Source organism: Heptranchias perlo, chromosome 20 (genome assembly GCF_035084215.1).
Source record: "Heptranchias perlo isolate sHepPer1 chromosome 20, sHepPer1.hap1, whole genome shotgun sequence".
NCBI lineage: Eukaryota > Metazoa > Chordata > Chondrichthyes > Hexanchiformes > Hexanchidae > Heptranchias > Heptranchias perlo.
This window is the reverse complement of record NC_090344.1, coordinates 10,732,886-10,804,974: the sequence shown is the minus strand read 5'-3', so window position 1 is coordinate 10,804,974 and position 72,089 is coordinate 10,732,886. Positions and strand designations below refer to the sequence as shown.

Sequence of the window (72,089 nt, the reverse complement as noted above, 5' to 3'; positions counted from 1 at the left end):
AAATTTCCGCACTCTGTCCTCTGGAGCTCAAACATTCTCTGGATACAATTCAATTCTACCAACAGCAACACTGAAAAGATATCGGAAGCACATTGGTGACTTTTCACTAAAAGCACAGAAACAGGAGGGGTCATGCGGGATTTGAAGCTGAAATCGCGCGCATATCACATAACACAACCCTCGAAGCGAAAATCATACCCCTAGACCAACAAACCACTGATGCTGAAGTCGTGGAGTCAGTTGAAAGGTGCGCTGCCTCCCACAGCCGATCGGCCATCCTTTCAGACCTCTTCTGTCCATCCAATCTCGTTTTCTGTTCCGGTGCACAGCAATATCAAGTTGTGCATGAACTACTTCCAGTCACCAATATTAGTCTCCCTTTAACAAATTGGTTTCGACTGTACGACTTGAATTATGAAGTAAGACGTTTCAGAATTAGTTGCTCTGAAACTACATTGCTTGGGAGGAGACTGAGAGATGTAGATAAACAGCAAAACCTTGGAGTGTATGTCCACAGATCCCAGAATGTAGCAGAACAGCTAGATAAGGTGGTTAAGAAGCCATAAAGAATATTCTCCTTTATTCGCCGAGGCATAGAATATAAGAGCATGGGAGGTTCTGGTAGAAATTTATAAAACAATAGTTAGGCCACAGCAAGAATACTGCGTACAGTTGTGGTCACCACATTACAGGAAAGATGTGATTGCACGAGAGATGGTACAGAGGAGATTTAAGACAATGTTGCCAGAACTGGAGAATTTTAGCTATGAGATTAGATTGGATAAGCTGGGGTTGTTTGCTTTGGAACTGAGGAGGCTGTTGGGAGATTTAATTGAGGTGTATAACATTATGACGGGCCTCGATCGAGTGTATAGTAAGGACCTATTTCCCTTCGTAGGGAGGTCAATAATCAGGATACATCAATCTTAGGTAATCGGTAGAATGATTAGAGGGGAGTGAATTTTTTTTTCCATCCAGAGGGTGGTGGGTGTGGGGGTCGGAAAATCACTGCCAGAAAGGGTGGGAGAGGCGGAAACCCTCATCGCATTGAAAAATAAAAACTTCAATATGCACGTGAAGATCCGTAACCGACAAGATTAGGGACCAAACGCTGGAAAGTGAGATGAGGCTCGGTACCGATTTTTCGGCCGGCACAGGCACGATGTGCAGAATGGCTTCCTTCTTTGGCCTAACTTTCTCGGATTCTATGATATAATTGCCGTCTGTCTCGGCGTCGCGATAATATACACTCGACCAGAAGTATACTTTAATCAAATTGATGCTTTGTTTCACTGTGAGAGTGAAGAGACATAAGTGTGTAGACATTAGCTGCAGCAGCTGGGTTGCACCTTTACTTTTCCAACCGTCTCAGTGCCTTTTTTTTACCTTTCTCTGCTGGTGTTGCAGGTGAGATCAGCCTTCGCCGTTCAAGGAAGCCTGAGAAGCCCGTCGGGCACAACAGAGAGAGAAGAGACAGAGACAGGGAAAGATAGAGAGATGCATGCAAAGAAAATAAAGAGTATAAATGTCAGGTTTTGCAAACGACCAGAATTTAAGTTACAGATTGGGAGAGATTCCTTCTCGGGTCTTGAAATCTTGCAAGAGAAGATTGGACGCTCAATTAAAAGTATCTCTGATGCTGGGAGAGAGGTAAATGCGGTCAATTAACTCCAATTAATCTATTTGAGCATTGAAGAGATCTTGAAACAGTTGGGGGTTGCGAGCAGAATTCAAACCTCGGCAGGAAAACCCAAATGGGGTTTTGAGACGAACGCTTGAACCACTCGGCCATCGCAGCTGCAAACGGCATGTTCGTTTAGACAGCATTCCATATAGGAGCATGTAACTTCTCCAAAAGCAAGCATTGGTGGTTCAGGGGTAGAATTCTCGCCTGCCACGCGGGAGACCCGGGTTCGATTCCCGGCCAATGCAAGATCGTTTTGCATTCTGCACCAATGAGGAACTTCGGAACAGGATTGTGGTATTTGGTCCGTCGAGCCTGTTCCGCAACTCAATACGATCATGGCTGAGTTGTGACCGAAATCCCTGTATCCGCCTTCGTCCCATATCTCGAAATATCTTTGGTTAACAAAAATCGATAAATCACGGGTTTGAAATAAACAATTGAGCTCGCATCAACTGCCGTTTGTGGAAGAGAGTTCCAAACTTCTCCAACACTTTGCTTGTAGAAGTGTTTCCTAACTTCACTCCTGAAAGTCTGATTCTAATGTTTAGCCTATGTCCCCAAGTCCTCGACACCCCAACGAGCGGAAATAGTTTCTATCCATCTACCCCATCAGTTCCTCTTAATATCTTGAACATTTCGATCACATCAACCCTTAATCTACTAAATTGAAGGGAATACAACTGTAGTTTGTGTAATCTCTCCTCGTAATTTATCGCTTAGAGTCCAGTTATCTTTCTAGTAAATCACACTGCACTCCCTCCAAGGCCAATATATCCTTCCTAACGTGCCGTGCCCAAAACTGAACACAGTACTCCAGGTGTGGTCCAACCAGAACTTTGTGTAGCTGTAGCATAATGTCTATTCTCATCCTCTAAACATATAGGCCACCATTCCATTAGCCTTTTTGATTATATTCTTTTCCTGTCCATGACATGTTATTGATCTATGTACATGGACACCGAAGTTCCTTTGGAACTCCACAGTTTCGAATTTTTCACCTTTTATAAAGTATTCTGATCTATCCTTTTGAGGTCCAAAGTGGATGACCTCACACTTGCCTAAATTGAAATCCATTTGCCAAAGTTTTGCCCATTCATTCATTATATTAATGTCTCTCTGGAATTTACCAGAATGATACCCGGACTTCAAGGGTTAAGTTACGAAGAGAGATTACACAAATTGGGGTTGCATTCTCTCGAGTTTCGAAGGTTAAGGGGTGATCTGATCGAAGTTTATAAGATATTAAGGGGAACAGATAGGGTGGATAGAGAGAAACTATTTCCGCTGGTTGGGGGTTTTGGAAGTGGGGGGCACTGTCTAAAAATTAGAGCCAGACCTTTCAGGAGCGAGATTAGAAAACATTTCTACACACAAAGGGTTGTAGAAGTTTGGAACTCTCTTCCGCAAATGGCAATTGATACTAGCTCAATTTATAAATTTAAATCTGAGATAGATAGCTTTTTGGCAACCAAAGGTATTAAGGGATATGGGCCAAAGGCAGGTATATGGAGTTAGATCACAAATCAGCCATGATCTTATCAAATGGCGGAGCAGGCACGAGGGGCAGAATGGCCTACTCCTGTTCCTCTTCCTATATAATCTGCACTGCTTATAAAGCTGCCCATTTTGGCGTCATCGGCAAACTTCCATATGTCGTTCCCTGTCCCGTCATCCAATATCAATGAGACCACCTGAATAGGGGGAGATTCACATTCAGCATCAATATCTGCATCATCTTGAGACATTTTATTTACTTCACGTGTGTTGCACTTTGGAAACTTCAGCACTCTGTCCTCTGGAGCTCAAACATGCACTTTAATCCTACCAACAGGAAAACTGAAAAGATGTCAGAAGCCAATTGGTGAATTTTACACTCAACGTAGCGGAACAGCAAGAGCTTATCGGGGATTTGAGCCCGGGACTCTCAGATATTAATCAACCAAAGCCCCCGAAACAAGAATCATACATCTAGACCAACCAGACGCTGTTACTTACATCATGCAGCCAATGTAAAGTTTCGCTGTCTCCCATAGCCGATCGTCTACCCTTTCAGACCTCTTCTGTCCATCCAATCTCGTTTTCTATTCCGGTATACAGCAATATCAAGTTGTACACTAACTATTTCCAGCCACCAATATTAGTTTCGTCTCTACGACTTATATTATCAAGCAAGACATTTCAGAATTAGTTGCTCGGAAACTACATTGCTTTGGAGGATACTGAGAGGTGTCGATAAAAAGAGGGACCTTGGAGTGCATGTCCACAGATCCCGAAAGGTAAGAGGACAGGTAGTTAAGGTGGTTAAAAAGGTATAAAGGATACTTTGCTTTATTAGCCGAGGCATAGAATGTAAGAGCAGGGAGGTTATTCTGGAACTGAATAAAACACTAGTTCGGCTACAGCTGGAGTATTGCGTACAGTTTTGGTCACCACATTACAGGAAAGATGGGACTACACTCGAAATGGTACAGAGATTTACGACGGTGTTGCGAAGAGTGGAGAATTTTGGCTATGAGGATAGGTTGGATAGGCTGAGGTTGTTTTCTCTGGAACCGACGAGGCTGAGGCGAGATTTAATTGAGGTGTATAAAATTATCACGGGCCTCGATAGAGTGGATATGAAGGACCTGATTCACGTAGCAGAAAGTTCAATAAAAAGGGTCATAGATTTAAGGTAATTGGGAGAAGGATTAGAGTGGAGCAGAGGGGAATTTTGTTCCACCCAGCGGGTGGTGGGGGTCTGGAACTCACTGCCTGAGAGGGTGAGAGAAGCAGAAACCCTCATCTGGTTTAAAAAGGACTTCAATATGCACTTGAAGAGCCGTAACCGACAAGACTACGGACTAAACGCTGGTAAGTCGGGTGATGCTGGATATCTCTTTTCCGGCCGGTACAAACATGATGGGCCGAATGGCCTCCACTAACGTAAATTTTAATGATTCTATGATATGTTTTGCCGTCTGTCTCGGCATGGTGATAACATACACTCTCCAATAAGTATACTTTAATCAAATTGGTGCTTTGTTTTACTGTGAGAGCGAAGAGATCTTAATGTTTAGACATTGACTGCAGCAGCTGGGTTGCACATTTACTTTTCCTACCGTCTCAACCTTTCTTTAACCTTCTCTGCTGGTGTTGCAGGATCGATCAGCCGTCGCCGTTCACGGAAGCCTGAGAAGTCCATTAGAGGACAACACAAGAGACAGAGACAGGGAGAGATAGAGAAATGCATGCAAAGAAAATAAAGAGTATAAACAGAATCATAGAATCATAAAATGGTTACAGCAGAGAGGGAGGCCATTCGGCCCATCGAGCTCGTGCCGGCTCGTTGTTAAAGCAGTCAAGATAGTCCCATTCCCCCGCTCCTTCCCGTTAGCTCCGAATTTATTTCCCTTCAAGTATTTATCGAATTGCTTTTTGAAAGCCACCTTTCAATCAGCGCATTCCAGATTATAACTACTCGCTGGGTAAAGAACTGTTTCCTCATATCGCCTTTGGTTCTTTTGCCAATCACCTTAAATCTGTGTCCTCTGGTTCTCGACCCTTCCGCCAATGGGAACAGTTTCTCTTTATTTATTTATCTCAACCCTTCATGATTTTGAACACTTCGATCAAATCTCCTCTTAACGTTCTCTGCTCGAAGGAGAACAACCCCAGCACCGGCTAAATGCGGTCAATTAGCTTCAATTCATTTATTGGAGCATTAAACAGCTCTTTAAACATTACTGTGACATTATGGTAGCGCGGCCTCGCTGTCGAAGGTGTTAAATTTAATTTCTATAGAGGCGTGGGTTTGAATCCCACTGCTCTTAGAATTTCTGCCAGTGTTTATTTTGACCTGTTCACAGAAAACCCGATTGTAGTGCGATGGAGCAGAGGATGTGAAAGAAGCTGAAAGTGAACGTGCAGATATTATTTTCATCACGGGGACAGGACACGTTCCCACAGGTGAGGGCCGCTCACCTTAATATTCCTTCCAACAGAGTGGGACAGGTGATCAAAGTGACCGGGCTCTAGCAGCGCAATCAGTCAGTGCGCGGTCCTTATATGAACGTACAAGGTCGGGAAATGGCTAGGTTGTTAGTCGAGTCTCACCTAGATCAACAAATCCTTTTCCTTGTGAACATTTCGAACGGAGCTGAACGTATAATTGAGTGTTCCAAAATGCATCAATTATTTGTATCGCCACGTGGTTCCTCTTGTTGCAATATCAGATGAGATATTTAGTGTTATTAGTTTACAGGAGGGAGGCTGCGGTATTGGAGCCACAAACTATGATTTTGATCCATCTACAAATTATGGAATTTAGCCTGAGCTTTAACCCTGCGCGTTCGACCGCTCAGTCACGATACTTTCCATCTTGCGATCTTCAGGAGCTACTTTCACAGGAATAGAATGACTGCAAGCAAGAATTCTACCCCTCAAGCACCAATGCTCGCAGGCAGCAGGATGCATGTGTCCAGTTGGAAACCTGACTGAAGGAACATGCAGTCTGACAGAGCCGGAGGTCCAGCAGATTGACTTTTGCGGTGAGCAGATGATGTGCCTCCATCTTGAGAGTGTTTCGCCAATCCAGCTCAGAGAGGATTAAGCATTATAAATTCGGGTGGGACTGGAGCCACTTGTATAAGATGAAGTGCAGGAGGTTGTACCCCTTCCTTTACCAACATGAATGATCCTGTTGCTGTTTTGCTGCAAAATTTCACTTCCCAGCGCCGAAATCACCGAACCCTGAACTAAAATTCAACGATGGTGAGATTCGGACACACAACCTTTGCAGTGATTTGAAGAAGTCCCACGTGCTATCCATGGCACCACAAATCGGCTATCGATTAGGTTATTTCACATTACCCATATGCTGCTTTGGAACTTTTGCTGCGGTGCAGCAACTGATTGAAAAGCTCAGTGGGGATTCACAGTGCTCCTGAGAAAGCGACACAGGGACGGTTTGTGCAATGCATAGTCCTCTCTCTCGCTCCCATTTGCTCACTCTCGCTTTCTCTCTTGAGCTCTGACTCTCCCCGTTTATCTCAAGAGGGCTGGAAAACAAGGGGTGGATGTTATGTTACAGCTGCACAGAGCTCTGGTGAGACCCCATCTGGAGGATTGCATTCAGTTCCGGGCACCCACCTCAGGAAGGATGCTCGAGGGGCTGAATGGCCTACTCATGTTCCCAAGTTCCAATGAATGGAACAATAATTCAAGTATAGAGACCCTAATGTCTCAGGATGAGTGAGTGAAGAATGTTTTCTGTTTGAAGTACTGATTTCATTCATTGAATACTCCCAGTGTCCTACCTCATTGCAGCCCAGGCCGGACAAACTGCTCGCACAAAGTGGCATTTTCTGATTCGATCACGCTGCGTTTTGACGTTGAGTCAGATGTCTGTCTGTCTATCTGTCTGTCTGTTTATCCGTCTGATTGGGTCTCGGCCTTATTCTCAGGCCAGGCTTTTTGTTTGCTGGCTGCAGGCCTCGCTCCCCGACTGACTGAACAACTGCCGGGCCGTGTGTCAGAATCAATGACTGTGACTGACTGTCTGCCCATTTATGGCCACATTTCTGAGTTCCTGCCTTCGCTCTGTGTCGCAGGCCTGTCTCTGTCCCTTAGGATCACAACACACCCACAAGCTTCACGACTGAACGCAGGTTTGGTCAGTCTGTCCTCGCAGGTCCTTCGGAAGCTAATGATTTTGAACTGAATTATTTTTCCTGAGTGACTTGTGAAGTTTTGTTCAGTGATATGTTTGCGAAAGAGAACGGAGGTAACAGTTAGTGTGCAACTCGACATTTCTCTACATCGGAATAGAAGACGTGATTGGATGGATAGAAGAGGTCTGAAAGGATGGCCGATCGGCTGTGGGTGGCACCGAATTCTGCAGTGGCTGCAGTGGTTTATTACCGGTAATGAAAATGAGGTAATATACTACCACAAGCTGCCGGTGAAAATCATTCAATTTCCCAAACTTGACCCACCGAATCAAATTAAGCTGCTGGGAAAGCTACAAGACAACGCCGGTCTATCGGGCATCGTTTGAAGCAACTGGCAGTTTAAAGTAGCATCTGCAGCCATGTTAGGACTGCCAGGTGCCGCTGCGATCGCCGAGTGGTTGAAGCGTTAAATTCAAGATCAAATGGAGTTTTCCTTCGCAGGTTTGATTTCTGCTCGCTGAATTATTGTTTAAAGATCCGTTCAATGCTCAAATGAATGAACTGGATCTAACTCACTTCATTTATCTCTCTCAGAGCATGAGAGATACTCGAGCGTGACCGGCGCTTTTAATTGGGTGCCCAATGTACTCTTGCAAAATTCAAATACACAAGAAAGAATCTTGCCCAATCTGCAACTAAAATTCTGCTACTTTGCAGAACCACCCATTTATAAGCGACTTTATTTACATGAATCTCTCTATCTCTCCTTGTCTCTTGTCTCTATGTTGTCCCCTGATGGACTTCTCAGGCTTCCTGGAACGGTAAAGGCTGATCTAACCTGCAACACCAGCAGGGAAAGGTAAAGGAAAAAAAGACTGAGACGGTCGGAAAAGTAAAGGTGCAACCCAGCTGATAAATTCGCAGCTAATGTCTCCACATTTTTGTCTCTTCGCCCTCACAGTGAAAGAAAACAGCAATGTGAGTAAAATATACTTATGATAGCTTGTATACTCTGACGATGCCGAGACAGATGCCAATGTTGCTTCAGATTAACTAATTCTGAAAAGTATTATTTGAAAAAAACAAGTCGTACAGTGTAAACGAATTTAGTAAAGAGAGGCTAATATTGGTGACTGGAAATAGGTCGTGTACAACTTGATATTGCTGTATTTTGGATTAGAAAACGAGATTGGGTGGACAGAAGCGGTTGGAAAGGACAGCCGATCGGCTGAAGACTATGGTGAAATTTTAGACCGGCTGCAGGGCTTTTTAGCAAGCGACTCGTTGGTCTAGGGGTATTATTCTCGCTTTGGGCGTTTTTCTAATGGAATATGCGAGAGGTCCCGGGTTCAAATCCCGGATGAGCCCTGTTATCTCACTGCTTTTTAGTGAAAAGTCACCAATTGGATTCTGACATCTTTGCAGTTGTTCGAATTGAATTATATTTCAGCTCCAGAGGACAAAGTGCAGAAGTTTCCAAGGCGCAACACACACGGAGTAAATAAAATGTCTCAAGATGATGTGGAGATTGAAGCTGAATGTGAATTTACCCCAATTGAGGCGGTCTCATTGATATTAGATGACGGGATCGAGAACCACATATCCAAGTTTGCCGATGACACAAAGATAGACAGAATTATAAGCAGTGTGGATGGAAGAATGAGATTACAGAGAGATATTACTAGATTAAGTGAATGGGCAAAACTGCGGCAAATGGATTTCAACGTAAGCAGGTTTGAGGCCGTCCACTTTGGACCTCAAAAAAATAGATCAGAAAACATATTAATGGATGTTACTCCAAAAAATTGACCTCATGACATTTTGTGTGGATTCGCTTGTTTCTCAAGTCTGCCAAACTTTTAAAAGTTACCAAAATATTGCAATAGGAACCTTATGGCCCGTACGGGGATCGAACCCGCGACATTGGCGTTATTAGCACCACGCTCTAACCAACTGAGCTAACCGGCCATGTGGACATTTTAGCTTTATGGGCTAACCCGCGTGTTGGGTAGTTTGTGTTTATTTTTGCACCAGCTGACTTCTTCTCAGGCTTTTTGTTTGCAAGCTGCAGGCCTCGCTCCCCGACTGACTGAACAACTACCGGGCTGTGTGTCGGAATCAATGACTGTGACTGACTGTCTGCCCATTTATGGCCCTGAATGGCCACATTTCTGAGTTCCTGCCTTCGCCCTTTGTCACAGGCCTGTCTCTCTCCCTTCGGGTGACAAAACACCCACAAGCTTCACGACTGAACGCAGGTTTGGCCAGTCTGTCCTCGCAGGTCCTTCGGAAGCTGATGCTGTTGAACTGAATTATTTTTCCTGAGTGACTTGTGAAGTTTAGTTCAGCGATATGTTTGCGAAAGAGAACGGAGGAAATTGTTAGTGTGCAACTCGACATTTCTCTTCATCGGAATAGAAAACGTGATTGGATGGATCGAAGAGATCTTAAACGATAACCGATCGGCTGCGGCTGGTACTTAATTGTGCAGTGGCTGCAGTGGTTTATTACCGGTGGTTTGTTCTCGGTGTCTTGTTTGGCTTGCGGTATGATTCTCGCTTTGGAATATTTGACGGTTGATTCTGAGCGAGGTCTAGTTTTTCAATGTTGTTTGAAGCTCAAATAAATATGAACCAGATTTAACCAACCACATTTCTCTCCTTCAAACAGATATTTCAGCAGACGAGTGTCCAATAGTCTCTTACAAGACATTTGAAGGAATCTCTCCCGAGCTCCATGTTAAATTCTTGCTCGTTCGCAGAACTTGACATTTGTTTCTATACTTTAATCTGTCTCTTGACTCTCTGTGTTTTCACCTCATGGACTTCTCAGGCTTTATTAAACGGCCAAGGATGATCGAAGCTGCAGATAAGTGTAAAGATAGGAAGGCGGAGACGGTAGGAGAAGCAAAGGTGCAACCCAGCTGATGAATTCATAACTAATGTCCACTAATGTCTCTTCGCCCTCACAGTGAAAAAAATCAGCAATTTGAGTGCAATATACTTTTGGTAGAGCGTATAATCGGCAGATGTTGAGACAGACACCAATCGAACTGTTGTCGTGGCGATGAAAGCGCCCAATGCTAAACAATAGATCACAAGGTAACGCTGAACATTCTTTGCTGCGAACAAGCAGACAAACGCGGCCTTTCCCACTTGTCATTTTCGGGCCAGGCAAGCTGCTCGCACAAAACAGCATTTTCTAATCGAACTACGATCGGGACAAAAGGTGATGTTCAGGCAATGACAGCACCAAGTGCAAGTAGTCATATACACGAAATAGAAAGTGAGGTAATATACTACCACAAGCTGCCGGTGAAAATCATTCAATTTCCCTAAATTGACGCACCGAATCAAATGTAGCTCCTGGGAAAGCTGCAAGACAACGCAGGTCTATCGGGCATCGTTTGAAGCAGCTAGCAGTTTAAAGTGGCATCTCCTGCTGCTTCTGTGGGGAGTGAGAGAGAGAGAGAGACTGTCGGTATCTGCGTACAGTTTGATTTTGTACAGAACTGCAGAGAGAAACAGCAATTATACCGGGGCTGTGAGAGATGGTATCTTATTCATATTTAACTACAAGAATATCCGGAATTAAATGCTGAAAGGAATGGAAATATCAGAGGCCTGAGAATTAACACAGAGCTGAATGAATCACGAAAGAGTGAAAGAGAAATAAATGTCGTCAGTTCCACAGTGTCTGGTGCGGAATGTTGAGAACTCCCCGGTGGGCTGGTGGTTCGAATTCGGTCCTTTCACCACCACGTGGTTCGATTCCCAGTCAGGGAATGAACGTTATACAAGAATTAAGAACCTATTGAATTAACTGCATGAAGCAAATTAATCGCAGTTCGTCGTTGCATCATTGTTTGAATCAGCATTAATCAACAGGTCATTTTTTATTTCAGACTGAAGGAGATACTGACATGGTCATCAAGAGACAGTCAAAACTTTAATAAGATTTTTGCTCTTTGCATGAATTTTTATCATTTTACACATTGTAAGTCATAAAGTAATACAAAAAATTCAGAAGCCTTTAACCCGAGTAAGAGTCGAACCTATAATATTTTAAATCTATTAGAAGATACGTTATTTACTGCACCACTGGCTCAGATTGCAGAGAGTAAGCAGCAGCTCACACTCTCACAGCGCTGCGAGATGAACAGGTCCCGAGTCAGCCTCGGTCATGAGCACGGGACACCACGAGTCTGAGAGCATCAAAAGGCGCTCACTAAACAATTACCAAAGAGAAGTACGTTTTTCGTCGGCCTCCGACAGCTTTGCTGGTCGAACAGAACACTTCATAGGAGTAGATCTTTACGATCGTTGGTTCAATTCCGTCTCACAGGAGCGATCAAGCAGCAATTAGCTCAAGGCCGCTCTCGGAAGTTTACAGCTCAAAATTTTGGCTCTGTGGATCAGGACGCCTCTTTTCCTTTCTCAAATGCTCCAACACGGCTGTTTTGCTGGAGCATTTGCCTCTCCTCATCAGAAGGGAGCGCCTTCGAGCTGCAACACTTCAAACCGCACTCACTTTCATGCAAAAAATCTTCTCCCAGTCAGACAGACAGACAGACTTTCCCTGTCTCCTGAAGCTCGGGGCGGCTGTTTCTTTCCCGTAACCTGGTCTGTCTTCCACAGGTTCGGGCTCTTCTCAGCATCATTCATGATTACTGTGGTTTCCCGTTCTGCTGTTGTTCACTTGCTGATACTTGATACCGTCGATTGTAGCAAAGTAATTAATGTATTCAGGGAGCGGGCCAACCCAAGGCAAGATTTCTCTGCTGGTCGTGGAGCGACTTGGAGGCGAGTGCGAAGCAGCGACTGTGAAGGACAATCCGTTCTTATATTTCTTGCTGGTTTACTTAAAAATAAACCTGCCGTGGACGGATATCGGGTTGATTTTCTGGACGGATCAAATCAACAGCTCAGAAAAATCAACCAAAGCCAAAGGAACAAAAAATATCTCCGTAATCTGAGTCTCAACTGTAGAAATACAGGGGCCTGTCAGTGCGGACAGCACGGTGTGAGGACAACAGTGTGCTGAGAGTTCGGTAAGTGTGGGAGTTTGGTAAAGTGGGGGAAGGAGGTGCTGCTTTGCCTTGCTTTTCCTGCAGAGCGGTAGTGGACCTGAGAGCGGTGAACGGTGGTAAAGAGCGAGACCAGAGCGGGGATAAAAACAGCGCAGAGAGAGCGAGAGTTCAGTCGGTGAGCGGCGGTAAAGAGCGAGGCCAGAGCGGGGATAAAAACAGCGCAGAGAGAGCGAGAGTCCAGTCGGTGAGCGGCGGTAAAGAGCGAGGCCAGAGCGGGGATAAAAACAGCGCAGAGAGAGCGAGAGTCCAGTCGGTGAGCGGCGGTATAGAGCGAGACCAGAGCGGGGATAAAAACAGCGCGGAGAGAGCGAGAGTTCAGTCGGTGAGCGGCGGTAAAGAGCGAGACCAGAGCGGGGATAAAAACAGCGCAGAGAGAGCGAGAGTCCAGTCGGTGAGCGGCGGGAGAGAGCGAGACCAGAGCGGGGATAAAAACAGCGCGGAGAGAGCGAGAGTTCAGTCGGTGAGCGGCGGGAGAGAGCGAGACCAGAGCGGAGATATAAACAGCGCGGAGAGAGCGAGAGTCCAGTCGGTGAGCGGCGGGAGAGAGCGAGACCAGAGCGGAGATATAAACAGCGCGGAGAGAGCGAGAGTCCAGTCGGTGAGCGGCGGGAGAGAGCGAGACCAGAGCGGGGATATAAACAGCGCGGAGAGAGCGAGAGTTCAGTCGGTGAGCGGCGGGAGAGAGCGAGACCAGAGCGGAGATATAAACAGCGCGGAGAGAGCGAGAGTTCAGTCGGTGAGCGGCGGGAGAGAGCGAGACCAGAGCGGAGATATAAACAGCGCGGAGAGAGCGAGAGTCCAGTCGGTGAGCGGCGGGAGAGAGCGAGACCAGAGCGGAGATATAAACAGCGCGGAGAGAGCGAGAGTCCAGTCGGTGAGCGGCGGGAGAGAGCGAGACCAGAGCGGAGATATAAACAGCGCGGAGAGAGCGAGAGTTCAGTCGGTGAGCGGCGGGAGAGAGCGAGACCAGAGCGGGGATATAAACAGCGCGGAGAGAGCGAGACCAGAGCGGGCATATAAACAGCGCGGAGAGAGTGAGACCAGAGCGGGGATATAAACAGCGCGGAGAGAGTGAGACCAGAGCGGGGATATAAACAGCGCGGAGAGAGCGAGACCAGAGCGGGGATATAAACAGCGCGGAGAGAGCGAGACCAGAGCGGGGATATAAACAACGCGGAGAGAGTGAGACCAGAGCGGGGATATACACAGTGCGGAGAGAGCGAGACCAGAGCGGAGATATAAACAGCGCGGAGAGAGTGAGACCAGAGCGGAGATATAAACAGCGCAGAGAGAGCGAGAGTTCAGTCGGTGAGCGGCGGGAGAGAGTGAGACCAGAGCGGGGATATAAACAGTGCGGAGAGAGTGAGACCAGAGCTTACTCTGAGAGCGAGACTCTGAGACCAGCGGCAGTTCGGGGTGACGTCACCAGTCAGAAAGTGACGCGGCACAGGGGAGGCAGCTGATTGGTGAGTAGGTTCAGGTGAGTATTTCTACCATTTTACTGTAAGTAAAGTAATAAGAAAGGGAAGATCTGCAGGTTTTATAGCAGATAGTGTTATTTTTTTAGTGAACCTAGGTCCCTAGTATAGTTAACATTTTCTAATTTCAACGTAATTTAAAAGGGGTAACTAAGCTAAGCAAGTCATGGCAGCAGACCTCGCACCCGTGATATGCTCCTCCTGCAAGATGTGGGAAGTCATGGACACTACCAGTGTCCCTGCCGACCATGTGTGCGGGAAGTGTGTCCACCTGCAGCTACTGACCGATCGTATCTCGGAGCTGGAGCTGCGGGTGGACTCACTGTGGAGCATCCGCGATGCAGAGAAACTCGTGGATAGCACGTTTAGCGAGTTGGTCACACCGCAGGTAAAGGGTATACAGGCAGGAAGTGAAGGAGTGACCACCAGGAAGAGTAAGAGATGCAGGCAGGTAGTGCAGGGGTCCCCTGTGGCCATCCCCCTCTCAAACAGATATGCCACTTTGGATGCTGTTGGGGGGGATGACTTATCAGGGGAAGGCAGCAGCAGCCAACTTCCTGGCACCACGGGTAGCTCTGCTGCACAGGCTGGGAGGAAAAAGAGTGGCAGAGCTATAGTGATAGGGGACTCAATTGTAAGGGGAATAGACAGGCGTTTCTGCGGCCGCAACCGAGACTCCAGGATGGTGTGTTGCCTACCTGGTGCAAGGATCAAGGATGTCTCGGAGCGGCTACAGAACATTTTGGAGGGGGAGGGCGAACAGCCAGCTGTCGTGGTGCACATAGGCACCAACGATATAGGTAAAAAAGGGGATGAGGTCCTAAAAGCAGAATATAGGGAGTTAGGAGGTAAATTAAAAAATAGGACCTCAAAGGTAGTAATCTCAGGATTGCTGCCAGTGCCACGTGCTAGTCAGAGTAGAAATAGGAGGATATTTCAAATGAATACGTGGCTAGAGGAATGGTGCAAGGGTGAGGGATTCAAATTCCTGGGACACTGGAAACGGTTCTGGGGGAGGTGGGACCAGTACAAACCGGACGGTCTGCACCTGGGCAGGGCCGGGACCGCTGTCCTAGGAGGAGTGTTTGCTAGTGCTGTTGGGGAGGGTTTAAACTAAAGTGGCAGGGGGTTGGGAACCTGAGCAGGGAGAGAGAGGAAAGCGTAACAGGAAGGGACAGAAGGTATGGAGTAATAGGTAAAGTGTTAAAAAAGGAAAAAGCAGGAACTAAGCGTCACAAAACAGATTTGAAAGTTCTTTATCTGAATGCACGTAGCATTCGTAATAAAATGGACGAGTTAACGGCACAAATAACTACGTATGGGTATGATCTTGTGGCCATTACAGAAACATGGCTGCAGGGTGACAACGACTGGGAATTAAATATGCCAGGGTATTTAACAATCAGGAAGGACAGGCAGGAAGGAAGGGGAGGTGGGGTGGCTATGTTAATAAAGGAAGGAATCACTGTAATACAGAGAAATGATATTGGGACAAAGCATCAAGATAATGAAACAGTTTGGGTGGAGATAAGGAATAATAAGGGAAAAAAAACATTAGTGGGCGTAGTATATAGGCCTCCTAATAGTTGCAACTCTGCTGGAAGAAGTATTAATCAGGAGATAGTCGTGGCATGTAATAAGGGAACAGCCATAATTATGGGGGATTTTAATTATCATATTAACTGGACAAATCAAATTGGGCAGAGCAGCCTTGAGGACGAGTTCATTGAGTGCATCAGGGATGGATTTCTTGAGCAGTATGTAACTGATCCTACAAGGGGGCAGGCAACCTTGGACCTGGTCCTGTGTAATGAGTCAGGATTAATTAATAATGTCCTAGTTAAGGATCCCCTTGGAACCAGCGACCACAACATGGTTGAATTCCATATCCAATTAGAGGGTGAGAAGGTTGATTCTCAAACAAGCGTACTGAGCTTGAATAAAGGAGACTATGATGGTATGAGAGCGGAATTGATTAAAGTGGACTGGGAAAATAGATTAAAGGGTAAGACGGTACATGAGCAGTGGTGTTCATTTAGGGAGTTATTTTACAACTTTCAAAATAAATATATTCCACTGAGGAAAAAAGGGTGTAAAAGAAATGACAGCCATCCGTGGCTAAGTAAAGAAATCAAGGATAGTATCCGACTAAAAACAAGGACATATAAGGTAGCCAAACTTAGTGGGAGGATAGAAGATCGGGAATTCTTCAAAAGACAGCAAAAAGTAACTAAAGGATTGATTAAGAAAGGGAAGTTAGATTATGAAAAGAAATTAGCAAAAAATATAAAAACAGATAGCAAGAGTTTCTATAGTTATATAAAAAGAAAAAGGGTGGCTCAGGCAAACAAAGGTCCCTTAGAGGATGAGACCGGGAAATTAATGGTGGGAAACATGGAGATGGCAAAAATGCTGAACAAATATTTTGTTTCAGTCTTTACAGTAGAGGACACTAAGAATATCCCAACACTGGACAAACAGGGGACTCTCGGGGGGGAGGAGCTAAATACGATTAAAATCACTCAGGAGATGGTACTCAGTAAAATAATGGGACTCAAGGCGGATAAATCCCCTGGACCTGATGGCTTCCATCCTAGGGTCTTGAGGGAAGTGGCAGTAGGGATTGTGGATGCTTTGGTGATAGTTTTCGAAAATTCCCTGGACTCAGGAGAGGTCCCGGCAGATTGGAAAACTGCTAATGTAACACCGTTATTTAAAAAGGGTAGTAGGCAGAAGGCTGGAAATTATAGGCCAGTTAGCTTAACATCTGTGGTGGGTAAAATTTTGGAGTCTATTATTAAGGAGACAGTAACGGAACATTTAGATAAGCATAATTTAATAGGACAAAGTCAGCATGGCTTTATGAAGGGGAAGTCATGTCTGACAAATTTGCTTGAGTTCTTCGAGGATATAACGTATAGGGTGGATAAAGGGGAACCAGTGGACATAGTGTATTTAGACTTCCAGAAGGCATTCGAGAAGGTGCCACATAAAAGATTATTACTTAAGATAAAAAATCACGGGATTGGGGGTAATATTCTGGCATGGGTGGAGGATTGGTTATCGAACAGGAAGCAGAGAGTTGGGATAAATGGTTCATTTTCGGACTGGCAACCAGGAACCAGTGGTGTTCCACAGGGGTCGGTGCTGGGTCCCCAACTCTTTACAATCTATATTAACGATTTGGAGGAGGGGACCGAGTGCAACATATCAAAATTTGCAGATGATACAAAGATGGGAGGGAAAGTAGAGAGTGAGGAGGACATAAAAAACCTGCAAGGGGATATAGACAGGCTGGGTGAGTGGGTGGAGATTTGGTAGATGCAATATAATATTGGAAAATGTGAGGTTATGCACTTTGGCAGGAAAAATCAGAGAGCAAGTTATTTTCTTAATGGCGAGAGACTGGAAAGTACTGCAGTACAAAGGGATCTGGGGGTCCTAGTGCAAGAAAATCAAAAAGTTGGTATGCAGGTGCAGCAGGTGATCAAGAAAGCCAACGGAATGTTGGCTTTTATTGCTAGGGGGATAGAATATAAAAACAAGGAGGTATTGCTGCAGTTATATAAGGTATTGGTGAGACCGCACCTGGAATACTGCATACAGTTTTGGTCTCCATACTTAAGAAAAGACATACTTGCTCTCGAGGCAGTACAAAGAAGGTTAACTCGGTTAATCCCGGGGATGAGGGGGCGGACATATGAGGAGAGGTTGAGTAGATTGGAACTCTACTCATTGGAGTTCAGAAGAATGAGAGGCGATCTTATTGAAACATATAAGATTGTGAAGGGTCTTGATCGGGTGGATACAGTAAGGATGTTCCCAAAGATGGGTGAAACTAGAACTAGGGGGCATAATCTTAGAATAAGGGGGTCCTCTTTCAAAACTGAGATGAGGAGAAACTTCTTCACTCAGAGGCTGGTAGGTCTGTGGAATTTGCTGCCCCAGGAAGCTGTGGAAGCTACATCATTAGATAAATTTAAAACAGAAATAGACAGTTTCCTAGAAGTAAAGGGAATTAGGGGTTATGGGGAGCGGGCAGGAAATTGGACATGAAGCTGAGTTCGGATCGGTCAATGCCCTGTGGGTGGCGGAGAGTGCCCAGGGGCTGTGTGGCCGGGTCCTGCTCCGACTTCTTGTGTTCTTTAGATTTGTGGTTGGGATCAGATCAGCCATGATCTTATTGAATGGTGGAGCAGGCTCGAGGGGCCGATTGGCCTACTCCTGCTCTAATTTCTTATGTTCTTATGTTCTAATCTCACTGAATTGCGCATAAGGCTCGAGGGGCGAAATAGTATACTTTTGTTCTTCAGTTCCTCATTGTTACAGAATGATCCTGCATTGTATCGGGAATTGAACCAAGGTCTCCAGCGTAACAAGTCAGAATTCGACCCCAAGCACCATCAATGCGCGCGTTTGTAACAGCAGCATGTGTCCATTTGGAATCCTATCTGAACGAACATGCCGTTTATAGCTGCGGTGGCCGAGTGTTTAAAGCGTTGGACTCAAAATTCAATTGAGGTTTTCCTGCCCAGGTTTGAATTCTGCTCGCAGAGCGACTGTTGAAAGATCACTTCAGTGCTGAAATAGATTAATTGGAGTTAATTGTCCGCATTTATCTCCCTCCAAGAATGAGAGATTCTCCAGCGTGGCGGGTGCTTTTAATTAGTGTCAGATCTTCTCTTGCAAGATTTCAAGACCAGAGAAGGAATCTCTTCCAGTCTGTAACTTAAATTCTGGTAGTTTGCAAAACCTGACATTTATACTCTTTATTTTCTTTGCATGCATCTCTCTTTCTCTCCCTGTCTCTGTCTCTTGTCTCTCTGTGTTGTCCCCGATGGACTTCTCAGGCTTCCTTGAACGGCGATGGCTGATCTAACCGGCAACAATAGCAGAGAAGGGTAAAGAAAAAAAAATACTGAGACAGTAGGAAAAGGAAAGGTACAACCCAGCTGATAAATTCATAGCTAATGTATCCACATTAATGGCTGTTCGCTCTCATAGTGAATGAAAGCAGCAATTTGAGTAAAGTGTACTTATCGTAGAGTGTAAACTGTGACGGTGCCGAGACAGACGACAATGTCGTTTCAGAGCAATTCATTCTGTAAAGTGTTACTTGATAATACAAGTCGTAGATTCAAAACGATTTTGATAAAGAGAGACAAATATTGTTGATTTGAAATAATTAGTGTAGAACCTGAAATTACTCCACACGGTATATCGGACAAGAAAGCGAGTTTGAATGGCCATGATGTTCTGAAAGGATGGCGGATCGGCTGCGTGGCAGCGAAATTTTACACTGGCTGCACGGCTCTGTTGCCAGTTGATCTTTGGATCTGATTCTCGCTCAGGGAGTTTTACTGGCTCAAATCCCGGATGACCCCTGATGTGTCCCCGTTTTTGCTCAAAAATCACCAATTGGCTTCTCACATCTTATCAGCGATGCAAAAGGCAGGTTTGACTTATCTCCAGCCGAGCATGTTTGAACACCAGAGGGGAGAATGCAGAGGATATGTCCACGAAAGACACGTGGACGAAATGAAGATAATCTTTCAAGAAGTTGTACAGATTGAAGCCGGCACATGAATTTATCCCAATTCAGGCGATCTCATGGGTACAGATGCAAAAGGGAAAGGAAGCTGCATTGGCCTGGAACCAAACCCCTGGATTCGCCGTCGGCAGGCGAGGGTTCGACCCTGAACCACCAATGCAAACACGGCTGCAGGCTGCACGTGTCGCGTTGGATACAAGTCTGGAACATGCAGTCTGGCAGAGTTCCTGTGATAAGCCTGCGCAGTCTCCAACCGCGTGCGACCTGTGGGTGACCAACCGAGTGGGTCAAGCATGGTCTTGAAATTCACTGAGGTTCGAAATCACTTCACACCGCCACTGTAAAATGGTTAAATCAATAAGAGCTGTAGTTACCAGGCAGTGTTTACTTCTCTCAGAAATAAAGTTATAATCCAGCCTTACATACAACTCTAAGATTTCACGACATGCGAAGAATTTCCTTTAAGCTGCAGCTTAAATTCTGTTCAATCACAGAATTGGAGATTTATACTATTTTTCTTTTCATGTATCTCTCTATCTCTACGTTTCTTCACTTTCGGTGTTGCTCCCTCATGGACTTATCAAGCTTCCTTCAACGGCCAGGTCTGGAAACCCCGGATGGGAAAAGGCTGTCGGATCTTCGTCCAATTGTTGGATTTCGACGGAATGAATTTTGCTATTTTCCGTCTCCGTTTGCGGAAAATATAAACCCAGATGGGATTTCCCCTCCTCGGGTCCCGTCACCTTCGGGTAATGGGAATGAACCCGATCGATCACTCGGTCTTAATATCTGTATTCTCATTGTTTAACAATAAAATTACTGGGTTACAGTTATTTTCAGGACACATTTTAGAAATTAATACATAACAGACATATTCGAAAACTAGAAGCACGTGGGATTAAAGGGCCGGTGGTAACGTGGGCAAGTAATAGGCTGAGGGATAGGAGGCAGAGGTTAGGAGTGAACGGATGATTTTCTGACTGGGGAGAAATATGCAGTGGAATCCCCCAGGGGTCGGTATCAGGACTATTGCTTTTCATGTTATATTTAAATGACTTGGATGTGGGAATAGGGAGTACAATTTCAAAGTTTGCGGATGATACAAAACTTGGCAACGCAGGAAAAAGTGACGAAGATAATAGAAGGCTTCAGGAAGACACAGACAGACTGGTGAAACGGTCAGTCACGTGACAGATTTAACGCCGATCAGTGTGAAGTGATGCACTTTTGGAAGAAGAACATGGAGAGGCAGTATAATCTAAATGGAACAATTTATGGGGGTTCCAAGAGCAGAGGGACCTGGGAGTTCATATTCATAAAACAGGGCAAGTTGATAAGGCGGTTAAGAAAGCGTATGGGATACTTGGCTTTGTAAATGGGGGCATTGAATATAAAAAAGGAAATCATACTAATCCTTACAAATCAGTGGTTAGGCCTCAGCTGAAGTATATTGTACAGGTCTGGGCACTACACTTTTGGATAAAAAGGCATTGAAGAGGATTCAGAGCAGGTTGACCTGGATGATACCAGTGATGAGGGACTTCGGTGATGTGGAGAGATTGGAGAAGCTGGGATTATTCTCCTTACAGCAGAGATGGTTAACCGGAGACCTAATAGAGATATTCAAAATAGTGAGGGGTTTTGAAAGAGCAAGTAGGGAGAAACTGTTTCCGTCTGGCAAGTGGGTCGGTAACCAGAGATCACAAATTTAAAATAATTGGGAAAAGAACGAGAGGGGAATTGAGGAGAATTATTTTCACACAGAAGGTTGATAAGATCTGGAACGCACTTCCTGAAAGGGTGGTGGAAGCAGATTCCATGGGATCATTCAAAAGGCAATTGGACATAATTGAAGAGGACTAATTTGCAGCATTATTGGGAACAATCTGGGGTGTGGGTCTAATTTGGACAGGTCTTCGAAAAAGCCGACACTAGCACGACGGCCGAATGGCCTCCTTCTGTGCTGTAAGATTCTATGATTCGATGATTACCTTCTGAATCATTGTAATTGATGCTATTCAGCGTTGAGCAACCAAGAAAATTATAACCGTGATATTCGGCTTCTCCATTCCCTTATGAATATCGCAGCTTATAATGTCCAGGCGGGGGTGGGTCTGAATGGGGGATAGAGTGCGGAGATTGGAATGGAAGTCCAGCCGAATGAACTTGGCCTCATCAGTTTTTGTTACTTTTCCAACCAGTTGCCCGAAGCAGGCGGTGAACCTTCTTCTCGAGAGAGGATCGTCATTTCAGTTCAGAAGGAAAAAGGTATCAAGAAAATCGGGTAAAACGCACACAGAATGATCCGGGGCTTTTTGCACATCCCTTTTTAACAGACACAGACACGGAATGATCCGGACATAAATCATCATGATGGTACATACGTTTCTCTTAGGTTGAACATAAGATTTACTCTTTTTACAATGACACCAATGTACAATCTGATACTTCGCGACCTTACAATCTCAACACCTTCCTGGAAGGAACTGTTGCTGATTTCAGCAAATAATGCAAAACCCTCTGTCTGCCGTTTCGAGAAGGATGGGACTTTGACCAGACCTTCTGTGTGGATTGAAGGAGAGAAACAAAACTTAAACACAATAACGACGAGGATGGGACTCAAACCCACGCGTGCACAGCACGATGGATTAACAGTCCATCGCCTTAACCTCTCGGTCACCTCGTCGCACGCAAAAATATGCGAAAGCCCCTTTATTCAAAATTAAAATACTGGCTATGTTGCCAACCTGAAATCAAAACTGTAAATGTGTATATCCTCAGCAGGTCAGGCAGAATCTTTAAACATAGAAACAGCGTTAACGTTTCAGGTCGATGGCCATCACATGAGTATTCCAACTCACTCAACTTGCGCCTTATAGATGGTTGAACGGCTTTTGGAAATTAGAAGGTGATTCACTCGCCGCAGAATATCCAGCCTCTGAACTGCTTTTGTAACCATAGTATTCATGTGGCTGGTCCAGTTAAGTTTCTGGTTAATGGTAACCAATAGTATGTTAATGGTGGGGGATTCGGCGATGTTAATACCGAATCCCCACAGAAGAGATTTACTGTAAAGATTCCAGGGATGAGGGGCATAAGTTTCATGGATAGATTGGAGAAGCTGGGGTTGTTCTGCTTGGAACAGAGACGGTTACGAGGAGATTTAATGGAGGTATTCAAAATCATGAAGGATCTAGACAGTGTAGAAAGAGATAAACTGTTCCTATTGGTGGAAGGTTCAAGGACCAGATAACATAGATTTAAGGTGTTTGGCAAAAGAACCAAACGTGGCATGAGGAAAAACTTTTCTACACAGCGAGTGTTCAGGGTCTGGAATACACCGCCCGAGGGGGTGGTGGCGGCAGATTCAATAATTGTCTTCAATAAGGAACTGGATAAGTATTTGAAACGAAAGAAAATACAGGGCAACAGGGAAAGGGTGGGGGAGTGGGTCTATCTGGATTGCACTTGCAGAGAGCCGGCACGGACTCGATGTGCCGAATGGCCTCTTTTCGTGCTGTGACCTTTCTTTGATTCTATTCTATTTGTCGGAGGCGATGCAAAGCGACCGGAGCGTGACGGAAATCGACCTGTTCATGTTCATTCCCTGATAATAAATCCTAGTGTGATGCAAAGAAGAAATACATAATTATGGTCCATATCTTTTATATTATACTGACTATAAGAGGTACTCGGTTCACCAGGCCGCCATTGTGCACATTGGTTGAAACTTCACCTCGATCACCCCTTACACTCCCAACACCTCCGTGTAAGATACAGTTGGGTAGTAATCCAGACTTTGCTGAATTGTTCAAACACGTGTAAACCAGCAATGCGGAAAAGCACTTCTTACCAATGAAGGGTTTTTGGTGAAGCGGCCAAAATGAAAAGCTCTACAAATTTTGGCAGCAGTGCGATTCGCACCTACATAATTCAGAAATGGAAGTCAGCATCTTAGACAACAAAGCTACTCACACACACGGCAAACCATTCAGTTCGGATGCCAAAAGTCATCAAGCTGAAACGTTTCCGCTGGTTCTTTCTCCACAGGTGCTGCCTGACCTGCTCAGCGTTTTCAGCATTTTCTGTTTTCATTCTTGTGATTTCACAATGGCCGTTTTCCTGAAAACACCCAATTTGACCCAAGGACAAAGCTCCAACTTCACTTTCCCCAGGCGCTGAAAGTCTGCGGTTTCGGAACAAAATCCCCTCCGCGACGAACATTCAAAGGACCTTTCGCTCACGGCCAACCTCCTGTAATCGACACTTTTTCACCATTGCCGCTCTTTTCATTTCTCCTCATTCCTTTACAATCGGACATTTCCACAGACCTATTAAGATCAAGCGGAACATTTCCGACTTTCCTGCACCGCCCAGATTGCTAAAAGTGCAGCTTTCATCCGTCTTTCGCAGCTATGTCGCGCCGCCCGTCTCTACCGCAAATCAACTGCTCGGGGAAAAGCGCGAACGACCATGGAAACAAAACCCAGTTCTTCAGTTAACATCCCCGGTTGCACAAGATACCCCATGGAAATTTCACGGAAAAGTATACCGCTGTCCCACCGAATGCCAGCCCTGCTTTCTTGGAGCTTGTCTCTGGAGCAGATCGAAATGTATCGACTGGTTTCAAGGCACAAATGAACATTGATGCGAACGGGACATGTGTCCCCGAGAAACAGCGGTCGATGTCGAGCAAACTTAAAGGTGTAAGAATGTGAAAGTGAGTGTTAGAGTAGGCAAGGCCGCAGGAAAGTCTCAATGAAATAGACCATGATTGTGGAAGGAAGAAAAAGCTGGAGGCAGCGGCGGGTCTGAATTTTGGATCATCCAACAGAGACACATGAGAGAACAAAAACAGGATACAGACAAAGGTGCTGGGGCAGAAAGAAAAAGCACGAAATAAGAGGAATGAAATGAGAGTGAAAGAAAGAATGGGAGAGTGGGAGGTGAAAGGAAGAAAGAGAGAAGGAAAGATAGAAGGGAGAGAGAAAATCAAGCGTGCAATACTTAGCCCGCAAACGGGCGCTGCTCCCAATCGGCTACACTTCGCCCCACAGACCCTCATCCCATTCATACCGTCCTACAATATACTGTCAATGCTGTTCAGTGAAACAGAGTGTTTAAAGGTAGAAAGACACTCACACCGTCCTACAATACACTGTCAATGCTATTCAGAGAGACAGAGAGTTTAAAGGTACAGAGATACTCACCTTTTTTTTTCAAAAGTAGCACATCCCAGGAATAAGAGAGAGCGTGAGTTGAGGCTTGTCAGTCAAGAGTCCCCTCCTCCCAGTATTGGCTGTGGAGGAAGTACAGTGTAGATTTAATGGAATACCTTCAGCCTGACCGAGGTTATTCTGACTGGCCAGTAATTACTCGATCGATCTCTTTCTCCCTTTTAAACAACGGTGCATCTTTAGCAGTCCTCCAATCCTTCGGCATCACACCTGTAGCCAGGGAGGATTGGAAAACGATGGTCAGAGCCTCCGCTATTTCCTTCCTTGCTTCTATTAACAGCCTGGGATATATTTCGTCAGGGCCCGGGGATTCAGGTGGAGTGATTTAGGAACTTTCATTTTCCAGTTTGCAAAAGTTTGCACCGCTGGTCAAGATCACGAGTCTCGGTCAGAATTAGGACTACTTCCGGGTTTAAACTTCAAATCGTGAATTATACCCCGACCCCAACGAGACCAGAAACAAGAACGTGTTACAGACACATTCAATGAGAGGTCTGTCTGAATAATGAAAGTGCGTTTTTGAGCAGTCATCTTGATATCTGTTCCCGCCTGAAACCTGAACAAGTACAAACACCACAGTGTTATTTTGTCGCTTAATTCCACAAATGAGGTGAAAATAATAAGTTGCATAAGGCACTGCTGGGAGTTGAACCCAGGATTCCCTGTTTACTAGACAGATGCTTTAACCAGCTAAGCCACAGCGCCAATTGGTGACAACTTGTTCACACCTCCTCTCAATAACATATATCAGCGACACGTTATTGTCTGTTCGGGGTTCAGACCGTTTGGTTTTGTCGATTTCGCTTGTCCGTTTCCCTGTGCATCCCGATCCTTCCTGCATTTTTTCGCTGTGTTTATCTTTGTCTATCCATCAGTGCATTGATACACCGATGATTATGTGTGCTTGTGTTTGTTACATTAAATAAATTAGGGGATCAGACAATTCTCTCTCTGACAGTAAAGAACTAATGAGCCGAACTTTATTGCAAAGTATTATTTCTTGCGGTGCTGAAACTAAAAACCGGAAGAGGAACAATCAGGGAAAAGGAGAAAAACCTGTGAGGGAAAATGAGGACAACAATCAAGATTTTTACCAGTACAGGAAGAGAAAGAAGGGTGACTAAGAGTAATGTGGGCCCTTTAAAGACAGATGGAGGTGATATTGTAATTGAATATCAGGAAATAGCAGAATTGCTAAATATTTACTTCACAGAAAAGGATGACGATAACTTACCAGAGACACGAGGACAACTGTAAATAAATCATGGGGATTCAGTACAAGTAAAATAATGGCAATGGAGAAAATAATTAGATTAAAGATAGACAAATCTCCAGGACCTGATCGTTACCACCCGAGGGGACTAAGAGGAATAGGCGAGGAAATTGTACATGTTTTAGTCATGATCGTTCAAAATATCTTGATTCAGGAATTGGTCCTTTGATTGAAACATTGTCAATGTCACTCCATTATTTAGGATGGGTAGCAGAGATGAAGTTGGAAATTATAGACCCATTAGTCTGACGTCCGTGGTGGGGACGTTACCAGTATTCGTTATTAAGGAAGGAATGCCTGAGCACTTGGATAAATATGAAGTAATCAGAGAGAACCAGCATGGATTTATAAAGGGTAAGTCAAGTCCAACAAAGCTAGTTGAACTTTTTGAAGATATATCGAACGTGGTAGATAATGGAGTGTCTATGGATGTTATATAATATTGAATTCCAGAAGGATTCGATAAGGTACCACAGAAGATACTGTGAACATAAATGGGAGCGCGTAGAATTTAAAGCAACCTATCGAAACGGGTTGGGAGCTGGTTAGAAGGTGGGAGGAAGAGACCCGGTGTATAAATGACGTAGACGACGGAATAGACTGCCGCTTATTCTGGCGATTTGGAGGAGGGGACCGAGTGTAACGTATCAAAGTTTGCAGATGATACAAGGATGGGAGGGAAAGTAGAGAGTGAGGAGGACATAAAAAACCTACAAGGGGATATCGACAGGCTGGGTGAGTGGGCGGAGATTTGGCAGATGCAATGCAATATTGGAAAATGTGAGGTTATGCACTTTGGCAGAAAAAAATCAGAAAGCAAGTTATTATCTTAATGGCGAGAAACTGGAAAGTACTGCAGTACAAAGAGATCTGGGAGTCCTCGTGCAAGAAAGTCAAAAAGTTAGTATGCAGGTGCAGCAGGTGATCAAGAAGGCCAACGGAATGTTGGCTTTAATTGCTAGGGGGATTGAATATAAAAACAGGTAGGTATTGCTGCAGTTATATAAGATATTGGTGAGACCGCACCTAGAATACTGCATACAGTTTTGGTGTCCATACTTAAGAAAAGACATACTTGCTCTCGAGGCGGTACAAATAAGGTTCACTCGGTTAATCCCGGGGATGAGGGGGTGGACATATGAGGAGAGGTTGAGTAGATTGGGACTCTACTCATTGGAGTTCAGAAGAATGAGAGGCGATCTTATTGAAACATATAAGATTGTGAAGGGGCTTGATCGGGTGGATGCGGTAAGGATGTTCCCAAGGATGGGTGAAACTAGAACTAGGTGGCATATACTTAGAATAAGGGGCTGCTCTTTCAAAACTGAGAGGAGGAGAAACTTCTTCACTCAGAGGGTAGTAGGTCTGTGGAATTTGCTGCCCCAGGAAGCTGTGGAAGCTGCATCATTAAATAAATTTAAAGCAGAAATAGACAGTTTCCTAGAAGTAAAGGGAATTAGGGGTTACGGTGAGCGGGCAGGAAATTGGACATGAATTTAGATGTGAGGTTAGGATCAGATCAGCCATGATCTTATTGAATGGCGGAGCAGGCTGGAGGGGCCGATTGGCCTACTCCTGCTCCTATTTCTTATGTTCTTATGTTCTTATATCCACGTTTGTCGCTGACACCAAGTTAGGTGTCACAGTGAATATTGTAAATGGAAGCATAGGGAAACTGAAAGATTAAGTGAGTTGGCAAAATTGTGGCAGATGGAGTTACATAGAATTACAAAGAATGTACATCACGGAAACAGGCAATTCGGCCCAACTAGCTTATGCCGGTGTTTATGCTGCAGACAAGCCTCCGCCAACCCCTCTTCATCTAACCGTATGTGCAGACCCTTATATTCCTTTCTCCTCCATGTGTTTATCTAGCTTCGCCGTCAACGAATCCATGCTATTCGCCTAAACTACTCCTTGTGGGAGCGAATTGCACATTCTAACCACTCGCTGGGTGAATGTGTTCCTCTTGAATGCCATATTGAATTAAATAGTGACTATCTTATAATCATGGCCCCAATGATTTGGAGTCCCCGCATTCACAAGTGCAAACACCTTATCTACGTCTAACCTATCAAACCCTTGCATAATCTTAAAGTCCGATATCAGGTCACCCCTCAGCATTCTCATTTCTATACAGAAGAGCACCAGTCTGTTCAAACTTTCAAAATGGGCAAGTGTGAGCTCATCTACTTTCGACTGAAGTAAGATAGATCAGAGTATTTTCTAAATGGTGAGAATCTGGGAACTGTGGAGGAGCAGAGAGATTTAGGGGTCCAAGTACAGAAATCGCTAAAAGCCAGTGGAATGTTAGAAAAATGAATTTAAATGTCTCATGGCATGTTGGCCTTTATTTCAGGGAAACCGGTATTCAAAGGGGGGAAGTATGTTACAGATAGAAATCCCTGCTGAGACCCCATTTAAAGTATTGCATTCAGTTCTGGGCACCACCTCTCAGGAATGAACTATTGGCCTTGCAGAGGGTGCAGCGCAGATTCACCAGAATGATACCAGGGCTAAAATGGTTAAATTATGAGGACAGGTTATGCGGAGGTCGGTCCTCATTTTTCTCTGATGAATCCGGCCCCATCCGTTTACTGTTGACGGGAGCGCGTCTGATACTAAGTCAGTCAGAATCGGATGCAAATCACATCACGGTCACAGCGGGTCTGGGACTGGCGACTGGTTTTACATTGAGTCTTTTTTAAGGGATAGGCTGTACATTGTTTGTATAATAATAATAATAAGTTTGATACAATTAAGGTTTTTTTCGGTTATTTCCCATTTCCACCCTCACCAGTTTTATATAGTAACAGGTAACAATGTTTAAGGGATGTGATGTGCAGTGTTGGTGGAATCAGTGTAATTTAACTTGATACATTGAAGAATCTCTTGTCTATCCCAGGCTTTTACCTTATGTTTAGACCCTCACCTAGTTTAAAATCGGTCACTCACTGATATAAATAAACCAATAACAACCCCGAAACCTCAGCGGGTATATTTGTTCCGATAATTAGTGACGGTCCCAATTTCCATTGAAATTACAATCGGCAAATCCCAGAGGCTGTTTCGGGTTTGACAAACTGTGAAACAGATTGTTTTAAAAGCCGAAAAAAGGGAAAACCCGGTGGTCGATATAAAGTTTTGTACATTATCTCTTTCTGTTTCAGATTTACAATTTCTCTTTGTGTGTTGCTGACAGGAGCGGCTATAATGGAGCCCAGTGACTGGGTAATGAGCTGCACTGAGACATTGGCCTGTGTTACAGACTGGCTCGTTGGACCTGCTCATTTCGACTCATCTCATTGTCAGCAACGGGAAATTACTGAAATTGAGGCTGGTGAATAACTGCTCGAAATACCAATCCTCTCCACCACTGGGGACTGAATCTTCCGACAAACAGGGATTTTCAATCGTGCAAGTTTCATTCACCTATTCTGCTCTTCGTTTCCCTGATCTGATTGGTGCGCCTTTCCCTTCAATCAGGACTGATAGGAAAAACTCGATTTTGCAGTCGATTTTCGGGTCATGACGTACAGTGATATTTCAAATAATTGAAATCGACCTTTATCAATCCCAATATCGTCACCTACACGTTTGACAAACGCAAAGCGGCTTCAATCACGGTTTTGCTGACACAACTCGTTCAAAGATACTGTCGGTAATTGGTGGGTCTTTCAAGTCATGACACGAACGTAGCGGTTCGCACTGCCGTTTTCCCCAAGACACTTCAGATTCATGTGGAATGATTTCGCTTTGGGGGTTAAAACCATTCCCTCTTCACAAATCCGCGTTTGACCCCGTGTCTTTTAATATTTTTGATAAGCGATACCAATTCGGTTTGCCCCGTAGTGTGCATTACTTTTTAAATATTACAGATAAGCGGAGCACTTGAGCTGTCACAGCTGTGACTTTGACTTTTCTCCGTCTCCTCTCGATCTCACCGGCAACTGTCACGAACCACAATCTTCTGTCACAGTTCTCCATCAGAAAGTTCCGAGCCTCGGTTTTCAAATGAAATAACGCCCATCTCTTCAGTCACCGACAGCCCAGGGAGAGTTTCCCAGTTTCGTCTCACACTTTCCCCAAATCCTCCTTAAAGTACCATCAAAAATTGTCCCTAAGTTAATAATAATATAATTAAAAGTTCTTATCTTCTGGGGTTTTGTTTCAGATTCCATGGCTTTTAAAGATCACTGCGGATATTTATCGAAGTGCATCTTGATTGGAGGCTTCTTGGAGAAATCGGAGAAAGATCTCGAAGCTCTTGTAGCGCAAGCGGTCAGCGAGCGGCACTTTTATCAGCTTCAGAAATGCCCAGGTTGTGAGTTTCAGCCTCACCGAGAACAGACGAACATTTTACTCCGAACATTTTGACCGGAGTTCAAGGTACAACTGGTCTGTTCCGTCACGCATCTGCTTCTTAGTGTTCCCATGTGGGCACTTGGGTTCCTCTGGCCTACCGTCTTACAACAGTAGGTGCGAGTTTACTTGTTTACAGGGGGAGAGGGGGCGATTAGCGTCAGCTGATATGGCAAAGGCGCCGGTGCGAAATCTTTAAATCTGAAGAACCAAACACACAATTCTTCTTTTCGTTAAGCGGATATTCATCGGGTGGAAGTTTCGTGTGGGGAAAATTTGGAAGGGAAATCTGCTGCCTGGTGTCACTGTGTAACGGATGAAATTATTCAGCTTACAGATGTTAATACATGAAAGGTCGAGAGGCCTTTTCCAACTCCCGTGTGGGGCAAGTTTAGCTTTTGAGCCACTGGATAAAGTGTTATTTTAATTGGTGCTAACGAATGAGAAGACATTTGGCACAAACAAGAAGAATTGTAAACTCAAGAGTTCACTGTCCATGTTTCTTACATCATGTTCAACAGAAACAAGGATTCTCCTCAACACGTTACTGAGAATTTTATAAAAGGGATCTTCAACTCAGTTCGACGTTCACGAAGGATAATTCAGAGTCCTACCATAAATTTGTACAATGGATCTTTTTCGTATATTGAGCCTGGGTCGCTCAGTCGGTAGACTCTGAGATTTCTATAAGCGGCTCGTGATTTGAGGGTGCAGAAATCAAATCCTTGTTCAGGCAATAAAGTTTGAAACAGCTGGCAAGTATCTATGTTTGCGGGACAAATGATGCCTGCGATGTGTTGTCAAAGCTTCGGTGGTATATTGTTTCCCAGGGATCGGCAGTTTTGCGCTGTCTGAGGCGGGATTTGCGGCCTTCCGCCAGCAACCTGTGATTGGAGGGAGCGGGGCCGGACAGGCGGCCTGAATGTCGTTGCTGTCGTGGCCGCACTCAATCCGGGAGCTGGGGAACATCGAACTTCGAAAAACGGATGTGTTTGTTGCCGCGGTTGCCATGCTGTTTAGAACTATAGTTATGAACCGAGGCAGCTCTTCAGGGTCCTTTAAAAATCTCTCACAAATCAACAAAAACCAGTCGCAATGAGCAGCTTTGAGAGGAGATTTCTGCACAGGCAGGGCAGGAAACTGAAGTGAGGGAGATATATTTTCGGTATCTGTGTAATGTTTGAGTGTGTGCAGAACTGGACAGAGAAAGGAAAATATACCGGTTCTGTATTTTATTCATATTTCTGCAGAGTGAAATCTTGCGTGTTTTCATATTTATTGATTTTTAGTGGATGACGTTTTGAAAATGTTTCCGCCCGGTTTCGAACCGGTGACCTTTCGCGTGTGAGGCGAACGTGATAACCACTACACTACGGAAACTCTGCTGTGCAAACGGTTATACGAAATGCTCGGAAGATAGTTGCCGTCTCCAAATGTTCTCAGTGCTGGGAGACGGGGCCGGGTCCCATTCAGGGGATTAAGTTTTACAAAATAGTTTGTTGTATTAATTTCGCAAAACTCATTAAACTCAGTAAAAAGACGAATAGTTGTTCAAATCGCCATTGATCAACCAATAACTTTCTGTTTCAGACTGACGGAAACCCAACATGTTTTTCATTCATTCATTCACCAGGCTGAATATGGAAAGTTCAGAGGGGAAGTGAAAAAGGAAATGAGGGGCAAAGAGAGAGTGTGAGAATAAACTGGCGGCCAACATAAACTGGCATGTAAACATTAAACGGGCAGTAGGAGCCGTACTCTGATAAGGGACAATAAAGGAGAGCTATTCATGGAGGCAGAGAGGATGGCAGAGATATTATATGAATACATTGTATACGTCTTTACCAAGGAAGAAGATGCTGCCAGAGTCTCGGTAAAGGTAAATACAGTTGAGATCCTGAATGGGCTAAACATTGATAAAGAAGAGGTACTCGGAAGGCTAGCTGTACTTAAAGTAGATAAGTCACCCGGTCCGGATGGGATGCATCGTCGGCTGCTGAGGGAAGGAAGGGTGGAAATAGCAGGAGGTACTGACCATAATCTTACAAACATCCACAGATACGGGGGTGGTGCTAGAGGACTGGAGAATTGCAAACGTTACATTCTTGTTCAAAAAAGATGTAAGGATAAAGCCAGCATCTATATGCCAGTCAGTTTAACCTCAATGGTGGGGAAACTTTTAGAAACGATAATCCGGGACAGAATTAACAGACGCTTGGACGACTGTGGATTGATTAGGGAAAGCCGGCATGGGTTTGTTGAAGGCAAATCGTGTTTAACTAACATGATAGAGTTTTTTGTTGAGTTAACAGAGAGGGTAGATGAAGGCAACGCAGTTGATGTGGTGCATATGGACTTTCAAAAGGTGTTTGATAAAGTGCCGCACGGTAGGCTTATCAGTAAGATTGAGGTCCATGGATTAAAGGGGGCAGTAGAAACATGGATGCAGAATTGGCTAAGGGACAGGAAGCAGAGAGTCGTGGTGATTGGTTGTTTTTTGGACTGGAGGGAGGGGTACAATGGTGTTCCCCAGGTGTCAATGCTGGGACCACTGCTTTTCTTGATTTATATTAATGACTTGGACTTGCTTGTACAGGGCACAATTTCAAAATTTGCAGATGACACAAAACTTGGAAGGGTAGTGAACAGTGTGAAGGATGGTGACAGACTTCAAGAGGTTATATATTGGCCTGTGGCATGGGCGGACAAGTGGCAGATGAAATTTAACACAAAAAATGCGACATGATACATTTCGGTAGGAAGAACCAGGAGAGGCAATATAAACTAAAGGGCGCAACTCCAAAATGGGTATAGGCCCAGAGAGATCTGGTGGTTTATGTGCACAAATCGTTGAAGGCTTCAGAGCAGGTTGAGAATGCGGTTGAAAAGGTATACGGGATCCTGGACTTCATAAATAGAGGCATCCAGTAAAAAAGTATGGAAGTCATGATGAACCTTTATAAAACACTATTTCGGCCACAACTATGGTATTGTGTCCGGTTCTGTGCACCGCAGTTCAGGAAAGATGTGAAGGCCTTACAGAGGGTGCAGGAGAGATTTACTAGAATGATTGCAGGGATGAGGGAATTTAGTTACTTGGACAGACTGGAGAAGCTGGGGTTGTTCTCGTTGGAACAGAGAAGGTTGCGGGGATATTTGATAGAGGAATTCAAAATCATGATGGGTCTAGACAGAATAGATAGAGAGAAACTCTTCCCAATGGTAGAAGGGTCGAGAACCAGAGGACATAGATTTCAGGTGATTGGCAAAAGAACCAAAGGTGACATGAGGAAAAACGTTTTTAAATAGCGAATGGTTAGGATCTGGAATGCACTGCCCGAGGGGGTGGTGAAGGCAGATTCAAAGGCAACTGGATAATTGCTTGAAAGGAAAAAAATGCAGGGCTACAGGGAAAGGGCGGGAGAGTGAGACTAGCTGGATTACGATTGCGTGGAGCCGAATGGCCTCCTTCCGTGCTGTAAACATTCTACGATTCTATGAGATTTGAGCGTCGCTGGCAAGGCCAGCATTTATTGGCCATCCCTAATTGTGCTTGAGAAGGTGGTGGTGATCCAGCTCCTTGAACCGCTAAAGTCCGTGTGGTGAAGGTTCTCCCACAGTGCTGTTAGGAAGGGAGTTCCAGGATTTTGACCCAGCGACAATGAAGGTACGGCGATATATTTCCTAGGCAGGATGGTGTGTGACTTGGAGGGGAACATGCAGGTGGTGTTGTTCCTATGTGCCATATGCCCTTGACTTTCTAGGTGATAGAGTTCGCGGATTTGGGTGGTGCTGGCGAATTGCTGCAGTGCATCCTGTAGATGGTACACACTGCAGCCACGGTGCGCTGGTGGTGAAGGGGGTGAATGTTTAGGGTGGTGGATGGGGTGCCAATCAAGCGGGCTGCTTTGTCCTGGATGATGTCGAGCTTCTTGATTGAAGCTGGAGCTGCACACATCCAGGCAAGTGAAGGGTATTCCGTCACACTCCTGACTTGTACATTGTCGATAGTAGAAAGACTTTGGGGAGTCAGGAGATGAGTCACTCGCCGCACAATACCCGGCCTCTGACCTGCTCTTGTCGCCACAGTATTTATGTAGCTGGTCCAGTTAAGTTTCTGGTCAATGGTGACCCCCAGGCTGTTGATGGCGGGGAATTCGGCGATGGTAATGCCGTTGAATGTCAAGGGGAGTTGGTTAGGTTTTCTCTTGTTAGAGTTGGTCATTGCCTGGCACTTGAATGTTACTTGCCACTCATCAGCCCAAGGCTGATTGTTGTCCAGGTTTTGCTGCACGCGGGCACGTACTGCTTCATTAGTAGAGGGATTGCGAATGGAAATGTACACTGTGCAATCATCAGCGAACATCCCCATTTCTGACCTTATGATGGAGGAAAGACTATTGATAAAGCAGCTGACGATGGTTGGGCGTCGGACACCGCCCTGAGGAACTCCTGCAGTGATGTCCTGGGGCGGAGATGATTTGCCTCCAACAACCACTACCATCTTACTTGGCGCCAGGTAAGATTCCAGCCACTGGAGAGTTTTCCACCTGATTCCCGTTGACTTCAAATTTCCTAGGGCTCCTTGAAGACACATCGGTCAAAGGCTGCCTTGATGTCAAGGGCAGTTACTCTCACCTCACCTCCGGAATTTAGCTCTTTTGTCCAGGTTTGGACCAAGGCTGCAATGAGGTCTGTCGCCGAGTGGTCCTGGCGAAACCCAAACTGAGCATCGGTGAGCAGGTTATTGGTGAGTAAGTGCTGCTTGATAGCACTGTCGACGACACCTTCCATCACTTTGCTGATGATTGAGTGCAGACTGATGGGGTAATAATTTGCCGGATTGGCTTTTTCCAGCCTATTATGAACAGGACATCCCTGAACAATGCTCCACTTTGTTGGCTTTCCACCTTGGTTAACAAGTGACAGTCTAAACTGAAATGAGTTTGCTGTGTTTTCCCTGTGTTGAATTGTCACCCGTTCTCATTTTACAGGCGGTATTTTAGGACTTGGTTAAAAATGTTCCGTGCTTGTGATACAAGTAGTCTGGATTCCCACTTTAGTAATACAGAAGGGCAACGGCTGCTCCACTCTATCATACAACCCCAACTGGTGCCGCCTCAGTTAAAGTACATTAACTAGTGCCCCCCACTCTTGTACAAACTCAAGTGAGGAGATACAAAGAGTGTGTGTTTGTTTGACTGTGATGTTTATGCAACAGCAGCCGCCATTCTTTCCGTTGCTATGGAAATTTTGTTCGAGACGAAAATCGAATCCCACCCTGACAGTCCTGAAGCATCAATGTCCGGACTCAGTGCACTCGGCCATGCTCTATGTCAGTGTTGTCCAAGAGAAATTGCTGACTAGCCGCAGGTGTGGCTATGGTGGCATTGTCTCAGTCACATGAACGAATTTTAACAGAAAACATCTTGCACGCGCACAATATACAGTGAGGTGTACTTCATATGTGTCTGTTTCATAACAAACATCTCCCACCATTCAGTAACCGAGGAAGTAAAGGACTCACAACGATCAAAAACATTCGCTCTCTGCTTTTCACCATTTTATCAACAACACACAAAAAGTTTAAAGTCCACATGCGAATATGAGTATTGAGACCATAGGCCTAAAGGCCGTGTCCATGACTCATTTTTATTTAATAATCGCAATTGCAATGAGCCACATCTGGATTTCCATTTCGCCAGATGAGTCTCGTGGCAAAGGAATTGGAACAACTGGTCAATGTCACAGTGGATTGATTCCACGGGCCGTGTTCTGCTGACCCCAAACACTACACATTCTTACAACCAATAAAAACAAACCTGCCGGGGACGGATGTCGGGTTGGTTTTCTGGAAGTAGCAAATCAACTGTGCAGAAAAAAAAAAACACCTCCAGCCTAAGGCACAAGAAAGAATTTCGGACAAGCAAAGGACTGATTGTGAAGATTGAGGATTCAAAACCACAACACCAGGGAAACTGCGATCTGAATACAGCGACCTCAACCGCTGGCCCATCCTGACTCCAGAATCTCTAATTTACTGACCCCGATTTTCTCAGTGAGGCCCAATGGCAGTTTCACTCTCTCTGATTCTCGCTAAATCCTGCTGGAAGGCCGAGTGATCAGTATATAAACTCCCCGGAGTTTCCTCTGCCTGTGCTCGGTGTATGGGGACGTTTGGTCGGGCCGTGGTATCCAGTTTCCCAGGGAAGGGCAATAATGCTCGGTCTGAGACTGCATTCGCTGCTTTCCATCGGCAGCCGGTGATTGGAGAGGGCAGGGCCGGACAGGCGGCCTGAATGACGCTGTTGTCACGGTCTCACTCACTCCGGGAGCTGGGGAACAGCGAAAAACTGATGGGATTGTTGCTGCTTCTGAGATGCGGCTCAGAACTGCTGTTGTTAACGGAGGCAGCGCTGCAGGATCCTTTAATGATCCCTCACAAATCAACTGAAACCTGTCGGAATGTGAATACCATTTTACTTTTCCAAAGTCAGGGGAGTGACATTCATCACGGAAAAATGGGAAACAGTTTGCCTCTCGCTCACTGCAGAAATATCCACGTCACAGCGAGACAGCTCTCTGGCAAACCGTGAGCATTCTCTTCGGATCTGGTCTGTCACGAAGAATTCTGATGACCTTGAAGCCAATCTCGGTTTTTTATTTATTGTTCGTGTGCCTGCTCTCCGACCGCAGACGAAATGTTGGAATATCAGCCGTGCTCAGCTGACAGCAGCACTTTAGAAACCCGGCAATGCGAGACAATGAATGTTAAGGTAACAGTCACCCTCTGTGAGTGGAATTGAACCACCAACCATTATTAATTAACAGGAACCAATTGCGCTATAGAAACACGACGTCTTGCGCACTGAACCATTAATTCACCGAGCGAAAGCTTCAGCTTGTAGTGATCAATGTAACAGCGGTCTTACCATCAGTTTACTTTTCCAAAATAAAGGGTGTGCAGCTTGCACGAGTGAAAATCTGTGCTGTGTTATTTCTGAACTTCAAACTCCCCTTGCCCCGAAATGTCTGTATGTCTGTATGTTGGAAGAATCAGTCACCCAAAAATAGACAACATTGATTTTTCGAGCTGTTATTCACCACCCTCTATTTCAGTAACGTTCTGGTTTGCTGAAAATGAGATGAGTTGAAATGAGAAGGTCCAACGAGCCGGTGTCTACAAAGTTGTCTCTTGCACTTCCAGTGAAACGGACGGCAGTTTTCTCTTTTAAACCAGTGGTTATGATGTTAATGTGCCCGAGAAAGACTGGATTACAGCGGGTGACTCTGGGCCAGAGTAAAGTTCAATTAAAATTTATGATTGCCGAGTGGCTGGACGGTGGATTTATCCCAGTTTGAACTCGGTGAAGTTACAAATCTAACGACAAGAGTTTGGGCTGGAGACGGAATAGACTAAATAAGCAAATTTAATCACGCTGATTCCATAAACATTGCACACCACAGCCCTTAAAAATTGAGACCTGTTTCTATATAAAACTGGAGAGGGTCTAAATAGAAAGTAACAGAAAAAGCCATTCATTGTATGACACTGAATTATGCTGATTACACAAACTTTGCACACCACACCCTCCAAACATTGATACCTGTTTCTATGTAAAACTGGAGAAGGTGTAAATAGAAAGTTACAGAAAAACAACATTGAGGTATCAAATTTAATTACACTGATTCCACAAACATTGCTCAGCACATCCCTTAAATACTGATATCTGTTTCTATATAAAGCTGGAAAGGGTCTAAACAGAAAGTAACTGAAAAAAAACATTGATGTATGAAATGTAATTTTGCTTTACTGCGCAAACGCTGAACAGCCAATCCCTCAAACACTGTCCCGACATAAAATCAGTCGCAGAGCCCTGAGCCGCAGTGAAAATGCTGCGACCCAACGTCATTCAAACACTTAGTCTTCAGATCTGAAGTCAGATGCTGCAGTTCTGCCACCAGCTCCACAGGAAACTTGTGGATCCGAAATCCATATGGATGGCGATCGGTACTGACCACCACCGCGCTTCTGGGAGTGCAGGGGACGAAAGCAGCAGCCAACCACACTTCCTCACCAAAAGCGCAGGAATCCTACTCCTGAGAGATTCACTTCTTTAAACGTTGTTTGGATTCAGTGAATTGCGATATAATTCAATCTTTAATCGCCCTCCGCTCTGTCAGTTCAGGATTTTATTTAAACCGATAATTGGAGTTCTGTTTTACAGAGTGCCGGTTGTTTAAGCATTTCTCAGTCCCACTATTACCATTAATAACACTTTTTGCTGCTAACTTCTGTTTGATACAAAGCACCGGTCCTGTGAAATTGATCAGCGGTTGCACCAGGTTACTGGTGTGATAAACACTGAGCATTTTTTAAAATACTTACGGTGTTGCGGTTTCTGTATTATCGCGATTATCACGTTTGCCTCACACGCAAAAAGCCCCCGATTCGATCCCGGGCAGAATTTTTTCATTATATTGGAACTTGTTCCAGATGTACCTCCAGGGGCGAGTTTCTTCTCCTGTGTTGATAGGTCGACAATTGGCTGTTCCTGTTCAATTTAACAACGGCTGCACCAAACTCCTGGTCTCATACACATTGAACATTTCCAAACAGTCTCCTAAAATACAGTCGGAAAAGCGTTTCAAATACAAAACAAATCATTATTAAACTAGTGACTGTCATTCGGTAAACATGTTAGGGTTTCTTTCAGTCTGCAACAAAATGTTATAGGTTGGTTAATGGTGTTTACAGAAATATTCCTCTGTTCGTAGAGTTTATTTGGTTTCATGTAATTAATTATATCAGTGTAAGCGCCGAATCATAACCACGAGCCCACCAGGCACCTGTACGGACAGTTCACCCAATCCGGTTACTTTGATCATCTGCCCTAATCTGGCAGAAAAAACAATAGGATGAACAGCCCTTGCCTGTGAAAAGGTTTCTTGTCCCCTTAATCAAACTATTATCTGCAATTGATGGACTGGAGCGAATTGCGCTCGAAGCAGTTCTGGAAAATGAGCAATGCAGCCGCACAGGAATTCCAAATGAACTCTCCGTGGAGGAAACGGAGTGACAGAAGCAGAAGGAGATGCCACGTGAAAGATTTGGGCCCAGACCTGCTGCATGAGACTTTAAATGTTGTCAGCCTTTAACTGTAGCTCACAGTGTGAGAACAGTCATTATTATCATTAGCCTTTTATGTATCATCTTGCACTGCATCTCCTCAATAGCCCCGGGTTATCACAGCATCGCTTTCTGCAAATTAAATCCCAGTGTGAAAACATATACGATTTCAAACCTAAGCAAAGTCTTTGTGATTGGAAGGAGAGTGCGAGTGGGGATCATGGGCCTGGGGGGCAGTGAGATCATCTCTGAATGCTAAGATATTCCGCAAAGCAAAGAAGCAGGGAGATGAGACATTTGCGTCTATTTTTCCCGGTATGTGCAAAATCCATCCCTTCTCAATGGCCAGCACCATCCTTTCCCTCTCCCTGCTGACCAGGTCAAGATGGGTTTCATGTATTCGCTGTGTTTGCATCAAGCATCTAATTCAACTGGCAGCTGGAGGTGCAGAGGAAGCAGGAAGGAAAGAAGATTCAGAAACAGGAGATTCCACGTGAAACGGGCCGAATCTGGTGTGTGCCAGTTGCTTCAAATGATCCACGGCAGCCCTGCGTCGCCTCGCTGATTTCCCAGGAGCTGCATCGATTCGGCCCGTGCGTGCGTGCATTGTGGAAATGGAAACAGAGACACCCGCTGCTTGTGGGAGTATTTCACCTCAATTTTCCATTTCACGCGCAGGCCTATCCGCACTCGGTATTTTCATGGCCTGAACACGTCTTTCGTGTTCTCACAGAAAATGCCACTTTTGCGAGCAGCTCGTCTGGACTGGACTGCACTGAGCTGGGACACTGGTAGCATTCAATTCATGAAATCAGCACTTCAAACAGAAAACATTCTTCACTCACTCATCCTGATACATTCGGGTCTCCATACTTGAATTATTCTTTCATTTATTGGAACATAGGAACATGAGTAGGCCATTCAGCCCCTCGAATATCCAGGTTCATACATCCTTCCTGAGGTGGGGTGCCCAGAATTGAATGCTGTCCTCCAGATGGGGTCTTGCCAGAGCTCTGTGCAGCTTTAACATAACTTCCACCCCTTGGTATTCCAGCGCTCATGAGATAAACGGGGAGAGTGAGAGCACAAGATGGAAAGCGAGAGTGAGCAAATGGGAGAGAGAGAGAGGACTATGCATTGCACAAACCGTCGCTGTGTCGCTTTCTCAGGAGCTGCTTTGAATCTCCACTGAGCTTTTGAACCACTTACTGCACCGCAGCAAAAGTTCCAAAGCAGCATATGGGTAACGTGAAATAACCTAATCGATAGCCGATTTGTGGCGCCATGGATAGCACGTGGGACTTCTTCTAATCACTGCAAAAGTTGTGTGTCCAAATCTCACCATCGTTGAATTTTAGCTCAGGGTTCGGTGATTTCGGCGCTGGGAAGTGAAATTTTGCATCAAAACCTCAACAGGATCATTAATGCCCTTCAAGGAAGGGAAACAATCCCCTACACTTCCTCTTATACAAGTGGCTCCAGTCCCACCCGAATTTATAATGCTTAATCCACTATGAGCTGGATTGGCGAAACACTCTCAAGAAGGAGGCTCATCATCTGCTCACCGCAAAAGTCAATCTGCTGGACTTCCGGTTCTATCAGACTGCATGTTCCATCAGACAGGTTTCCAACTGGACAAATGCATCCGGCTGCCGTGCAAGCATTGGTGCTTCAGGGGTAGAATTCTTGCTTGCAGTAATTCTATGCTGTAGAAGTAGCTCCTGAAGATCGCAAGATGGAAATTATCGTGGCTGGGCGGTCTAACGCGCTGGTTTAAAGCTCAAGCTAAATCCCATAATTTACAGATGGATCAAAATCACAGTGCGTGGCTCCAATTCCGCAGTCTACCTCCTGTAAACTGATAACACTAAATATCACATCTGCTATTGCAACAAGAGGAACCACGTGGCGAGACAAATAATTGATGCATTTTGGAACACCTCAATTATTCCTTTTGCTCCGTTCGAAATGTTCAAAAGGAAAAAGATTCGTTTATCTCGGTGAGACTCAACTAACAACCTCGCCATTTCCCGACCCTGTACAGTCATATAAGGACGACGCACTGACTGATTGCGCCGCTGGAGCCCGGTCACTCTGATCAACTGTCCCACTCTGCTGGAAAGAATCTTAAGGTGAGAGACGCTTACCTGTGGAAACGTGTCCTGTCCCCTTGATGAAAATAATATCTGCATTTCACTTTCAGCTTCTTTCACATCCTCTGCTCCATCGCACGACAATCGGGTTTTCTGTGAACAGATCAAAATAAACATTGCCAGAAATTCGAGCATCAGTGGGATTCAAACCCACGCCTCCATAGAAATTTGATGGAACACTTTAGACCGCGAGGCCACGCTACCATAACGTCACAGTAACGTTTAAAGAGCTGTTTAATGCTCAAATTAATGAATTGAAGCTGATTGATCGCATTTACCCCGTGATGGGGTTGTTCTCCTTCGAGCAGAGAACGTGAAGAGGAGATTTGATAGAAGTGTTCAAAGTCATGAAGGGTTCAGATAAAGTAAATAAAGAGAACCTGTTCCCATTGGCGGAAGGATCGAGAACCAGAGGACACAGATTGACGGTGATTCGCAGAAGAACCAAAGGCGACATGAGGAAACACTTTTTTACCCAGCGAGTAGTTATAATCTGGAATGCGCTGCCTGAAAGGATGGTGGAAGCAGATTGAATCGTGGGTTTTAAAAAGGAATTCGATAAATACTTGAAGGCATAAAAATATAGAGCGACCGGAAGGAGCGGGGGAATGGGACTAACTGGATTGCTCTTGAAATGACCCGGCACGGGCTCGATGGGCCGAATAGCCTCCTTCTGTTCTGTAACCATTTTATGATTGTATGATTCTATTGAACACCTGTATTTTCTTTCCATGCATTTCTCTTTCTCTCCCTATCTCTGTCTCTTGTGTTGTTGCCTGATGGGCTTTGAAGGCTTCTAATGAGACCCTAATGTATCAGGATGAGTGAGTGAAGATTTTTTTCTGTTTGAAGTACTGATTTCATTAATTGAATACTCCCAGTGTCCCAGCTCAGTGCAGTCCAGTCCAGACAAGCTGCTCGCAAAAGTGGCATTTTCTGTGAGAACACGAAAGACGTGTTCAGGCCATGACAGTACCGAGTGCGGGTAGGCCTGAGCGTGAAATGGAGCGGCGACGGCTGATCGAACCTGCAACACCAGCAGAGAAGATTAAAGAAAGAATGAGACGGTAGGAAAAGTAAAGGTGCAACCCAGCTGCTGCAGCCAATGTCTACACATTTATGTATCGTCGCTCTCACAGTGAATCAAATCACCAATTTGATTCAAGTATTCTTATGGTAGAGTGTATGTTATCACCATGCCGAGACAGACGGCAATCATATCAGAGAATCAGACAATCTGAAAAATTTACGCCAGTGGAGGCCATTCCGCCGATCGTGTTTGCACCGGCCGGAAAAGAGGTATCCAGCATCGCCCGACTTACCAGCGTTTGGTCCGTAGTCTTGTCGGTTATGGCTCTTCAAGTGCATATTGAAGTGCTTTTTAAATCCGATTAGGGTTTCTGCTTCTCCCACCCTCTCAGGCAGTGAGTTCCACACCCCCACCACCCGCTGGGTGGAAAAAAATCCCCTCTGCTCCACTCTAATCCTCGACCAATTACCCTAAATCTATGCGCCCTTTTTATTGACCTCCCTGCTAAGTGAAACAGATCCTTCCTTTCCACTCTATCCAGGCCCGTCATAATTTTGTACACCTCAATTAAATCTCCCCTCAGCCTCCTCGGTTCCAGAGAAAACACCCTCAGCCTATCCAATCTATTCTCATAGCTAAAATTCTCCAGTCCTCTAAACATCGTCGTAAATCACATCTGTACCATTTCTCGTGCAGTCGCATCTTTCCTGTAATGTGGTGACCACAACTGTAGGCAATACTCCAGCTGTGGCCTAACTAGTGTTATATTCATTTCAAGAACAACCTCACTGCTCTTACATTCTATGCCTGGGCAACACATGTAAAGTTAATAAAATGTCTCAAGATGATGAAGAGATTGATGCTGAATGTGAATTTCCCCAAGGTCAGTCGGTCTAATTGATATTGGATAACGGGATAGAGAACGACATATCGAAGTTTGCCGATGGACCCAAAATGGGAAGCGATGTAAGCAGTGTAGATGAAAGCATAACATTCCAGAGAGACATTAATATAATAAATGAATGGACAAAACCGTGGCAAATGGATTTCAATTTTGGCAAGTGTGAGATCATCCACTTTGGACATCACAAAGATAGATCAGAATACTTTACAAAAGGTGAAAAATTGGAAACTGTGGCGTTCCTTAGGAACTTAGGTTTTCCCTGTACATAGATCAATAACATGTCATGGACAGGTACAGGAAATAATCAAAAAGGATAATGGAATGGTGGCCTATATATTTAGAGGACGAGAATACAAGGGAATAGACATTATTCTACAGCTACAAAAAGCTCTGGTTGGACCACACCTGGAGTACTGTGTTCAGTTCTGGGCACCGCACCTGAGGAAGGATATTCTACCTTGGAGGGAGTGCAGTGTCGATTTACTGGAATGATGCCTGGGCCCGAAGCGTTAAATTACGAGGAGAGATTACACAAACTATGGTTGTATTCACTGCAATTTAGTAGATTAAAGGCTGATGTGATCGAAATTATCAAGATATTATTAGGAACTGATGGGGTAGTTACAAAGACACTATTTCCGCTCGTTGGGGTGTCGAGGACTTGGGGGCAGAGCCGACACATTAGAGTCAGGACTTTCAGGAGTGAAGTAAGGACACACTTCGACAAGCAAAGGGAGGTGGAAGTGTGGAAATCTCTTCCACAAACGGCAGTTGATGCGAGCTCAATTGTTAATTTCAAACCCGTGATTTATAGATTTTTGTTAACCAAAGGTATTTCGAGACATGGGAGGAAAGCGGGTGCAGGGAGTTCGGTCACAACTCATTGAGTTCCGGAACAGGCTGGAAGGATCAAAGACCAAACTCCTGTTCCGAAGTTCCTCCTTGGTGCAGAATGCAAAACGATCATGCATTGGCCGGAAATCGAACCCGGGTCTCCCGCGTGGCAGGCGAGAATTCTACCCCTGAACCACCAATGCTGGCTTGTGAAGAATTTGCATGTTTCTAAATGGAATCCTGTCTGAACGAACATGCCGTTTCCTGCTGCGATCGACGAGTGGTTCAAGCTGTTGTCTCAAAACCCCAATGGAGTTTTCATGCCTTGGTTTGAATTCGGCTCGCAGTGCTCCGGTTTAAAGATCTCTTCAATGCTCAAATACATAAATTGGAATTAATTGACCGCATTTACCTCTGTCCCAGCATGAGAGATACTTCAACGTGGCCGGTACTTTTAATTGGGCGTCCAATCTTCTCTTCCAAGATTTCAAGACCGAGAAGCAATATTTCCCAATCTGTAACTTAAATTCCGCTAGTTTTCAAAACCTTACATTCATACTCTTTATTTTCTTTGCATGCATCTCTCTATCTTTCCCTGTCTCTGTCTCTTGTCTCTCTGTGTGACCCCTGATGGACTTCTCAGGCTTCCTTGAACGGCGAAGGCTGACCGAACCTGCAACACCAGCAGAGGAGGGTAAAAAAATGGACTGAGACGGTAGGAAAATAAAGGTGCAACCCAGCTGCTGTAGCAAATGATTACACACTTATGTCTCTGCTCTCACAGTGAAACAAAGCACCAACTTGATTAAAGTATACTTATGGGAGAGTGTATGTTATCACGATGCCGAGACAGACGGCAATCATATCATCGAATCCGAGAAAGTTAGGCCACAGAAGGAAACCATTCTGCACATCGTGCTTGTGCCGGCCGAAAAAATCGATACCGAGCCTTATCTCACTATCCAGCGTTTGATACCTAATACTTTTAGTAACGGATCTTAACATGCATATTGAAGTTTTTATTTTTTCAATGCGATGAAGGTTTCTGCATCTCCCACCCTTTCGGGCAGTAATTTCCTGACTCCCACCCTCCACTGGGTGGGAAAAAAATCTTCCACTCCCCTCTAATCCTTCTACCAATTACCTTAGATCGATGTACCCTGATTATTGACCTCCCTGCTAAGGGAAATAGGTCCTTGCTATCCACTCAATCTCGGCCCGTCATAATTTTATACACCTCAATAAAATCTGCCAACAGCCTCCTCATCTCCAAAGCAAACAACCTCATCCTATCCAATCTAATCTCATAGCTAAAATTATCATGTTCTGGCAACAGTGTCGTAAATCTCCTCTGTACCATCTTTAGTGCAATCACATCTTTCCTGTAATGTGGTGACCACAACTATATGTTGCTTTCTTGCTGAGGCTGAACCATTGTTTTATAAATTTCTACCATAACCTCCATGCTCTTACATTCTATGCGTCAGCTAATAAAGGAGAATATCCTGTATGCCTTTTTAACCACTTTAACTACGTGTCCTCTTACCTTCAGGAATCTGTGGACATGCACTCCAAGGTCCCTCTTTTCATCGACACCTCTCAGTATCCTCCAAAGCAATGTAGTTTCAGAGCAACTAATTCTGAAACGTCTTGCTTGATAATAAAAGTCGCACAGACGAAACCAATTTAGTAAAGGGAAACTAATATTGGCGACAGGAAATAGTTAGTGTACAGCTTGATATTAGTGCACACCGGAATGGAAAACGAGATTGGATGCACAGAAGAGGTCTGAAAGGATGGCCGATCGGCTTTGGAAGACAACGAAACTTGTCACTGGCTGCACAAAGCAAGTAACAGCGCCTGGTTGATCCAAATGCATGATTCTCGCTTTGGAGCTTTAGTTAATTAAAGTCCGAGAAGTTCCGCGTTCAAATCCCGGATGAGCCTTGCTATTCCACAACTTTGAGTGAAAAGACACCAATTGGCTTCTGACATCTTCTCAGTATTGCTGTTGGTCGGATTGAATTACATGCAGAGCATGTTTGAGCTCCAGAAGACAGAGTGCTGAGTTTCCCAAGGCGCAACACATGTAAAGTAAATAAAATGTCTCTGGATGATGAAGAGATTGATGCTGAATGTGAATTCCCCCAGTTCAGGCGTTCTCATTAATATTAGATGACGGGTTCGAGAACGACATATCGATGTTTGTGGATGGCTCCAAAATGAGCAGCGTTGTGAGCAGTGCAGATGAAAGCATAACATTCCAGAGAGACATTAATATAATAAATGAATGGCCAAAACCGTGGCAAATGGATTTCAATTTTGGCAAGTGTGAGGTCATCCACTTTGGACTTCACAATGATAGATCAGAATACTTTACAAAAGGTGAATAATTCGAAACTGTGAAGTTCCACAGGAACTTAGGTGTCCATGTACATAGATCAATAACATGTCATGGGCAGGTACAGGAAATAATCAAAAAGGCTAATGGAATGGTGGCCTGTATATTTAGAGGATGAGAATACAAGGGAATAGACATTATGCTATATCTGCACAAAGCTCTGGTTGGACCACACCTGGAGTGCTGTGTTCAGTTCTGGGCACCGCACCTTCGGAAGGATATACCGTCCTTGGAGGGAGTGCAGTGTAGATTTACTGGAATGATACCTGGACTCTAAGCGTTAAATTACGAGGAGAGATTCCACAAACTATGGTTGTATTCTTGCAATTTAGTAGATTAAAGGCTGATATGATCGAAATTATCAAGATATTAAGAGGAACTGATGGGGTAGTTACAAAGAAACTATTTCCGCTCGTTGGGGTGTCTCGGACTTGGGGGCATCGCCGACACATTAGAGTCAGGGCTTTCGGGAGTGAAGTTAGGACACACTTCCACAAGCAAAGGGAGGTAGAAATGTGGAAGTCTCTTCCACAAACGGCAGTTGATGTAAGCTCAATTGTTAATTTCAAACCCGTGATTTATAGATTTTTGTTAACCAAACATATTGAGAACTATGGGACGAAGGCGGGTACAGTGACTTCGGTCACAACTCAGCCATGATCTCATTGAGTTGCGGAACAGGCTGGAAGGACCAAAAACCACAACCCTGTTCCGAAGTTCCACCTTGGTGCAGAATGCAAAGTAATCGTGCATTGGCCGGGAATCGAACCCGGGTCTCCCGCGTGGCAGGCGAGAATTCTAGCCCTGAACCACCAATGCGAACTTATACAGAAATTGCATGTTTCTGAATGGAATCCTGTTTGAACGAACATGCCGTTTACAGCTGGGATGGCCGAGAGGTTGAAGCGGTGGTCTCAAAACCCCTATGTGGTTTTCCTGCCTAGGTTTGAATTCTGCTCGAAGCGCTCCTCTTCAAAGATCTCTTCAATGCTCAAATATATTAAATGGAATTAATTGACCACATTTACCTCTGTCCCAGATGCTTCAACGTGGCCGGTGCTTTTAATCGGGCGTCCAATCTTCTCTTCTAAGATTTCAAGACCCGAGAAGGAATCTCTCCCAATTTGTAACTTAAATTCTTCTAGTTTGCAAAACCTGACATTCATACTCTTTATTTGATTTGCATGCATATCTCTATCTTTCCCTGTCTCTGTCTCATGTATCTCTGTGTGTCCCTTGATGGACTTCTCAGGCTTCCTTGAACGGCGAAGGCTGATCTAACCTGCAACACCAGCAGAGAAGGCTGGAGAAGAGGACTGAGACGGTAGGAAAAGTAAAGGTGCAACCGAGTTGCAGCAGCCAATGTCTACACACTTATGTCTCTTCGCTCTCACAGCGAAACAAAGCACCAATTTGATTAAAGTATACTTATGGTAGAGTGTATATTATCGCGATGCCGAGACAGACGGCAATCATATCATCGAATCATAGAAAGTTAGGCCACTGAAGGAAGCCATTCTGCACATCTTGCCTGTGCTTACCGAAAAATCGGTACCGAGCCTCATCTCACTTTCCAGCGTTTGGTCACTAATCTTGTAGGTTACGGATCTTCACGTGCATGTTGAAGTTTTTATTTTTCAATGCGATGAGGGTTTCCTCCTCTCCCACCCATTCAGGCAGTGAATTCCCGACACCCACCGCCCTCTGGCTGGGAATTAAATCTTCCGCTCCACTCTAATCCTTCGACCAATTATCTTAGATCTATGTACCCTGATTATTGACCTCCCTGCTAAGGGAAATAGGTTCTTGCTATCCACTCTATCTAGGCCCGTCATAATTTTATACACCTTAATTAAATCTCCCAAAAGCCTCATCAGTTCCAAAGCAAACAACCCCAGCCTATCCAATCTATCCTCATCGTTAAAATTCTCCAGTTCTGGCAACGTTGTCGTAAATGTCCTCTGTACCCTCTCTAGTACAATCACACCTATCCTGTAATGTGTGACCACAACTGTACGCAGTATTCTGGCTGTGGCCTAACTATTGTTTCATACATTTCTTCCATAACCTCCCTGCTCTTTTATTCTATGCCTCGCAAATAAAGGAGAGTATCCTTTGTGACTTCACAACCACATTATCTACCTGTTCTACTACCTTCTGGGATCTGTGGACATGCACTCCAACGTTCCGCTGTTCATCTGGATCTCTCAGTCTCCTCCAAAGCAATGTGGTTTCAGAGCAACTAATTCTGAAACGTCTTACTTCAAAATTCAAGTCGTACAGTCGAAACCAATTTGGTAAAGGGAGACTAATATTGGTCACTGGAAGTCGTTAATGTACAACTTGATATTGCTGTGCACCAGAATAGAAAACGAGATTGGATGGACAGAAGAGGTCTGAAAGGATGGCCGATCGGCAGTGGGAGGCAGCGCACATTTTAACTGGTGTACGATTTCAATGTCAGCGGTTCGTGGGTCTCGGGGTATGATTCTCGCTTCGAGCTTTTGCGTTAAATGGTATACGTGAGATCTCAGTTTCAAATTCCGCACGATCTTTCCTATCTCAGTGCTTTTAGTGAAAAGTCAGCAATTAGCTTCCGACATCATTTCGGTGTTGCTGTTGGGGGAATTGATTTTTTTCCAGAGAATATTTGAGCTCCAGAGGACAGGGTGCGGAAGTTTCCAAGGCGCAACACACGTGAAGGAGCGGGTGAGTGGGACGAACTGGATCGCTCTTACAATGAGCCGGCACGGGCTCAATGGACCGAATAGCCTCCTTCTGTGTTGTTACCATTTTATGACTGTATGATTCTATGTATTCTCTTTATTTTCTTTGCATGCATTTCTTTATCTCTCCCTGTCTCTGTCTCTTGTATTGTCCCCTGATGGACTTCTCAGGCTTCCTGAAACGGCGATGCCTGATCGAATCTGCAACACCAGCAGAGAAGGTCAATAAGAAATAGGAGCAGGAGTCGGCCAATCGGCCCCTCGAGCCTGCTCCGCCATTCAATATGATCATGGCTGATCTGATCCTAACCTCAAATCTAAATTCATGTCCAATTTCCTGCCCGCTCCCCGTAACCCCTAATTCCCTTTACTTCTAGTAAACTGTCGATTTCCGTTTTAAATTTATTTAATGATGTAGCTTCCACAGCTTCCTGGGGCAGCAAATTCCACAGACCTACTACCCTCTGAGTGAAGAAGTTTCTCCTCATATCAGTTTTGAAAAAGCAGCCCCTTATTCAAAGATTATGCCCCCTAGTTCTAGTTTCACCGATCCTTGGGAACATCCTTACCGCATCCACCCGATCAAGCCCCTTCACAATCTTATATGTTTCAATAAGATCGCCTCTCATTCTTCTGAACTCCAATGAGTAGAGTCCCAATCTACTCAACCTCTCCTCATATGTCCACCCCCTCATCCCCGGGATTAACCGAGTGAACCTTCTTTGTACCGCCTCGAGAGCAAGTATGTATTTTCTTAAGTATGGAGACCAAAACGGTATGCAGTATTCGAGGTGCGGTCTCATCAATACCTTATATAACTGCAGCAATACCTCCCTGTTTTTATATTCTATCCCCAGAGCAATAAAAGCCAACATTCCGTTGGCCTTCTTGATCACCTGCTGCACCTGCATACTAACTTTTTGATTTTCTTGCACGAGGACCCCCAGATCCCTTTGTACTGCAGTACTTTCCAGTTTCTCGCCTTTAAGATAATAACTTGCTCTCTGATTTTTCCTGCCAAAGTGCATAACCTCACATTTTCCAATATTGTATTGCATCTGCCAAATCTCCGCCCGCTCACCCAGCCTGTCTATATCCCCCTGTCGGTTTTTTATGTCTTCCTCCCTCTCCACTTTCCCTCCCATCTTTGTATCATCTGCAAACTTTGATATGTTGCACTTGGTCCCCTCCTCCAAATCGTTAATATAGATTGTAAAGAGTTGGGGACCCAGCACCGACCCCTGCGGAACACTACTGGCTCCTGGTTGCCAGTCCGAGAATGAACTGTTTATCCCAACTCTCTGCTTCCTTTTGGATAACCAATCCTCCACCCATGCCAGAATATTACCCCCAATCCAGTGATTCTTTATCTTAAGCAATAATCTTTTATGTGGCACCTTGTAGAATGCCTTCTGGAAGTCCAAATACACTACGTCCACTGGTTCCCCTTTATCCACCCTGCACGTTATGTCCTCAAAGAACTCAAGCAAATTTGTCAGACATGACTTCCCCGTCGTAAAGCCATGCTGACTTTGTCCTATTAAATTATGTTTATCCAAATGTTCCGCTACTGTCTCCTTAATAATAGATTCCAAAATTTTACCCACCACAGATGTTAGGCTAACTGGTCTATAATTTCCAGCCTTCTGCCGACTACCCTTTTTAAATAAGGGTGTTGCATTTGCAGTTTTCCAATCTGCCGGGACCTTTGCCGAGTCCAGAGAATTTTGGAAAATTATTACCAAAGCATCCACAATCCCAACTGTCACTTCCCTCAAGACCCTCGGATGTAAGCCTTCATGTCCAGGGGATTTATCCGCCTTCAGTCCCATTATTTTACTGAGTACCAATTCCTTCGTGATTTTAATCGTATTTAGCTCCTCCCCCCCTCGAGCCCCCTGTTTGTCCAGTGTTGGGATATTCTTAGTGTCCTCTACCGTAAAGATTGAAACAAAATATTTGTTCAGCATTTTTGCCGTTTCCATGTTTCCGACCATTAATTTCCCGTTCTCATCCTCGAAAGGGACCGACGTTTACCTTTGCCACCCTTTTTTCTTTTTATATAACTATAGAAACTCTTGCTATCTGCTTTTATATTTTTTGCTAATTTATTTTCATAATCTATCTTCCCTTTCATAATCAATCCTTTAGTTACTTTTTGCTGTCTTTTGAAGTCTTCCCAATCTTCTATCCTCCCACTAAGTTTGGCTCCCTTATATGTCCTTGTTTTTAGTCGGATACTGTCCTTAATTTCTTTACTTAGCCACGGATGGCTGTCATTTCTTTGACACCCTTTTTTCCTCAGTGGAATATTTTTTTTTTGAAAGTTGTAAAATAACTCCTAGAATGAACACCATTGCTCATGTACCATCTGACCCTTTAATCTATTTTCCCAGTCCACTTTAATCAATTCCGCTCTCATACCATCATAGTCTCCTTTATTCAAGCTCAGTACGCTTGTTTGAGAACCAATCTTCTCACCCTCTAATTCGATATGGAATGTCACCATGTTATGGTCACGCATTCCAAGGCGATCCTTAACTAGGACATTAATAATTAATCCTGGCTTATCACACAGGACCAGGTCCAAGGTTGCTTGGCCCCTTGTTGGATCAGTTACATACTGCTCAAGAAATCCATCCCTAATACACTCAATAAACTCTTCCTCAAGGCTGCCCTGCCCAATTTGATTTGTCCAGTTAATAAAGAAAGATTGAGACAGTGGGAAAATAAAAAGTGCAACCCCGCTGCTGCAGCCAATGTCTTCACATTAATGTTTTCTTCGTTCACTAGATGTGGGCGTCGCTGGCGAGGCCGGCATTTATTGCCCATCCCTAATTGCCCTTGAGAATGTGGTGGTGAGCCGACTTCTTGAACCGCTGCAGTCCGTGCGGTGAAGGTTCTCCCAAAGTGCTGTTAGGAATGGAATTCCAGGATTTTGACCAAGCGACGATAAAGGAACGGCGATATATTTCCAAGTCGGGATGGTGTGTGACTTGGAGGGGAACGTGCAGGTGGTTTTGTTCCCATGTGCCTGCTGCTCTTGTCCTTCTAGGTGGTAGAGGTCGTCGGTTTAGGAGGTGCTGTCGAAGAAGCCTTGGCGAGTTGCTGCAGTGTATCCCGTGGATGGTACACACTGCAGCCACTGTGCGCAGGTGGTGAAGGGAGTGAATGTTTAGGGTGGTGGCTAGGGTGCCATTCAAGGGGGCTGCTTTGTCCTGGATGGTGTCGAGCTTCTTGAGTGTTGTTGGAGCTGCACTCATCCAGGCAAGGGGAGAGTATTCCATTATACTCCAGACCTTAGCCTTGTAGACGGCGGAAAGGCTTTGGGGAGTCAGGAGGTGAGTCACTCTCCGCAGAATACCCAGCATCTCGTCGCCACAGCATTAACATGGCTGGTCCAGTAAATTTTCTGGTCAATAGTGACCGCCAGGATGTTAATGGTGGGGGATTCGGCGATGGCAATGCCGTTGAACGTCAAGGGGAGGTGGCTGGACTCTCTCTTGTTGGAGATGGTCATTGCCAGGCACTTGTCTGGCGCGAATGTTACTTGCCACTTGTCATCCCAAGCCTGGATGTTGTCCAGGTCTTGCTGCATGCGGGCTCGGACTGCTTCGTTATTTGAGGGGTTGCGAATGGAACTGAACACTGTGCAATCATCAGCGAACATCCCCATTTCTGACCTTATGATGGCGGGAAGGTCATTGATGAAGCAGCTGAAGATGGTTGGGCCGAGGACACTGCCATGAGGAACTCCTGCAGCAATGACCTGGGGCTGAGATGATTGGCCTCCAACAACCACTACCATCTTCCTTTGTGTTAGCCACTGGAGAGTTTTCCCCTGATTCCCATTGACTTCAATTTTACTAGGGCTTCTTCGTGTCACACTCGGTCAAATGCTGCCTTGATGTCAAGGGCAGTCACTCTCACCTCACCTCTGGAATTCAGCTCTTTTGTCCATGTTTGGACCAAGACTGTAATGAGGTCTGGGTCCGAGTGGTCCTGGCGGAATCAAACTGAGCATCGTTGAACAGGTTATTGGTGAGTAAGTGCCGATTGATAGCACTGTCAAAGACACCTTCCATCACTTTGCTGATGATTGAGAGTCGACTGATGGGGCAGTAATTGGCCAGATTGGATTTGTCCTGCTTTTTGTTGACAGGACATACCTGGGCAATTTTCCACATTGTCGGGTAGGTGCCAGTGTTGTCGCTGTACTGAAACAGCTTGGCTCGAGGCGCAGCTAGTTCTGGAGCACAAGACCTCAGTACTACCGCCGGAATGTTGTCGGGGCCCATAGCCTTTGATGTATCCAGTGCATTTAGCCGTTTCTTGATATCACGTGGAGTGAATCGAATTGGTTGATGACTGGCTGCGATGAATATTGGGAGGAGGCCGTGATGGATTCATCCACTTGGCACTTCTGGCTGCAAACGCTTACAGCCTTGTCTTTTGCACTCACGTGCTGGACTCGTCCATCACTTAAGGATGGGGATGTCTACAGAGTTCACAGAGCCTCCTCCTCCCGTTAGTTGTTTAATTTTCCACCACCATTCACGATTGGCTGTGGCAGGACTGCAGAGCTTTGATCTGATCCGTTGGTTGTGGATTCGCTTTGCTCTAATCTACAGCATGTTTAGCCCTGAGTTGTAGCTTCACCAGGTTGTCACCTCATTATTAGGTACGCCTGGTGCTGCTTCTGGCATGCTCTTCCACACTCCTCATTGCACCCGGATTGATTCCCTGGCTTGTTGGCAGAGTGAGGAATATGCCGGGCGAAGAAGTTACAGATTGTGCTGGAATACAATTATGCTGCTGCAGGATGGCCACACAGCACCTCATGGAATGCCCAGTTTTGAGCTGCTGGATCTGTTCTGAATCTATCCCATTTAGCACGGTGGTAGTGCCACACAACACGTTGGATGGTATCCTCAGTGCGAAGACAGGACTTCGTCTCCACGAGGACTGTGCAGTGGTCACTCCTACCAATACTGTCATGGACAGATGCATTTGCGAAACGTCGATTGGTGAGGACGAGGTCAAGTTGGTTTTTCCCTCGTGTTGATTCATTCACCATCTACAGTCGGCCCAATCTTGCAGCAATGCCCTTCAGGCCTCGGCGAGTAGTGGTGCTACCGAGCCACCTTTGGTGATGAGCATTGAAGTCTTCCAGCTACCCTCAGTGCTTCCTCCAAGTGGTGTTCAACATGGAGGAGGACTGATATCAGCTGCTGAGGGCTTGTCAGTAGGTGGTTTCACTTGCCCATGTTTGACCTGATGCCATGAGGTCCACAGTCAATGTTGAGCACTCCCATCCTGACTGCATATCACTGTACCGCCACTGTCTGGTCCGTCTGTCCTGCCAGTGGGACAGGACATACCCAGAGATGGTGATGGAAGAGTCTGCGGATTTTGGCTGAAAGGTATGATTCTGTGAGTATGGCTATGTCAGGCTGTTGCTTGACAAGTCTGTGGGACAGCTCTCCCAATTTTGGCACAAGTCCCCAGATGTTCGTGAGGAGGACTTTGCAGACTCGACTGGGCTTGGTTTGAGCCTTTGTCGTGTGCGGTGCCTGGTGGCCCGTCCGGTTTTATTAAGACTTTTTTGTTAATCGAGATTTTACAACTGAGTGGTTTGCCGGGCCATTTTAGAGGGCAATTAGGAATGAACCACATTGGTCGCTGTGGGTCTGGAGTCACATAGAGGCCAGACTGGGTAAGGAAGGCAGGATTCCTTCCCTGAAGGGCATGAGTAAACCAGATGGGTTTTTACAACAATCCGGTTGTTTCATGGCCACCATTACTGATACTGGTATTTTAATTCCAACTTTTATTTTTCATGAATTGAATTTCTCCAGCTGTCATGGCGGGATTATGAACTCGTGACCCCGGATTCTGAGTCCAGGTCTCTGGCTTATTAGCCACTTAACATAACCACTATGCTCCTGTATCTCTTCGCGCTCCACTAAGTCACTCTCTTTTCATTCCTCTTATTTCGTGCTTTTTCTTTCTGCCTCCAGCACCTTTGTCTATATCCTGTTTTTGTTCTCTCATGTGTCTCTGCTGGATGATCCAAAATTCAGACCTGTCGCTTATGTGTTAATTTCTAAAATGTGTCCTCAAAATAACTGTAACCCCGTAATTTTATTCTTAAGCAATGAGAATACAGATATTAAGACCGAATGATAGATTGGGTTCATTCCCATTACCCGAAGGTGACGGGACCCGAGGAGATGAAATCCCATCTGGGCTTATATTTTCTGAAAACGGAGACGGAAAAATAGCAAAGATCATCCTGTCGAAATACAATAAATGGACTGAAGATTCTACAGTCTGGAAACCTGGGCGTTCCAGAAACCCGTCTGGCCGTTCAAAGAAGCTGGATAAGTCCATCAGGGGGAATGGCAGAGAGGGAAGAAACGCAGACAGAGATATCGAGATGCATGCAAAGAAAAATAGTATAAATCTCCAAATTCTGTGATTGAGCAGATTTTAAGGTGCAGCTTGAAGGCAATTCTTGAAATTTTTGAGGTGGACAAACCGGAACTCTGCCAGTCTGCATGTTCCAGACATGTATCCAACGTTACACGTGCAGTCTGCAGCCGTGGTGTGCATTGGTGGCTCAGTGTGAAACCCTTGCCTGCCGGCGGTAAACCATGAGTTTGTTTCCAGGACAATGCAGCATCCTTTACCTTTTGTATTCTGCACCCATGAGATCGCCTGAATTGGGATAAATTCATGTGACGGCTTCAATCTGTCCAACTTCTTGAAAGATTATCTTCATTTCGTCTCCGTGTGTTGCGTGGACAAACCCTTTGCATTCTGTCCTCTGGTGCTCAAACATGTTCTGCTGGAGATAAGTCAAACCTGCCTTCTGCACCGCTGAAAAGATGTGAGAAGCCAATTGGTGATTTTTGACTAAAAATGGGGACACAACGGGGCTTATCCTGGATTTGAACCAATGAAACTCCCTGAGCGAGAATCAGACCCAAAGACCAACTGGCAACAGAGCCGTGCAACCACTGTAAAATTTCGCTGCCACGCAGCCGATCCGCCATCCTTTCAGAAGGCTCTGTCGATAGAATCCCGCTTTCTTGTACAATGTCAAGTTCTGCACTAATTATATCACATCAAAAATATCAAATTTGTTTTGAATGTACGACTTGTATTATCAAGTAACACTTTACAGAATGAATTACTCTGAAACGACATTGTCGTCTGTCTCGGCATCGTCATAGTTTACACTCCACCATAAGTACACTTTACTCAAATTGCTGCTTTCATTCACTATGAGAGCGAAGATCCATGAATGTGGATACATCAGCGACCAATTTATCAGCTGGGTTGCACCTTTCCTTTTCCTACTGTCTCAGTCTTTTTTTTCCTTTCACATTCTCTGCTATTGTTGCTGGTGAGATCAGCTGTCGCCGTTCAAGGAAGCCTGAGAAGTCCATCGGGACAAAACAGAGAGACAAGAGACAGAGACAGGGAGAGAGAGAGAGATGCAGACAAAGAAAATAAAGAGTAAAAATGTCAGGTTTTGCAAACTAGCAGAATTTAAGTTACAGATTGGGAGAGATTCCTTCTCGGGTCTTGAAATCTTGCAAGAGAAGATCCGACACTAATTAAAAGCACCGGCCACGCTGTGGAATCTCTCATTCTGGGAGAGAGATAAATGCGGTCAATTAATCTATTTCAGCACTGAAGTGATCTTGAAACAGAAGCTCTGCGAGCAGAATTCAAACCTGCGCAGGAAAACCTCAATTGAATTTTGAGTCCAACGCTTTAAACACTCGGCCACCGCAGCTGTAAACGGCATGTTCGTTCAGATCGGATTCCAAATGGACACTTGCCGCTATTAAGAACGCGCGCATTGGTTGTGCAGGGGTCGAATTCTCACCTCTTATGCGGGAGAATTTGGTTCGATTTCCGGCCAATGCAGAATCATTCTCACCAATGAGGAGCTGAGGAATATAAGTATGCCATTTCACCCCTCGAGCCTGTTCCGCAATTCAAACAGATCATGGCTGATATGTGACCGAACTCCAGATAATCGCCTTAGCCCCGTATTGCTTAATAACTTCAGTTAACAAAAATCGATCAATCTCAGGTTTAAAATTAACAATTGAGCTCGCATCAACTGCCGTTTGCGGAAGAGAGTTCCAAACTTCTACCTCCCTTTGCTTTGGAGAGGTGTTTCCCAACTTCACTCCTGAAAGTCCTGACCCTAATGTTTAGGCTATGTCCCCAAGTCTTAGACATCCCAACCGGCGGAAATAGTTTTTCTCGATCGACTCCATCAGTTCCCCTTAATATTTTGAAAAGTTCGATCAAATCAGCCCTTAATCGACTAAATTCGAGGTAAACCCCAGTTTGTGTAAACTTTCCGCCTAATTTAACCCTGGGTGTCCAGGTAACATTCTAGTAAATCGACGCTGCACTCACTCCACAGCCAATATATCCTTCCGAAGGTGCGTTGCCCAGAACTGAATACAATACTTCAGGTGTGGTCTAACCAGAGCTTTGTATAACTGTATCATAATGCCAATCCCCTTGTATTCTAGTCGTCTAGATATAAAGACCAACATTCCATTAACCTTTTATTATTTTTTTTACCTGTCCATGACATTTTAATGATGTATGTACATGGACCCCGAAGTCTTTTTGGACCTTCACTTTTTCGAGCTTTTCACCATTTCGAAAATACTCTGATTTATCCTTCTAGGTCCAAAGTGGATGACCTCACACTTGACTAAACAGATATCGATTTGACACAATTTTACCCAGTCATTCATTGTATTAATGCATCTCTGTAATTTTATGCTTTCATCTGCACTGCAAACAATGCTGCCTATCTTGGCGTCATCGGCAAACTTGGCTTTCTATCCCGCCATCCAATATCCGCCTGAATTGGGAAAAATGCAAATTCAGTTTCAACCTCCTCATCATCTTGAGACATTTTATTTGCTTTCTGTGTGTTGCGCCGATGAATCTTCGGCATTCAGTCCACTGGAGCTCAAACATGGTCTGGAAAGAATTCAGTTCCACCAACAGCAACACTGAAAAGATGTCAGAAGCCAATTGGTGACTTTTCACTAAAATGAGCAACACAGGAGGGCTCGTCCGGGATTTGAACCCGGGACCTCTTGCATATTATTCAATGAAACGCCCTAAGCAAGAATCATACCCCTAGACCAACGAGCCGCTGTTTGCTCAATTGTGCAGCCAGTGTAAAAGTTCATTGCGTCCCACAGCCGATCGGCCATCCTTTCAGACCACTTCTGTCCATCCAATCTCGTTTTCTATTCCAGTGTACAGCAATATCAAGTTGTACACTAACTATTTCCAGTCCCCAATATTAGTCTCCCTTTACCAAATTGGTTTCGAGTGTACGACTTGAGTTATCAAGTAAGACGTTTCAGGATTAATTGCTCTTAAACTGCATTGCTTGCGAGGATACTGAGAGGTGTGTCGATTTACGGCACGCTCTGTTCCCTTTGAATCGCCTCCAACACATAAAGTTGAATCATCGAAAGGTTACAGCACGGAAAGAGGCCATTTGGCCCATCGAGTCCGTGCTGGCTCTCTGCAAGAGCGATCCAGCTAGAAACACTCCCTTGCCTTTCCCCGAAGCCCTGCATTTTTTTTCCTTTCAAGTACTTATCCAGCTCCCCTTTCAAGGCCGTGATTGAATCTGCCTCCATCACATCCTCGGGCAGTGCATTCCAAATCCGAACCTCTCACTGCGTGAAAAAGTTTTTCCTCATGTCACCTTTGGTTATTTTGCCAATCACTTTAAATCTATGTCCTCTGGTTCTTAACCCTTCCGCCAATGTGAACAGTTTCTCTCCTTCTTCCATGTCGAGATCCTTCATGATTTGAATACCTCTATCAAAACTCGACAAAACCGTCTCTGTTCCAAGGAGAGCAACCCCAAATTCTCCAGTCGATCCATGTAACTAAAGTCCCTCATTCCTGGAATTATGCTAGTAATTTTTTTCTGCACCCCCTCTCAGGGCTTCACCTTTGTAAAACACTGGTTTGGCCTCAACTGGAGTATTGTGTCAAATTCTGGGCACCACGCTTTGGGAAGGATGTGAAGGCCTTAGAGAGGGTGCAGAAAATATTTACTGGAATGATTTCAGGGATGTGGGACTTCAGTTACGTGCATAGACTGGAGAAGCTGAGGTTGTTCTCCTCAGAGCAGAGAAGGTTGAGACGAAATTTGATGGAGGTCTTCAAAACCATGAGGTTTCTTGCAGAGTAGATAGAGAGAAACTGTTTTACGCATTGAGTTGTTAGAATCTGGAATGCACTGCCCGAGGAGGTCGTGGAGGCAGATTCAATAATGGCCTTCAAAAGGGAACTGGATAAGTACTTGAAGGGAAAAAATTGCAGGGCTACGGGGATAGGATGAGGGAGTGTCACTGGGTTGCACTTGCAGGGAGCCGGCCCGCGCCCGATGGGCCGAATGGTCTCCTTCTGTGCTGTCACCTTTCTATGATTCTATATGTTAAGTCAATACATCCAATTGCTGGTTACGGAACAGAAATGGGTCTTTACGAATGGAAAACTTTGTAAATTACAGAATTTACATCCTGGCCATGAAATAAGAGGCTGTGAGTGCCCAAAGTGTGTAATTTCCGGGAAACAAAAGTGGAAAATTCTCCATAAACTACTTTTGGCCGTCAAATGCAGTCAGAAAGTGCAGGCGACAGAACTGTGACCGTCTTTCGCAATGATATTTATAAACCTTATTATGTTGTGATCGCTCGTGCCTAGATGTTCCCCAACGTTTACTTCTCTTATCTGTTCCATTTCACTTCCCATTACGAGATCCAGCAGTAATTCCTCTCTTGTCTGCCTGTCTCCCTTTTGTCATTTCATCGCTCCTGTCTTCTCTCCCTGCTTCCCTCTCGCAATCACTCATTCATCCACTCACTCACTTATTCACTCACTCACTCACCCATTCACTCACTCAATCACTCACTCACTCACTTACTCACGCACTCATTCGCTCACTCACTCAATCACTCACTCACTCATTCACTCACTCACTCACTTACTCACGCACTCATTCGCTCACTCACTCAATCACTCACTCACTCATTCACTCACTCATTCACTCATTCGTCCACTCTCCTTTGTATCCTCTCCAGTACAATTACATTGTTTCCTGTAATGTGGTGATCAGAACTGTATGCAGTACTTAAGCTGTGATATAACCAGTGTTTTATACCGCTCGAGCATAATGTCCCTGCTCTTATATTCTATGCCTCGGCGAAGAAAGCAAATGCACTCCAAGGTCCCTCACGTCCTCTACCTCTCAGTATCATTCCATTTATTTTGTATTCCATTGCCTTGTTTGCCCTCCCCAAATGCATCACATCACACCTGTCCGGATTGAATTCAATTTGTCAATTTTCTGCCCACCTGATCAGTCCGTTGATATCTTCCTGCAGTCTACAGGTTTCCTCCTCACTATATATTCATGATTTTAACTTAAATTTAGGGGGCATGATAAAGAAGCTGGCAGAGAATACAAAAGTTGACCGTCAATTTTTGTATCCTCAGCAAACTTCTTTATCATGCCCGTACATTTAAGTTAAAATCATTAATATATACCAGGAAAAGCAAGGGACCTAATAGTGAGCCATGCGGAACCTGACTGGAAATAGGCTTCCAGTCATAAAAACTCCCGTCGACCATTGCTAGAATCCTTGTGGACGACATCAAATGCACTGCCGTCATTGACAATCCTTGTTACCTCCTCAAAAAATTCAATCAAGTCAGTCAGTCACGACCTTCCCTTATAAATCCATCTTGACTGTCCTTCATTAACCCGTTCCTTTCTACGTGATGGATTAACGTGTCACTCAGAATTGATTCCAAAAATTTGCCCACCACCGAGGTAAAACTGATTGGCCGATAATAACTCGGTCTATCCTATCTCCCTTTTTAAATAACGGTAAGACACTAGCAGTCCTCCAATTCTCCAGCACCACGCCTTATCCAGGGAGGATTGGAAGATGATGTTCAGAGTCTCCGTTATTTCCTCCCTTGCTTCTTTTAACAGCCTGGGATACATTTCATCCGGCCCTGGGGATTTATCTACATTCAAAGATGCTAATCTCCTTAATACTTCTTCTCTCAACATGTTTATTCCATCCAATGTTTCACACTCCTCCTCCTTAACTGCAATTTCACTACAAAACATAAAAGATAATTGATAAACTAATCAAACTTAGAGAGGAAAGGACCCCCAGTCAGGATCGATTGCAGCCGCGCATGTTAATAGACATTAGGGAAGAGATAGCAGAGATATTCTTTCATATGTGTAAACATTCATGAGAAAAGGGAATATTGTTAGAGGTCTGATGGACAGCAATCCTATTCCTAAAATAAAACAAGGGAGATAGAACAAGCCCAGGGAGCAACAAAACAGTGAGTTTATAATCGGTGTTAGTGTAGATAATGGAATGATTATTCTATGATGCAACAGAAAAAATATCTAGAAAACTAAATGATAATAAAGGAAGGTCATGCTTGAGCAATCTTATTGAATTCTTTGAAGAAGTAACAGAAAGAATAGACATGGCTGATGTAGCAGTCGTAATAAATTTGGATTTTCAAAAAGCCTTCGATAAGGTTCAGCATTTTCAACTCATATCTAAGGTCTGAGGATGTGGAGTCAGTGGACAAGTATCAGAATGGATAGCAAGCTGGCTACAAAACAGAAAACAGCGAGTAAGGGTAAGGGCAGTTACTCAGACTGACAAAAGATGAGAAGTGGTATTCCACAGGGATCCGGGCTGAGACCACTAAGGGATACAATTGAAAACCAGATGATAAGCAGGAATAGAACCGTGGTTGGACCACACTTGAAGTAATGTGAAAAGTTCTGGTCTCCAGATTATAAGAATATTAGAGAGGAATTGGCAAAGCAGCAAAAAAGATTCACAAGGATGATAATAGAACTCGGACTTATCAGGAAACACTTATCAGGAAAGGCTCAACAGGTTGGAGCTCTTTTCTCTCGAAAAGAGAAGACTGGGGGATGACCTGATAGAGATCTTTAAGATAATTAAAGGGTTTGGTAGGGTAGACGTCGTCAGAAAGTTTCCACTTGTGAGGGAGACCAAAACGAGAGGTCATAAATATGAGCTAGTCACGAATAAATCCAATCGGAATTGAAGAGAAACATCTTTACTGAAAGTTTGGTAAGAATGTGAAACTCCCAACAAAAGGAATAGTTCAGGCGAATGGCATAGATGCTTTAAAGGGGAAGCAAGATAAGCAGATGAAGTAAAGGGCAGGGTGATCGGGTGAGATGAAGTAGGGAGGGAGGAGGCTCATGTGAAGCGGAAATATCAGGATGGAACAATCGAGATGAGTGGACTTCTCAACTGCTGTCGGCATAACGTAACAGAACATAAGCAACAATCCTGCTTCTGCAGGGAGGGTACACTTACCCTACGCATCCCAAGATAAGCATTTACAATGCAAAGGGGTACCTGGATTTGAACCAAATACCTCATAATCTGAAGTCAAATGGTCTGCCACTGAACTACACCCCCACAACCAGCCCCGCTTCTTACACACACAAGGTAACGGAGCTCAGTACTTGGCAGTGATCAATGTTGAAAAACCAACATGAAAATAAGCTTTATCAGTTATTCAGGGAGACAAATCACTCGGGCAATCAGTAATGTTTCATGAATAGAGTGAGTGACACTATTGTGTACAGATGCGATGCACAACCCAATATGGAAAGCATTGTCACTAAGCTTCAGTGAACACATCCTTACCAGAGAACACGGAACATGAAGCTCCAGACAAACGACACCTGAATTTCAACCAGACTTTTCGCCAGCTGCAGTCAAATGCTCTCTCACTCTGCTCTGACCCCGCTCTTTACATCGTTACAGTCAACACAAGAAACACCAGGTTCAATGTGCAGTTTCACAAGATCATACTATCAGTGCCATATATGTAAGTGTACAGAATATCGAATCAATGTAATAAATAAACATCCAGCAGGCATTTGGCACGAGCAGACAGCAGGAGATAGTGTGTGAAGTGACTGTAATATTTGTTAAGTCAATAGATTCATTTACAGGTTACGGAACAGAAGTGGGACTTAACGAAAGGGAAAGTGTGTAAATTGCATCCTGGCCATGAAATAAGAAGCTGTGAGTGTCGAAATTGTGACGTCGCCAGGAAATAAAAGTGGAAAATGCTGAAAGCCTCTATTTGACCCGCGGATGCTCGCAGAGTGCTGTCAATAGGCTTGTGGCAGTCTTTCTCAATTATTATTTTAAACCTTATCACTTGTGCCTCGATATTCGAATACACTTACTTCTATCTCCTCCGTTTCATTTCCCATTACCAGATCCAGCAGTGATTCCTCTCTTGTCTGCCTGTCTCTCTTTTGTAATTTTATCACTCCTGCCTGCTCTCCATACCTCCCTCTCGCTCTCACTCATTCAGTCACTCGCACACTCACGAACACGCTAATTCACTCACTCGATCCATCCCTCATTCCATCCTTCCCTCACTCCCTCCATCCCTCCCTCACTCACTCACAAACTAACTCCCTACCTCAATCCCTCCACCGTAAAAGATTGAGAGAGACATAAGTAAGACAAAGACCAAATTAATAGATTGGAAACAAATTATTTTTGATGGGGTGAGATTAGAACCTCGGAAGGTGAACTTGGAAAAAATCTTGACACAGATGGAGAACAGGTTTTGGGAAATATTTGAAACGGTGATCAATAGAGTTCAAGAGAACTATATTCATCTAAAGAAAACAATAAATAGTCAATAATGAAACATTGTGGATGAATAAAGAGATAAGGGTAAAATTGAAATTAAACAAAGGCATCTTCGAATCACATGGACAATAAAGGAAAGGATGATAAAGGGGAAATGAAGATGTTAGGAAGGATGTCAAAAAGCAATCAGGAAAGCAGAAAGGAAATACAAGATTAAATTATCAAGAAATAGTCAATTATTCCACTGAAACGTCAATAACATCAGGATAGGGAAAGGGCCAACAAGCGATACACAAGATATACTAACAGGTAATTAAAGTGAAATGGCTGGAATATTGAATAGTTACTTTGCCTCAGTATTTATCAGGGAGACTATAGATGCTTAACATAACTTCTCCGCTTTTCAATTCTATCCCCCTGGAAATGAACCCCAGTGCTTGGCTTGTTTTTATTTATGTCGTCGCCACTTTTAGTGGTTTGTGTACCTGTAGTCCGAGATCCTTGGTTAAACCACACTTGGAGCACTGTGAACATTTCTGGTCTCCCTATTATAAAAAGGATATCGAGAAATTGGCGGAGGTGAAAATAATGATGATGCCAGAACTGAAAGATAATACCTTTCAGGATAGATTTAACAGGCTGATGGCTGACATGATGGAGGTCTTTGGATAATGAAAGGGTTTGATTGGGTCGACGGAGAGAAAATGTTTCCACTCGTAGGGGACTCTAAAACTATTGGTTATCAATATAAGATAGTCACTAATAAATCCAATAGAGAATTCATGGGAAACTTCTTTGCCAAAGAGTTGCAAGATTGTGGAATTCGCTACCGTAAGGAGTCGTTGAGGCAAATAACATCGATACATGAAATGGCAAACGAGACAAACACACGGGGGCGAAAGGAATGGAAGAGTGTGCGGATGTGGGCAAGTGAAGGAGGAAGGGAGGAGTCTTGTGTGAAGCCGAAAGGCTGGCACAGACCCGTTGGGTCAAAAGGCCTGGATCTGAGCGGCAAACTCAATTTCAACAACGACAGCGACAGATTACTGATTTTCTGACTCCCCAAAAGAAGCACTTAGAATGTGCAAGGGGGCGCCTGGATTCGAACCAGAGACCTCTTGATCTGCAGTCAAATGCTCTACCACTGAGCTACACCCCCACATCTGTTGAACATTCTTGCACGCACAATGTAATGGAGCTCAGTAGCTGGCAGTCACCATGTTGATATGACCAACATGAAAATAAGCTTCATCAGTTATTCTGGAAGACAGGTAAATTCAGCAATCAGAAATGAATCATGAACGGAGTGAGTCACACTATTGTGTACAGATGCGATGCACAACCCGACATGGAAAGCCTTGTCACTAAACTTCAATGAACACATCCTCACCACAGAACGCGGAACTGGAAGCACCAGACAAACGACACCTGAATTTCAACCAGATGTTTCTCCAGCAGCTGTCAAGTGCTCTCTCACTGTGCTCTGCCCCTAGTTCTGTAGATCGTTACAGTCAACACAAGAAACAACAGGTTCAATGTGCAGTTTCACAAGATCATGCTCTCAGTGCCATATATGTAAGTGTACAGAATATCGAATCAATGTAATAAATAAACATCCAGCAGGCATTTGGCAAGAGTGGACAGGAGGAGATAGTGTGTGAAGTGACTGTAATATTTGTTAAGTCAACAGATTCATTTACAGGTTACGGAACAGAAGTGGGACTTAACGCAAGGGAAAGTGTGTAAATTGCATCCTGGCCATGAAATAAGAAGCTGTGAGTGTCGAAATTGTGACGTCGCCAGGAAATAAAAGTGGAAAATGCTGAAAGCCTCTATTTGGCCCGCGGATGCTCGCAGAGAGTGCTGGCAATAGGCGTGTGGCCGTCTTTCTCAATTATTATTTTAAACCTTATCACTAGTGCCTCGATATTCGCCTACACTTACTTCTCCTATCTCCTCCGTTTCATTCCCCATTACTAGATCCAGCAGTAATTCCTCTCTTGTCTGCCTGTCTCTCATTTGTAATTTTATCACTCCTGCCTGCTCTCCCTGCCTCCCTCTCGCTCTCACTCATTCAGTCACTCGCACACTCACGAACACGCTAATTCACTCAATCTATCCATCCCTCATTCCCTCCTTCCCTCACTCCCGCCCTCACTCACTCACACATCACTCCCGACCTCAATCCCTCCACCGTAAAGATTGAGAGAGACATCAGTAAGACAAAGACCAAATTAATAGATTGGAAAAAACTATTTTTGAGGGTGTGAGATTGGAACCTGGGAAGGTGAACTCGGAAAAATCTTGACAAAGATATAGAACAGGTTTTGGGAAATATTTGAAACGGTGATCAATAGATTTCAAGAGAAATTCATTCCTCTAAAAAAAAAAGCAACAAATATTCAATAATGAAATATTGTGGATGAATAAAGAGATAGAGATAAGGTAAAATAGAAATTGAACAAATGCATATTCTAACTACATGGACAATAAAGGAAAGGATGATAAAGGGGAACATGAAGACGTTGGGAAGGATGTCAACAAGCAATCAGGAAAGCAGAAAGGAAATACAAAATTAAATTATCAAGAAATAGTCAATTATTCCACTGAAACGTCAATAACATCAGGATAGGGATAGGGCCAACAAGGGATACACAAGATATACTCAGAGGTAATAACAGTGAAATGGCTGGAATATTGAATAGTTACTTTGTCTCAGTATTTATCAGGGAGACTATACAGGCTTAACATAACTTATCCGCTTTTCAATTCTATCCCCCTGGAAATGAACCCCAGTGCTTGGCTTGTTTTTATTTATGTCATCGCCACTTTTAGTGATTTGTGTACCTGTAGTCCGAGATCCTTGGTTAAACCACACTTGGAGCACTGTGAACACTTCTGGTCTCCCTATTATCAAAAGGATATCGAGGAATTGGCGAAGGTGAAAATAATGATGATGCCAGAACTGAAAGATAATACCTGTCAGGATTGATTTAACAGGCTGATGGCTGACATGATAGAGGTCTTTGGATAATGAAAGGGTTTGATTGGGTCGAAGGAGAGAAAATGTTTCCACTCGTAGGGGACTCTAAAACTATCGGTTATAAGATAGTCACTAATAAATCCAATAGAGAATTCATGGGAAACTTCTTTAACAAAGAGTTGCAAGAATGTGGAATTCGCTACCTTAAGGAGCAGTTGAGGCAAATAACATCGATACATGAAATGGCAAACTGGATAAACACACGGGGCGAAAGGAATGGAAGAGTGTGCGGATGGGGGCAAATGAAGTCGGGAGGGAGGTGTCTTGTGTGAAGCATGAAGGCTGGCACAGACCCGTTGGGTCAAAAGGCCTGGATCTGTGCGGCAAACTCAACAGAAACAGCGACAGCGACAGATTGCTGATTTTCTGAGGCCCCAAAAGAAGCACTTAGAATGTGCAAGGGGGAGCCTGGATTCGAACCAGAGACCTCTTGATCTGCAGTCAAATGCTCTACCACTGAGCTACACCCCCACATCTGTTGACCATTCTTGCACGCACAATGTAATGGAGCTCAGTAGCTGGCAGTCACCAATGTTGATATTACCAATATGAAAAGAAGCTTCATGAGTTATTCTGGGAGACAAATAATTACGGCAATCAGAAAGGTTTCATGAATGGAGTGAGTCACATTATTGTGTACAGATGCGATGCACAACCCAACTTGGAACGCCTTGTCTCTCGGCTTCAGTGAATACATCCTCACCACAGAACGCGGAACTCGAAGCACCAGCAAAACAACATCAGAATTTCAAGCAGAGGTCTTCAGCTTCTTTAAATCCTCTGTCAATGTACTCTGCCCCCATCGCTTTGGATACTTGCAGCCAACAAATGCAGTGCCAGGTTCAATGCGTGGTTTTCCAAGATCATGCTATCAGTGCCATATATGTAAGTGCACAGAATATAATAAAGATGCATTCAGCAGGCATGTGGCAAGTGTGGCAGGTGGAGCTATGGAGTGAAGCAACTGTAGTTAGGAGGCAATGATGGATCTGGTTCTAGGGAATGAGATAGTTAATGTGGAGCAAGTGTCCTTGGGGGAGCATTTAGGGAATAGCGAACAGAGTATCATGAGGTTTAGAATAGCAATGGAAAAGGAGAAGGAGTAATCTGGAGTAAAAACACTTAATTGGAAGAGGGTCAATTACAGAGGGTTGAGAACTGATCCGGCCCTGGTAAAATGGAATCAAAACTGTAATCGAGCAATGGGCGGCTTTTGAAGAGGAGGTTTTTCGGGTACAGTCTGTGTACATTCCCACAAGAAGCAACGAAAGCCAGAGCTCTCTGGATGACGTAGGAGATAGAGAATAAAATGAAGCAGAGGAAGTGGACGTATGGCAGATGTCAGGTTGATAATACAAGTCAGAACCAGGCTGAGAATGGAAAGTTCAGAGGTGAAGTGAAAAAGAAAACCACACTTGGAGTAACGTGACCAATTCTGGTCGACAGATTATAAGAAGAATAAAGAGGAATTGGCAAAGCAGAAAAAAAGATTCACAAGGATGATTATAGAACTCGGAGCATATACTTCTCAGGAGGACTAAACAGGTTGAAGCTCTTTTTTCTAGTAAAGGGAAGACTGAGGGGTGACCTGATACAGGTCTTTAAGATTTTGAAAGGATTCGATTGGGTGGCCAAGAAAAAAACGGTTCCATTTGTGAGGGAATTCAAGAGAATCTTCTTCACCCAAAGGGCGGTAAGAATGTGGAACTCGCCAACAAAAGGAATCGTTGAGGCAAATGGCATAGATGCTTTAAAGGGGAAGCTCGATGAAGAGATGAAAGAGAAAGGAATGTATGGCTGATAAAACGAGATGAAATAGGGCAGGAGGTGACTCATGTGGTGCATAAATACCGGAAGTGACCAATCGAGATAGCAAACCTGTTTCTCTGCGGAAGCTTCAATGTAAACAACAATCCTGCTGCTACAGGGAATTCAGACTTATTGTATGAATCACAAAATCATATTGAAAGAAGAGGGAGTATCGGGATTTAAACCAGTGATCGCTTGATTTATAATTAAACACTGCAATAAAGCAATGCACCCACTGACATCGTCCACAGACAAGGGAATGCAACAGAGTTCAGTTCCTGGCAGTCATCCCTGTTGAAAGAACCAATCTGAAAAGAAGCTTCATCAGTTATTCTGGGAGACAAATAATTACAGCAATCAGAAATGATTCATGAACGGATTGAGTCACACTATTGTGTACAGATGCGTTGCACAAGCCAACATGGAAAGCCTTGTCACTAAACTTCAGTGAACACATCCTCACCACAGAACGCGGAACTGGAAGCACCAGACAAACGACACCTGAATTTCAACCAGATGTTTCTCCAGCAGCTATCAAGTGCTCTCTCACTGTGCTCTGCCCCTAGGTCTGTAGATCGTTACAGTTAACATAAGAAACAACAGGTTCAATGTGCAGTTTCACAAGATCATGCTCTCAGTGCCATATATGTAAGTGTACAGAATATCGAATCAATGTAATAAATAAACATCCAGCAGGCATTTGGCAAGACCGGACAGAAGTAGATAGTGTGTGAAGTGACTGTAATATTTGTTAAGTTAATAGATTCATTTACAAGTTACGGAACAGAAGTGGGACTTAACGAAAGGGAAAGTGTGTAAATTGCATCCTGGCCATGAAATAAGAAGCTGTGAGTGTCGAAATTGTGACGTCGCCAGGAAATAAAAGTGGAAAATGCTGAAAGCCTCTATTTGGCCCGCGGATGCTCGCAGCGAGTGCTGGCAATAGGCGTGTGGCCGTCTTTCTCAATTATTATTTTAAACCTTATCACTCGTGCCTCGATATTCGCCTACACTTACTTCTCCTATCTCCTCCGTTTCATTCCCCATTACTAGATCCAGCAGTGATTCCTCTCTTGTCTGCCTGTCTCTCTTTTGTAATTTTATCATTCCTGCCTGCTCTCCATACCTCCCTCTCGCTCTCACTCATTCAGTCACTCGCACACTCACGAACACGCTAATTCATTCACTCGATCCATCCCTCATTCCCTCCTTCCCTCACTCCCTCCCTCACTCATTCACACATCACTCCCGACCTCAATCCCTCCACCGTAAAGATTGAGAGAGACATCAGTAAGACAAAGACCAAATTAATAGATTGGAAAAACCTATTTTTGAGGGTGTCAGATTGGAACCTGGGAAGGTGAACTCGGAAAAATCTTGACAAAGATATACAACAGGTTTTGGGAAATATTTGAAACGGTGATCAATAGATTTCAAGAGAAATTCATTCCTCTAAAAAAAAGCAACAAATATTCAATAATGATACATTGTGGATGAATAAAGAGATAGAGATAAGGTAAAATAGAAATTGAACAAATGCATATTCTAAATGCATGGACAATAAAGGAAAGGATGATAAAGGGGAAAATGAAGACGTTAGGAAGGATGTCAACAAGCAATCAGGAAAGCAGAAAGGAAATACAAAATTAAATTCTCAAGAAATAGTCAATTATTCCACTGAAACGTCAATAACATCAGGATAGGGAAAGGGCCAACAAGGGATACACAAGATATACTCAGAGGTAATAACAGTGAAATGGCTGAAATATTGAATAGTTACTTTGTCTCAGTATTTATCAGGGAGACTATACATGCTTAACATAACTTCTCCGCTTTTCAATTCTATCCCCCTGGAAATGAACCCCAGTGCTTGGCTTGTTTTTATTTATGTCATCGCCACTTTTAGTGATTTGTGTACCTGTAGTCCGAGATCCTTGGTTAAACCACACTTGGAGCACTGTGAACACTTCTGGTCTCCCTATTATCAAAAGGATATCGAGGAATTGGCGAAGGTGAAAATAATGATGATGCCAGAACTGAAAGATAATACCTGTCAGGATAGATTTAACAGGCTGATGGCTGACATGATAGAGGTCTTTGGATAATGAAAGGGTTTGATTGGGTCGACGTAGAGAAAATGTTTCCACTCGTCGGGGACTCTAAAACTATCGGTTATCAATATAAGATAGTCACTAATAAATCCAGTAGAGAATTAATGGGAAACTTCTTTGCCAAAGAGTTGCAAGAATGTGGAATTCGCTCCCGTAAGGAGTAGTTGAGGCAAATAACATCGATACATGAAATGGCAAACGATATAAACACACGGGGCGAAAGGAATGGAAGAGTGTGCGGATGTGGGCAAGTGAAGTTCGGAGGGAGGAGTCTTGTGTGAAGCCGAAAGGCTGGCACAGACCCGTTGGGTCAAATGGCCTGGATCTGTGCGGCAAACTCAATTTTAACAACGACAGCGACAGATTTCTGATTGTCTGACTCCCCAAAAGAAGCACTGGAAATGTGCAAGGGGGCGCCTGGATTCGAACCAGAGACCTCTTGATCTGCAGTCAAATGCTCTACCACTGAGCTACACCCCCACATCTGTTGAACATTCTTGCACGCACAACATGAAAATAAGCTTCATCAGTTATTCTGGGAGACAGGTGAATACAGCAATTCGAAATGAATCATGAACGGAGTGAGTCACACTATTGTGTACAGATGCGATGCACAACCCAACATGGAAAGCCTTGTCACTAAACTTCAGTGAACACATCCTCACCACAGAACGCGGAACTGGAAGCACCAGACAAACGACACCTGAATTTCAACCAGATGTTTCTCCAGCAGCTGGCAAGTGCTCTCTCACTGTGCTCTGCCGCTGGTTCTGCAGATCGTTACAGTCAACACAAGAAACAACAGGTTCAATGTGCAGTTTCACAAGATCATGCTCTCAGTGC

At 44.4% G+C, this 72,089-nt stretch overlaps 11 non-coding genes across 11 annotated transcripts; 1 reads left to right on the top strand and 10 right to left on the bottom strand.

Moving 5' to 3' along the window:
* The first annotated feature begins 1,861 nt into the window (after positions 1-1,861).
* On the top strand, positions 1,862-1,932 carry trnag-gcc (transfer RNA glycine (anticodon GCC)). Its single transcript has one exon. It is a non-coding gene; the product is annotated as a tRNA-Gly (tRNA).
* Positions 1,933-9,232: 7,300 nt separating this feature from the next.
* Positions 9,233-9,306, bottom strand: trnai-aau (transfer RNA isoleucine (anticodon AAU)). The gene has a single exon. It is a non-coding gene; the product is annotated as a tRNA-Ile (tRNA).
* Positions 9,307-22,060: 12,754 nt separating this feature from the next.
* trnan-guu (transfer RNA asparagine (anticodon GUU)) lies at positions 22,061-22,142 on the bottom strand. Its single transcript has one exon. It is a non-coding gene; the product is annotated as a tRNA-Asn (tRNA).
* A 3,182-nt stretch (positions 22,143-25,324) lies between these two features.
* On the bottom strand, positions 25,325-25,398 carry trnat-agu (transfer RNA threonine (anticodon AGU)). Its single transcript has one exon. It is a non-coding gene; the product is annotated as a tRNA-Thr (tRNA).
* Positions 25,399-31,635: 6,237 nt separating this feature from the next.
* trnav-cac (transfer RNA valine (anticodon CAC)) lies at positions 31,636-31,708 on the bottom strand. Its single transcript has one exon. It is a non-coding gene; the product is annotated as a tRNA-Val (tRNA).
* A 12,803-nt stretch (positions 31,709-44,511) lies between these two features.
* Positions 44,512-44,582, bottom strand: trnag-gcc (transfer RNA glycine (anticodon GCC)). The gene has a single exon. It is a non-coding gene; the product is annotated as a tRNA-Gly (tRNA).
* Positions 44,583-47,528: 2,946 nt separating this feature from the next.
* On the bottom strand, positions 47,529-47,599 carry trnag-gcc (transfer RNA glycine (anticodon GCC)). Its single transcript has one exon. It is a non-coding gene; the product is annotated as a tRNA-Gly (tRNA).
* An 11,022-nt stretch (positions 47,600-58,621) lies between these two features.
* trnap-agg (transfer RNA proline (anticodon AGG)) lies at positions 58,622-58,710 on the bottom strand. The gene is given in 2 exon segments: positions 58,622-58,657; positions 58,675-58,710. It is a non-coding gene; the product is annotated as a tRNA-Pro (tRNA).
* Positions 58,711-65,370: 6,660 nt separating this feature from the next.
* On the bottom strand, positions 65,371-65,442 carry trnac-gca (transfer RNA cysteine (anticodon GCA)). Its single transcript has one exon. It is a non-coding gene; the product is annotated as a tRNA-Cys (tRNA).
* A 2,283-nt stretch (positions 65,443-67,725) lies between these two features.
* trnac-gca (transfer RNA cysteine (anticodon GCA)) lies at positions 67,726-67,797 on the bottom strand. The gene has a single exon. It is a non-coding gene; the product is annotated as a tRNA-Cys (tRNA).
* Positions 67,798-71,654: 3,857 nt separating this feature from the next.
* Positions 71,655-71,726, bottom strand: trnac-gca (transfer RNA cysteine (anticodon GCA)). Its single transcript has one exon. It is a non-coding gene; the product is annotated as a tRNA-Cys (tRNA).
* Positions 71,727-72,089: the final 363 nt, after the last annotated feature.